A 71788-nucleotide genomic window follows, 5' to 3' on the forward strand; every position below is an offset into this window, starting at 1 on the left:
TGAGGAAACTGAGGCAACCAGGGTTAAATGACTTTCCCAGGATCGCATAGATAGTACATGTCTGAGGCCAGATTTAAAGTAAAGTCTTCCTGATGCCAAGCCTGGCACTATATCTATTGCACCATCTAGGATCCCACATGGAAATATTGGCAGCTCTTCAAATATCTGAAGGTCTTCCCCTAAGTCTTCTTTCCATTAGCCTAAATAGCATCAGTAGTTCCTTGTCCTCCTCATGACGTTTCTAAATTCCCTCAACTTCTTGGCTATTCTCTTTTTTATTTACAAAGGATAGAAGATAAAAAATATTTAAATTATGAACCTTGATCAAATTATTGATATTTAAAACATGTTCTGTAGTGTAAAATACTATTACAAATTAAAGACACCCAAAATGAAATGCCAGTTTTTGGTGATAGCAAATTAGCACTTAGCAAGTGCTTGGTACATAGTAGGTGCTTAACAAATGTTGATTGATTGGCAGGAATGGTTTCTAGACCAAAATGATGATTTATACTGACTCTGATTCTACTCGTCATTCTAGATTGGGCTGATCTTATACATTAAGGCCCAAGTTCCTAATGACAAAAGCAACCTAGTAATATGCAGAGCCTTTCAATGTTAGTACTTTTTATACAATAGATGCTTTGGTCTGTGATCTTCATTAGTTTGGATAACCTTTCCATCCTGGTCTTCTGGGATATATAGACAGTCCACCCAACGTGCTGATGACTTTCCTCTAGATTTCTTCATCTTTCATGGATATCAGGGAAGCACTCAGGCTGTTTATCAGTTACCTGTTTTTGTTTTTTTTTTTTTTTTTAATCCTTACCTTCCACTTCAGAATCAATACTATGTATTGGTTCCTTCCACTTCAGAATCAATACTATGTATTGGTTCCAAGGCAGAAGAATGAAAAAGGCCAGGCAATTGGAGTTAAGTGACTTGCCCAGGGTCATACAGCTGGGAAGTGTCTGAGGCCAGGTTGGAACCCAGAACCTCCTGTCTCTAGGCCTGTGTAACCGTCCTGTGTAACTGTCCTGCAGCTACAAGATATTCTTGTGTGGGTTGAACACCTGAAAGGGAAGCTGGGGACTGAGGGAATATGGGTAGAAGGATTAAAGATTAAGGTAGAGAGGACATAAAAGAAAGAAAAGAGACACAGAGACACAGGATTCTCCACCATCATATCCAGCCTGTCAAGTGCCCCTCTGATGGTGGGAGAAAGTCTGGAGCCAGACAGATAAACTGGATTTTATTGAGATTTCAGGGAATGGAGAATGTAGGATTGTTAATCAAACAGGTGTCATGGCAGAAATATTAGCATAATATTGGTAATCAACAACAAGATAAAAGAGACGGATCCCAAGACGATGGAGAAGCCAGTCCCCAGACCAGAAACTCATTTGAAAAACCTTCTTCCTTCAGCACACTGGCACCATCTCACACAAATGCTTTTGCCATTACAAAAACGCCATAGAAATTACATGTCGGCCTTCCAGACTGCAGATGTGGGGAGACGTTTGAATTCCACAAAATTTGAGCCCCCATTCAATTCAAGAATCCAGAAATCAATCATGTGAAATATTAGAATTATATCCCTAAGTCTGGTCCAGGAGCACTTTGCTCATTAGAGTCAGCTTTTGAATACATCTTTAATACTTTATTATTTGTTCATACCTGGAACCCTTCAGCCTGGCTCTCAATCCACTGAGTTACCCAGATGCCCCTGTACCCCTCACTCTTTTTTTTTTAAACCCTTAACTTCTGTGTATTGGCTCCTAGGTGGAAGAGTGGTAAGGGTGGGCCATGGGGGTCAAGTGACTTGCCCAGGGTCACCCAGCTGGGAAGTGCCTGAGGCCAGATTTGAACCCAGGACCTCCTGTCTCTAGGCCTGACTCTCAATCCACTGAGCTACCCAGCTGCCTCCCCCTCACTCTTGATACATAACCAGCCTCCCCCCACTCCACCTGTCTCCAGAAAACATTGCTTTGGTCACATCTTTTAGGTAGTTTCTTTCCTGAATATTTTTATGCATAATAACACAACAACCTCCTTGCCCTCATCATGTTTTTTCTGGCCTTCTTTAGTTGACCTTCAACTTTCATTCCTTGGCCATTATTCTCTGCTTCCCAGCTATATAGTTCCATCAGAAGAATAATGGCGTTTGTTTTTTTAATTTTTAAATTTTTAAAAAATTTAAAAAAATGTTTTAAATTAATTTTTGTTCCAGGGAGAACTTGGAGTCATCAAAAGCACTGGGCAGTTTTCCAAATGGCCCACACAACTTGTGCTATTTCCTCCTGGGTCCAATTCAAGATGAAATAAGAGATAATTTTATTCGCCAACCTCCTGATGCTGAGGCATAAATCAAGGAGAGGTATTTGCCACCTTCGCAGGAGATAGTGAGCATAGTCTAAGAACAAAAAGAATTCCATATACATGGCGAGGCCCTCTAAAGTTTTTAAATTATATAGTACTTTCTACTGATTGTACCAAATCCCAAACACACTGAAGAACCTTGTAAAGGAGAGCTGTAATCACTTTAAAGTCTTCCAAGTGTGGGGCAGCTGGGTAGCTCAGTGGATTGAGAGTCAGCCCTAGAGACGGGAGGTCCTGGGTTCAAATTCAACCTCAGACATTTCCTAGCTGTGTGACCCTGGGTGAGTCACTTGAACCCCATTGCCCACCCTTACCACTCTTCCACCTAAGAACCAAAACACAGAAGTTAAGGGTTAAAAAAAAAAAAAAAAAAAAGATAGTCTTCCAAGTGGACACAGAGAATACAGTTCAGAATGTGACGAGTCTTGGAGCTATTTCATCAGTACATTTATCTTGGGCAGATAATGTACAGGTACAATAAATGAGTTTCACAGTTGAATACACGATCAATTTGTTCCAGAGAAATTGTATGCAAGTTGATTTTTTTTGTAAGTTAATTTAAAAAAGGAATGAAAGGAATTTAGTTTTAAACTTATTCTCCTGTTCCATCACATTGTCTAATAAAATAAGGTTTCTTTTGTCACATGTAGAATTACCTCCTAAAGTCTTGATTTTTCCAAATTCACATTTTCATAGACTAGTTTTGCTTTCAAAACAAGGGACATGGGCATAGAGATCTGCTATTTTATTTTTATTTATTTATTTATTTTTAGATTTTAAACATTTATTAATAATCATTTTTAACATGGTTACATGATTCATGCTCCTACTTTCCCCTTCACCCCCCACACTCCCCCCCCGCCATGGCCGATGCACATTTCCACTGGTTTTAACATGTGTCATTGATCAATACCTATTTCCAAATTGTTAATAGTTGCATTGGAGTGGTAGTTTCGAGTCTACATCCCCAATCATGTCTGCCTCAACTCATGTGTTCAAGCTGTTGTTTTTCTTATATGTTTCTTCTCCTGCAGTCCTTCCTCTGAATGTGGGTAGCGTCTTTACCATAAATCCCTCAGAGCTGTCCTGGGTCATTGCATTGTTGCTGGTACAGAAGCCCATTACATTCTATTTTACCACAGTATATCAGTCTCTGTGTACAATGTTCTCCTGGCTCTGCTCCTTTCGCTCTGCATCAGTTCCTGGAGGTCTTTCCAGTTCACATGGAATTCCTCCAGTTTATTATTCCTTTTAGCACAATAGTATTCCATCACCAGCAGATACCACAGTTTGTTCAGCCATTCCCCAATTGAAGGACATCCCCTCCTTTTCCAGTTTGTTGCCACCACAAAAAGCGCAGCTATAAATATTTTCATACAAGTCTGTTTATCTATGATCTCTTTGGGGTACAAACCCAACAATGGTATGGCTGGATCAAAGGACAGTCTGCTATTTTATATTGAACTTGATATATGGTATCTTGCTATTTGTGAGAATTTAACAGAAATCTGTACCCCTCTTTCCTTTTTTAATTTTGAAATTGAAAATCCATTCCAGTCTCACCCCAGCCCTTTGATCAGATTAAGAACAAAGCCTAAGGCATACTCACTCTGGAAGGACAGGAGAAGCCTCATGGCTCCCTGATGTCATGGAAGATGGTTGCTTCTTGTGCTATGTGACTCCTGGTTTCCACATGACTATCCTCAGCCCTGGACTGAGTTTAAGTCTATCTAATCAGGGAGACCCAAAAAAGTGATGTCCCTGGAGGTGGGGGGGATGGAGTGAATAAATTATGGATAAAGAAAACTGAATGTTGAGGCAAGGTGAGCAGCAAGCTCAAATGAGCTAAGGAAGAAGGTGTACAACCAGACATGTAACTATGTGCCTTCTCTTTCTCCAATCCGCTTTTTACTACTTAATAAATGCTTATAAATTAATATACAATCTCTTTATATGTCATTCATCATTTATACATAAATATATTATATATTAATATACAGAATTTTAACCATAACACTGTTCTACAATTTATAAACCAAGGAACTGACCTGATATATACTATTTGCTTTATGGAACGCTATTCATACTCAGAGGAAGAACTGTGGGAGTAGAAACACAGAAGAAAAATAACTGCTTGAACACCTGGGTTGATGAGGACATGATTGGGGATGTAGGCTCTAAACGATCACCCCAGTGCAAATATCAAAAATATGGAAATAGATCTTGATTGATGATACATGTAAAACCCAGTGGAATTGCATGTGGGCTACAGGGAAGGTTGGGGGGGAAGGGAAAGAACATGAATCATATAACCATGGAAAAATATTCTAAAAAAGAAAAAAAAAAGAAACCACAAATGAAAAAAATAAACAAATAAATCTAAAAAAATTTAAAAAATAATATTTGCTTTATGGAATGTTCAGGCACCCTTAACCAAACCAAGAGTTTGGTAAATTTCCTCAATTTGAATGTTTAATATTATGTTTATTCCAGTAAATTTGCTTCTCCATTTCTTCAGTTACTACTCATGTTGTACCCTCAATTGTTCTACTACTACTCAATTATATTTTTATTAGTTATTATTTTATTAGTTTGGCACGAGTTGGTGACTCAGCCCAAGGGACAGATCAGAATCCAAGGTCAAGGCTTCCTCAGCTCTCAAATATCAGCTCTCCATCCCGGGTCTAGAGGGGCCTCTTCTAATGACCACAAGGGGGCGCCTTCCTAGCTCGCTTCTAAGGACTGCCTTGGGCTTCTTCCACTTCCTGGCTGTCAGGCTATCACCTTCATCAGGAACAACTCCAGAGTTTCTTCCTTACAATTTCTCCTGGGCTAAAAGCCCTGTCTAAACAGTGTCTACAACTTCTTCCGCCTCTCTCTACAACCTGTGCTGGGTGGATGCGCGACTGACCAATCAATGATGGTTCATGGAAAAATTGTTGTTACCCAGGAATAACATGGAAATGGGTTTTGAGGGATAATACACGTATCACCCAGTGGAATTGCTTGTCAACTCAAGGAAAGGGGAGGGAAGAGGGGAGGGAGACAAGAATCATGTAACCAGGGGGGGAAGAAAATAGAAAAATGGTTGTTACCAGCAGCCTCTCTTTTCCATTTTAGCCACCCCATAACTATCTGGAAACTATGAATAATAACACAGTGGAACTCTTTTCTATTTATTTTTATTGAATTTTTAAAAAAAATCTGTAATTTTCATATTTCCCCCAAATAAATCCTTACATGCCACTAAATCTATCAGTTTCTTTTCATAACAGCCTTTGGGAAGAAGTTTATTACCATGCAAATAGCTTCAAATTTATTTAGCTTGTTATTGGAACCCAGTTGTCATCTCAGGTGGCTCAGTGGGATTCCCTGGGCAGAGCCACATGAATGAGCAAACACTGAGCCGAGGGATGCAAGTCCACGACCCATCGATCTCTCTTTGCTCAGCTCTGTGTGCCAAAGCTGAAAATAGTCTGAGGTGAGCAGGGCTTTGTTCCAGAGCCCTGACCTGGTTGCGTGCCACCCTCGCTTCCCTCCTCCCTCTTCTCCCCTAGTGCCAAGCTATCCATCCTACCCTCCAGCCTTCACAGGATCACTGATTTACAGTCGGAACTACAATTAGTTCAGCCTAGATCTCTTGGCTTCCCATTCCTTTCATTACTGGTGTTCACTGGATTTAGCTTTCTCCGGATGATACTGTATCTCCTGGTACTCTCTCCAAGTCTATTCCTTTTCTCACCATCATCCTTGACACCAGGAGTGGGAGGAGTAATCGATAGATTTTTGGTACCCTCCATGGCACTTTCAGAACCTTCTTCTACCTCCATTACTCACTCCCTATTTCCTCTCAAGTTCAGTTTCTTTTGTTCTGATCCTTGTTGCTATCATCTAGAACCTCCAAGTCATTCTCCCTCAGCATTAGGTTCAGTAACTGGGTCATAGTCTTCTCCTTTGCTCTGGCCTCTGCCTCTTTTTAATGAATAAACATGAAAAAAAATTTAACTTTAGTTTCCTGTTTTAGAAAATGAGGGGGTTGTAAAAAATGATCTCTAAGGGGCAGCTGGGTAGCTCAGTGGATTGAGAGCCAGGCTTAGAGATGGGAGGTCCTGGGTTCAAATCTGGCCTCAGACACTTCCCAGCTGTGTGACCCTGGGCAAGTCACTTGACCCCCATTACCTACCCTTACCACTCTTCTGCCTTGGAGCCAGTATTGACTCCAAGATGGAAGGTAAGGGTTTAAAAAAAAAAAATCTGTAAGAGTCCTTAACAGCTTACATTATAATGGAGGAAACATGCATAGGGAAATGATGGCCAAGAAGAGGCACTTTTGTGTAGAAAGTATATAGACTAGGGGCAGCTAGGTGTCTCAGTGGATAGACTGCTGGACCTGGGTTCAAATCTAGCTTCAAACACTTTCTACCTGTGTGACCCTGGGCAAGTCACTTAGCTTCAATTGCCTATTCCTTGCCCAGAGTTGGTACGGGTTTTAGAAATAAAAAGAAGAAAGTATATAGACTCTAGACTCCCTCAATTACTATTATCATTATTAATTTTAATAACAAATTTCCACATAAGTTTTCTGAAGTTATATGATCCAGATTGTCCTCCTCTTTTTCCCCTCCCCACTCCTTGTGCTGGCAAGCAATTTAATCTGGGTTATACATATATGTATTATCAGGTGAAACATTTCCATATTATTTATTTTTGTAAGTAAATAATCTTATAAAATCAGAACCCCCAAATATATATTCAAATAAACAAGCAATAAATCATATATTTTCATCTGCATTCCTGTTTCAAAAGTTCCTTCTCTGGAGGAGGAGAGAATTCTTTTTCATAAATCCCTTAGAATTATCTTTAGACTTCCTCAATTATTATTTTTTTTTTATCCTGGGACTCCATTCTAGGAGCATAGGGCCACAACCAGTAGGCAATGGGTTGCTCAGGGTCACCCAGCTGGGAAGTGTCTGAGCCCAGATTTGAACCTAGGACCTTTCATCTCTAGGCCTGGCTCTCAATCCACTGAGCTAGCCCAGCTGCCCCTACTTTAGGTTGCAGTTTCTTTAGCAGATGTAGTTTTTACAGGGTGGGGTTGCTAGCCCCACGCCCAACTCTCCTCCTTTTTCATCCAGGCTAGGGACCGTCCTTAGCCCAGGAGTGGTAAGGGTGGGTGATAGGGGTCAAGTGACTTGCCCAAGGTCACACAGCTGGAAGTGTCTGAGGCCGGACTTGAACCTAGGACCTCCAGTCTCTAGACCTGGCTCTCAATCCACTGAGCCACCCAGCTGCCCCTCCTCAATTATGCATATACTTAAATAATATGCACATACTTAAACAATCCCTTTACTCAATTGAATTTGTCAGACTAGCATTTGTTCTCCACTTTCTTTCCTGACCTATATCCCAAACTCAAACTTATAGTGGCTTGACCCAATCAAATCATCCTTGAACTCCATGACTCAATCATTCATCCTGTAAGATTAAAATTAATATCCAATAACTCCAAATATTATATTTTATAAGATTTATTATAATCACTTGAAGTAGAGGAAATTAAAAAAAAAACCAAAAATAAAACTGAGTAAAGAGAAGTTTTTCCTGACCGTGGTAGTGGGAGAAGAGGTGGGATTCAGAAACGTTTATCTCTAAAATGTAGGGACTTAATGTGAGGATGAAAGTGGGATTCTGGGAAACAGAGTCTTAGGGTACAAAATTCTAATTACACAATCCCCCCTGTGATTCCAATGGAAAACGAACTTGTAGAAATCTCCCAAATTTACATGCCTAATTTCCCTATGGAATCAGAACACATAACCAACTTATATCTCTAACGACCTTTAACTAGAGGTACATATGGTATCACTCTTTCTAAAGGAAAATTATAATAAGTTGGGGATAAGAGGGAAATAAAAGAGAAAGAGAACAAAACCAGTGATTGTTAGGCACAATGACAAAAAACCAATTAGGGGGCAGTCCCCATTGGCATAAGAGTGTACGTGTGAAATAAATGTGTTCAATCCCCCCATAGTTCAATTTCACTACATCCCAAAGTTCATTCTGGATCTTTTGGTGCCATGTGAGGTTTCTGCAGGCATCTTCATGGCGCCTTCTCCAAACAGTTCACTCTCTTGATTTAGGGAGGTAGCAAGTTTCTTATCCTAAAATTACTCTCAAAAGAATTTAAACTTTGCATTATAGGATAATAATACAATCCTCAATGAGGGATTCAATGACTCAGGTCAACAGTACTCCCTACCCTAGTCAATAATAACAATAATAATAACAATTCCTATTTATTTAGTATTTTAAGGTTTGCAAAGTAGATATCATTATCTCATTTGTCCCTCATAACCCTGTGAGATAGGTGCTCTTATTATCTTTATTCAAATGATAAAACTGGGGCTTAGGACAGCTAAGAAATTTGCCTAGGGCAGTGATGGGCAACCTTTTGAGCTTGGTGTGTCAAAATTCGCCAAAAAACGGAGCATAACTTGGGTGGTGTGTCACTTTGAGAAAAAAACCATAATTTCGTGATATTTATAATTTAAATAACAAAAATGTATAATTGTAATATGTAACTATATTTAATAAACCAAAATAGATAAACTAATATAGGTAGAATTGTCATCTGTAGTGCACAGAGTGTCTACACTACACTACACTACAGCAAACATTTCATCCTTGGCATGCGGCCCGTACTTCTCTATATGTGGCTGCGTGTCATCGAAAATGGTCATGTGTGTCAATGCTGACATGTGTGTCATAGGTTTGCCATCACCACCTAGGGCCAAAGGGCTAGTAAGGACCCATGGCAGGATTCAGTCCCAAGTCTTTCTGATTCCAAAGTCCAGAGCTATATTCACTATGTACAACTGTCTCATTATCCACCTCTAAGAAATGTTATCATCAGTCATCTCACTGTGGTGTCCATGGCAAGCCCATTCCTTTCACAGAGACGTAGTCAAAGGCTTTAATTCTTTATAATTTGAATTAAAATAAAATGTGCTAATGATCTGGGATCATCCTGAAAGACTTATGAAGGGGATGCTCTCCACCTCCAGAGAAAGAATAATTGGAGTCATCTTTCACATCAGTGTATTTTTTGTTTTATTTTGGGCTTTTGGTTATGGTTGGGTTTGCTCTTACAACAAGACCAAAATGGAAGTGTGTTTTGTGTGACAATAAAAAAAAGAGGAAAAATAAAACATGCTGACCTCATGGAAAGAGTTTGAGATCTCATTGCAAATTCGGACTCTGCTGCTTATTTCTCTATTCATCTGGGCAGATCTCTTCTTCTCTAAGGGCACATTTCCTCATTTGTAACAAGAGTAGGTCAGAAGAGATGAATTCCTGAGGTTCCTCCTGGCTATAGATTTAATATCATTTAACCTCCTTAAGTTTACTATAATTCCTTGGTCTGTATTCTTCCCCCAGTTAAATATTGGCAGCCCCTGCATATCACACAGGGGTAAATAGCCCACCTCTTCTATTTTGGATATCTCCATAATTGAAAGGCAGATGGCCCAATGCAGTAGTCACTTTCTTCCCATAGGCCCCTAGGTGGTACACTGGATAGTGATGGACTTGAAGTAAAATCCTTGCCTTAGACACTTACTCTTTGTGTGCTCTTTTCTCACCTGCAAATTAAAATCGATCTCCGGTCTCTGGGCGTGTTCTCTGGCTGTTCCCCACGCCTTGAATGCTCTCCCTTTCTCATCTCTGCCTCCTGGCTTTCTTCAAGTTGCCACTAAAATCCTACCTTCTGCAAAAAGCCTTCCCCTATCTCCTTTAGTAGGAGCGGCTTCCCTCTATTGAGGAGCTGCAATTTTTCCTGCCTGTATCTTGATATCTTGTCTATTTATAGTTTTTGCATGTTATTTCCCCCATTAGCCTGAGAGTTCCTTGAGGGCAGGAACAGTCATTTGCCTTCCTCGGCTTAGCCCAGTGCCCGGCACATAGTTGGCACTTAAGTGCTTGTTGATTTAACCTGTCACAGCACCTGCCTTTTAAGTTGTTTTCAGGATCAAATGAGAAAACTCCTGTCAAGGGCTTTGCCCATTTTTGAAGTGGGATAGCTATTATTTCATGATGATTTCCTGACTATTTCTGCAGGGTTTTCCCCTCCCCTAAAGGAGTTCATAGCAGTGTGTGGTCCTCTCTGGGTAAGTTCCAGATACTTCCCCTTTCTGTTTTCCATTCTAGAAAACGAGGGGGTGACATCAGGTGACCTCTCAGGGTCCTTGCAGCTTGAACATTCACAGAATCTGGAATCAGGGGCTGACTTTTGGGGGCGGTTCCTTCCTGGTCTTTAAGAAGACACGAGTCCCCACTTAGGAAATGACTCCTTCGGAAATCTAGCTTTGTTAAAAGGTGAATGAAACAGGGGCAGCTGGGTAGCTCAGTGGATTGAAAGTCAGGCCTAGAGACAGGAGGTCCTGGGTTCAAATCTGGCCTCAGACACTTCCCAGCTGTGTGACCCTGGGCAAGTCACTTGACCCCCATTGCCTACCCTTACCACTCTTCCACCTATAAGTCAATACACAGAAATTAAGGGTTTAAAAAAAAATCTTTAAAAAAAAAAAAAAAGGTGAATGAAACAATCCCGATGGGAGACCCGTCCTCCCATCGCAGGTGACAAGCCCCCACCTGCCATTTCTTTCCCCAACTCTAGCACAGTCTGCCAAGCTTTTCCTCTTCTCACCAGCATCAACCCACGAGAGCGTCACTCGGCTTAAGGTCACTGAGCCTCCCCGTTCAGTCCCCGGCAAAGGAGGCAGAAACCATGCTGTTTCTGACTTTGGGGAAAAGAATGCTGAACAGCCCGGTCGGCTGGTCCTCACCAACCAACAGGAGCAGGAGCAGGAGCAGGGTGGGGCTGAGGAAGCCACGCCCTCCCGGAGGCGGGGCTACGGCGCTCTTCTAAACAGGTTACCGAACCGCGAGGTCCTGGAGGCTTTAGTTTAGGACGGCATAAGCAAAAATCCCCCGAGCTTGCTCAGCAGATCCGGAATGAGCCTTTATTAAAGTCAGCTTTCTCCCAGAGGGGTCATCTTCTTCGGATCCCCAGCATGTGACTGCAAGCCCGGACTGAACCTTCGCTCGTCTGCAGCCGGAAGGATTCTCGCTGGGGCTTCGGTACTCTGTAAGTTTGGAAGCATGTACTTCTCTTACAGGATACTGGACTGCATTCCTGCCCTCAGGTCCACCCGGCTTGGAAAGCGGGCCCCTTCATTCTGGGCAACCGGAACGCGAGGGGCAAAGTCTGGGATTTCACGATTTCCTCCTTTCGTGAGCCGATCTGGGGATTCCGGCACTCCGACCGCCCGTTCATTTCAGGATGAGCCTCCTCACGGGCTGCTTGTTCACTTCAGGATGAATGAATGATGCAATCCTTGGTGGGAGAACCATCAGCCCTCTATTGGATGTAAAATTCCTAGTTGGGTGCTAACCCTGGGATCATTTAATGCCTTGAGTCCTCCCCTTCCATTCTATTAGCGTTTTAAAAGTGGTTTTTCTATTTCTGTCCATTGCATCCACTGGTACAAAAATGCAACTGGTGCCTTGGACATTCATTCATTCATTCATTCAGTGTATAATTCTTTTTTTCCCCCTTTACTTGTTTACTTTTTTTTTTTTACTTTTTTACTTTTTTCTTTACTTGTTTACTTTACTTGTTTACTTTTTTCTTTACTTGTTTACTTTTTACTTTACTTGTTTACTTGTTTCTTGTTTACTTGTTTGCTTTACCTCTTTGCTTGTTTCTTCTTTTTTCTTTACTTTACTTACTTCTTTACTTTCCAGGGCAAGGGAGCTGGTCCATGAATACTTGTCTATTGATTAATGTTATGTGAGGATCAAAGGAGAAATGCGCTATAAATGTTGTGTATTTTATTACCATCTCTAGCTCACAGTACAGAGAAGGCTGGCTGTGCAGTCAGGAGGATCTGGGTTTAGGTTCTGCCTCTGACATAAACAAGGGATGATGAGACCAGGAATGAGTTGCTGAATCTCTCTAACAATACAGATTTTAGATATGGACCTAAAATAATAACAAAGAGTGTGGTCCAGCTCAATTCAAAGCCACAGGACAAAATGAGAGCCCGCAAAATACCAGGGACAGGGCTTTGTAGTCTGGAAAACTCTGGTTCAAATTCTTCCTCTCCTGGGCAGCTAGGTGGCTCAGTGGATAGAGATCTGGGCCTGGAGTTGGGAGTCAACCAGGTTCAAATGTGACCTCAGACACTTCCTAGCTGTATGACCGTGGGCAAGTCACTTAACTCCAATTGCCTAGTCCTTAGTGCTCTTCTGCCTTAGAACTGATACTTAGTATATATTCTAAGACAGAAGATAAAGGTTTAAAAAAGATCTTCCTCTAATACTAACTGTGTGATTGACCATATATTAGTCGCTTAGCCTTTTTAATACCAATTTTCTTATCAGCAGTGGTCCTTCTCAGCCATACATTTATACTCTTATCTGTGAACTAGGAAAACTGAAAAGGGTGTTTGTTGTAGGTTGAGTTTCATTAAAGCCTTGGGAGCTTCTGAAAAATTCTGGGCAATTAAGCTGGGTTTGAGTTCATAGAAAGTACTCTGGGGGTCAGCTGGGTGGCTCAGTGGATTGAGAGCCAGCCCCAAAGATAGGAGGTCCTGGGTTCAAATATGGCCTCAGACCCTTCCTAGCTGTGTGACCCTGGGCAAGTCACTTAACCCCCATTGCCTAGCCCTTACCACTCTTCTGCTTTAGAACCAATACAGAGTATTGATTCCAAGATGGAAGGTGAGGGTTTAAAAAAAAAAAAAAAGAAAAGTACTCTGGCTACTGTCACACTTGGGACATTGATATCCCCTTTCCTTATTATATTATTATATTCCCTCTCTTGGCAGCTTCAAGACTTCTAAAGCCCACAAAACACTGCACTTAAATACGATACTCGTTTTAGCTAGAAATCCACAGTGCTCAAGGAATAAAAAGACAGAAAAACAAAGTGGGCCCTGCCCTCAAGGAGTTTATATTCTCTTGCTCTCTGGTTAAGGACCTAGGGAGTCTTTTCAAGGGCTACACCTGTAATTCACGGGGTTTGACTCTTCAATCCAGACACATTCAAACATTATGATCCCCTCTACCTGGTATGAAAAATCCATTGTATATGTTTTTAAAATAAATTTCCAGGAGCAAAAAAACCCAACTCAAGAACCCAAGTTTTCTGTCCTTTCTATTACTGTACACTGACCTCTGGACTATTCCTGGAAAGCCCTGAGGCTGCTTTTTGAAACAACTATTAGATAATACAATTGGTCAATCAGTAAGCATTTATTAGACCCTATAGGAGCTCTACTGGCTTGGGGCAATCTTTCTCTCTCTCTTTCTCTCTCTCTCTCTCTCTCTCTCTCTCTCTCTCTCTTTTTCTCTCTCTCTCTCTCTCTCCCCCTCTCTTCCCCCCTTTAAACCCTTACCTGCTATTTAAGTATCAATTCTAAACAAAAAAGTAGCAAGGGATAGGCAATTAGGGTTAAGTGACTTGCCCAGGGTCACATAGCTAAGATGGGTCTGAGTCCAGATGTGAACTCTGGATCTCTTTTCTCTAGTCCTGGCTCTCTATCCACTACCTACAGGGCTACCCCACTGCCCCAGCATTCTCTTTTAAAGTCCATTCTTAAAGTAATTGCAGCATGGGGAGCCTTTTCCACTGAGACTTAATAGATAACTCCTACATTTTTGCAAATTATCTGCCTGACTTCACAGAAATGGATATCAGAGATGAGATCTAGAATTCAGCTCTTACCTACTGCAAGTCTAGTCCTTTTGCCATTAATGATCATAGCTAGCATTCACATGACATTTTAACTTCTGCCCACTGCTTTATAAATATTATCTCCATTTGATCCTATCAACAGCTTTGGGAGGTAGGTGCTGTTATTTGAGGCTTTTCAGACCCAGTGCCAAGCCAACTAGAAAGAAGTGCTTGATTGTGGGCACGGGGGTGGTCCCTTCTGGTACACCTTGTTCTTTTATGGGTGAATATTATTTATGGGACCTAACCTCCATCTCCTTCCACCTTGTCTTAGTAAAGATCAGCTAGTGAAGATAGAAGGCAGCATGGTGGAGTAGAACTAAGACCTGGCCTGGAACTTTGTGTCTGTGGTCAATAGACTGCTAACTTTAGAATCTAGAAAACCTGAATTTGAGCCTTGACAGGTACACACACCATTTGTGTGACCCTGGGCAAGTCACTTAATTTCTCCATGTTCCCAGGTAGAATGATGATGTAGGAGCACTGGGTTTGGAGGCAGAGATGCTGGGTTCAAATACTGATTGTCACCTGTGTGGCACTGAGCAGGTCACATCATTTCTATGGACCTCCATCTTCCCACCTACAAAATGGGAGAGTTGGAGCTGTTGACCTGTGGACCTGTGTTCCTGAACTATGGAGTGAGTTACCTGTCTGTATTGTGGTGGGAATTTCTATACCAGAAATTCCCAAAATTGATGAAATCACAGATTCTGACCAATTTCCACTCCCCACCCCCAACCAACCTATAGTAGCTACCTTACAGGTCTGTTACGGGACCAATTTGTAAACTTGGAATCCTTTTGTCAATGTTGGCTATTATTGTTAATTCTGGAAGATTCCATGCATATTGGTTTGGGTCCTTCGTCTCTACATTCACTTGTCAAATGATATTCCCTTTGAGCTCTAAATTCTGTGGTTTTCTTCTCTGATGCTTCATCTTGACTTAAAGATTACCTGAGGTTTTTCAAAAGTGTTGCCAGCATTGTACAACTGTGGGCAAGTTCTACCAAGTTGGTAGAAAGCATTGGACTAGCCTGGCTAAAGTTTAGAGGATTCCATCCCCTAAGGGTTGGCCCACAGTCTATGGCTATAACCACTCATGGGTCCTTCTACCAAGGTGTGGAGGGCTTGTTATCTATATATATCCTCTCCTCCATTATTTTTTTTTAACCCTTCCCTTCCATCTTAGAATCAATACTGTATATTAGTTCCAAGGCAGAAGAGTGGTAAGGGCTAGTTATGGGTTAAATGACTTGCTCAGCAAAATTGGAACACTAATGCATTGCTGGTGGAGTTGTGAACTGATCCAACCATTCTGGAGGGTAATTTGATTTGGAAAAATTTATTTCATTAATTAATTTAGAATATTTTCCCATGGTTTCATGATTCATGTTCTTTCCCTCCCCTCCTCCAACCCCCTCCCACAGCCAGTCCACAATTCCACTGGGTTTTACATGTGTCATTGATCCAGACCTATTTCTATATTATTAATATTTGCACTAGGGTGATTGCTTAGAGTCTGTGTCCACAATCATATCCCCATCGAACCATGTGATCAAGTAGTTGTTTTTCTTCTGTGTTTCTACCTGGAGGGCAATTTGGAACTATGGCAAAAGGGCTATAAAACAAGGCATACTTTTTGATTCAGTAATACCACTACTAGGTCTGTATCTCAAAGAGAGATTTAAAAAAAAATAGGAAAGGACCTATTTGTACAAAAATATATATTATATATTATATATATTATAGCTGCCTTTTTGTGGTGGCAAAGAATTGGAAACTGAGGGGATGTCCCTTGGTTGGGGAATGGCTAAACAAATTGTGGCATAGGATGTTGATAGAATACTATTGTGCTCTAAGGAATGGTGAGCAGGATGATTTCAGAAAGAATTGGAAAGACCTACATGAACTGAAACAGAGTGAAATAAGCAGAACCAGGAGAACATTATGCTTGTTGACTAATGGAGAAATAGAGAACGGGAGGTCATAAAGCAAAGTGCATCCATATATTTTTTATACCTTCCTTCTGTTATCATGGGCCCGCCCCCCCTTGACCCCACTTTCTTTGTCATCTCTTTGCAGATCGTCTTCTTGTTGAAGGAACTCAGGAGGTCTTTCATCGAGACCCTTAGAATTAGAATTCTGCTTCCCGTCTCTTTCCAAGAAGGAGCAACCAGTGGAGAGCTCGGCCTTTCGAATTCAGCACTGGAGACACGTGAGTCTCTTCTTGCTTTTCAGATATCTCCTATGTTTTAGCACTACATGCTGCAGAATCATGGCTAACTCTGCCAAGAAATATTTATGGCGTGGATGAAATGTTGAGCCAGGATGAAGGTGTAGATCAATGGTTCCCAAACTTTTTTGGCCTGCCGCCCCCTTTCCAGAAAAAATATTACTTAGTCCCCTGGAAATGAATTTTTTAAAAAAATTTAATAACAATTAATAGGAAAGATAAATGCACCTGTGGCCATCACCGCTCTCTTGGATCTCTGCAGCACCCACCAGGGGGCGGTGGCGCCCACTTTGGGAATCACTGGTGTAGATGCAAAGGTCTTGTCTTGCCCCTCACATTGGATCTTGTCTGTGTCTAAAGAAAAATCTGCTTTTCCTCGGTTAAGGATGCAGGGGTTAGGAGGTGCCTGGGGAGGCTATTATACAGGGACCCATCAGTGGGCTCTTTGACCCCTAGGAAGACAAACTAGGAGCTGCCCTAATATGGAAGCAATTTATTTTTGGAAGTTACTTGGGAATGGAGAAGTGTGCGTCTGCATGTCTTTTAGCTTGTGGCTATGGGACTGTGTCCTGTCTAAGTGAGGATCTGTCCACTCAGGGGCGGCTGGGTAGCTCAATGGATGGAGAGCCAGGTCTAGAGATGGGAGGTCCTAGGTTCAAATCCGGCCTCAGACACTTCCCAGCTGTGTGATCCTGGGCAAGTCACTTGACCCCCATTGTCTAGCCCTTACCAATCTTCTGCCTTGGAACCAATACACAGTATTGGATGGAAGATAAGGATGTTTAAAAAAAAAAGAGTCTTTTCCCCCATTTTTTCATTTTTTCAGCTCCTTTCTCTCCATTCAGCCCTCTCCCCAAGGCTTCCTTGTAGATGTCAGAGATCTAGAGTCCATTCATAAGCTCTTAGATCAAGCACCAGAAGGGGACCTCAGAGCCATCCAAACCAAATCCATTTTATATTTGGGGAAATTGAGTCCCAAGGATTTGAACCCAGGTCCTCTGACTACAAAGCCAGTGCTTTTTCTCCTGGAAAACATTGCTTCTCCTAACTGCACTTTCTCCCTTCCCCCACCTCCACCTGGATCTTATCCATTTCCCTGAGTCATCCCTTTCCCTGCACTATAGGGAACACATTTGTGCCCCAGGGGGAAAACACCCATAGTTTCCTGGGATTGCTCTTCCCAGGCTGGGAAACTGGGAGCAGCTGGGCATCTCAGGCATGGCAGGAATAGGGCTGGGAAGATTGGGGAGAAATGGGAAAGACCCTACAGGTTGGAGAATGGAATCCCAGACCTTTGTCACTAAGGCAAATCATCTAGCCGCCCCCTGCCTCAGTGTCCATCTTTGTAAAATGGATAGGAAATCTCTCTGCAACTTCTCTCCAGTATAAATGAAAAGGAATGTCAGTCTTAAACTCTGAGAGGGGGAGGGTTTCCACCCTGACAAAATCTGAGGCATTTTTATGGGTCCAGGATGACCGCTGACCTCTCCACGGTGTCAGGGAGTGCTGGCTATTTCTGGGTATCGGAGATCCCAATAAAGATAGAATAATGCAATGCCTTCATGGAGTGGTTCACACTTAACCCAGTGATTTTCAAATACGGATTATCCAATAGAATCTTTGCAACAAAGAAGTATGATTATTCCCATTTTATTTATAGGAAAGTCTCAGAAAAATTACAGGATTGTTCCATCATTTTCAGTTCTGATGTCTCCTCATGACCTGCTTTGGGACTTGTGTAAGAATTAAAATTAACATCCAATATTCTAAGTATTATATTTAATAAGATTTATCAATAATAACGAACATAAAAAGCTAGAGCAAAAAAGCCAGCTTTCCTAGCTGCGCACATGAGAAAAGAGAGCTAAAGGGAGGAGTTACAGAACTATATAAACAATTACGTGAAGACACCAACATGGGGGGGCGCAAGGAAAAGGATGCTGGGAGATGAAGTCCAAAGGTTCAAGAATTTCTAACTATACACTTGCTTTCTTTAAAAAAAAAAATCCTTATTTTTTGTCAGAATCAATATCATCTATAGGTTTTGAAGCAGAAGAGCAGTGAGGGCTAGGTAATGAGGGTTAAGTGACTTGCCCAGGGTCACACAGCTAAGAAGTGCCTATGGATAGATTTAAACCCAACCCCCTCCCCCATCTCTAGTTTTGGTTCTCAATCCACGGAGCCACCTAGCTGTGCCCCCTCTGGGGCTTTTTTGTCAAAAACACTGGAGTGGTTTGCTATTTCCTTTTCCAACTCATTTTCCAGATGAGGAAACGGAGGCAAACAGAGTTGAGTGACTTGCCCAGGGTCACTCAGCTAATAAGTGTCTTGAAGCCAGATTTGAATTCAGGAAGATGAGTCTTCTTGACTCCAGACCTGTCACTCTATCTACTGCGCCACCTAGTTGCCCCATTACAGGATGTACCCCAAATCATAGAACTGGTAGAAAATGGAGCTGAAACCAGTTCAGGATCAGTTTTGAATTCTATTTTAGTACCTTTTTTAAAACGCTTTTTCTGTTTTAATGCTTTCTGCATTGTTGTCATTGCCAGCGACAGTCCTCTTGAGACCCTCTCTTGTAGCAAAGGAATATAGTTAAGCAAAAAGCCAATGCAGAGGCAGCTGGGTAGCTCAGAGGATTGAGAGCCAGGCCTAGAGAAGGAAGGTCCTAGGTTCAAATCCGGCCTCAGACACTTCCCAGCTGTGTGACCCTGGGCAAGTCACTAGACCCCCATTGCCCACCCTTACCACTCTTCCACCTAGGAGCCAATACACAGAAGTTAAGAGGAAAGAAAGAAAGGAAATGAAGCCGTCCACCGACTCTTCGAAGATTCCTAGTGGGTTGGACACTCAGAAAGGGGAACCAAGGACTGAGTGAAAATGGGTTACGGGTTAAGGATTAATGGAAAGAGAACATAAGGGGAGAATAAAGACACGCAGACATAGAAAGTTTTGGCATAAGGTAGACAGACAGCGAGTAAGCTCTGATGGTTTAGAGCTTCATGGTTAGGAGCTCTGATGGTTAAGAACTCTCTTGCCAACTGATGTCTTGTCACTTTTATTGGGGTTACAACTGTATAGGGGGAAGGGGAGAGGCCAGTGGCCTGATACATTAATATTATGAGGTCATCATCATAAAATGCAAACTGCCAAAACCTGAAACAATAGGTAGAGCTCAGATCAGGATCCAGGGTGGATATGGCCTAAGGCATCTACTGATGTTTGATACCTATGTTAATTGATCATAGAAGGAAAAGTAAGGAGACTGAGATAACTGACTCTCTTCTGGGGTGTATTTGGCAAGGTTCACATTCAATTTGACTCAAGATTGCAGAGATCAATCATTAGCAGTATAAGAGTTAAGTTTTTGAATACTTCTTAAAATAATATCACAATTAATGTATACCTGGATTGCTACAGGAAAGAAGGAGGGAAGGAAGGAAGGAAGGAAGGAAGGAAGGAAGGAAGGAAGAAAGAAAGAAAGAAAGAAAGAAAGAAAGAAAGAAAGAAAGAAAGAAAGAGAAAGAAAGAAAGAGCGAGCCAATGCACCCATTGCTCCTGTCCACCAGTGGAGGCCCGTTATCTTACCGGCCCATCATCTCTCCGACCTCCCTCATCTTCCTCCTTCCTTCCACATCCTTGGCAGTGGCTCCGTGGTTTGTGGCTCTTGGTCATCCCCCCTGCAGGTCCCAGGCGGCTCTCCTCTATCGCGGTACATCTTGCTCTTAGGACGATGGCCAGCTGGGATCCAGGACCTAAACCTTGGCTGCAATCTCTCCTCCTTTAAGAAGGACTAGAGGGTGGAATTGTGCATCAGCTACAGGGAGGCGAGGGGGGTGGGGGGAGAGGGAAAGAACGTGAAAAACATAACGATGGGAAAACATTCAAAATAAAATAAAAATTAAAAAAATAAGATAAAAATAAGACAACATAAAAAAAAGGACTAGAGGGGGCGGATACCGCGGTACCCAGGGCCACGTTGGCGTCAGGTTCATGCTAAATAGTCACAAAAGCACAGCGACCTCCCCACAGTCCTTTTGCTCTGTCTGAAACTGGATTATATAGTAAGCAGTTTGCTGGCTTATCTCCACAAGAATAGGGTGACTTTTTAAATTGGATTTTTGATTTCTTTCATTGCTTATGCCTCATCAGGCCTTGTGTTTCCCAAGAAGCAGAATGTCATGACAACGTACAGAGTTGAAGATCTTATTAAAATCTTGGGCTACTTAAGCTGTCATGTTTTCCTTTTTTTTTTTTTTTTTTTAATTAAATTTTAGGAGGCAACTATGAGAGCCAAGCCTGGAGATGGGGAGTCCTGGGTTCAAGCTAAGACACGTCTTAGCTATGTGACCCTGGGCAAGTCACAACCCCCATTGCCTAACCCTTACTCCTCTTCTGCCTTGGATTCAATACGCAGTATTGATTCTAATATGGAAGGTAAGGGTTTAAAAAAGGAAGAAAGAAAAAAATTAAAATTTTTTTCAATGAATGAAAATAGATTTTTTCTTCTTCCTTTATTCCAATTTAAAAATTTTTTTTATCTTTTATTTTATTTTATTTTTTAACCCTTACCTTCTGTCTTGGAGTCAATACTACATATTTGTTCCAAGGCAGAAGAGTGGTCAGGGCTAGACAATGGGGGTCAAATGACTTACCCAGGGTCACACAGCTGGGAAGTGTCTGAGGCCAGATTTGAACCTAGGACCTCCTGTCTCTAGGGCTGGCTCTCAATCCACTGAGTCACCCAGCTTCCCCCCACTCCAATTTTTTTTAAGAAAAACAAACAAACAAACAAATTTCTGAGTTGGCCAGAACCGTAAAAATATATCTCTCTTTCTCCAATCTTGAGTTCAGTTCTTCCCTGGCAGGCTTTATCATTGTTCCTTTGGAAATGTGGATGGTTGTTATATAAATCAGAATTCTTAGAGCTTTCAATGCAGTTGATTTTAACAGTGTTGTTGTTATATGAATCATTCTTCTGGTTGTGGTCCCTTCACTCATCCTCAAATCACAGAAGTTTGACCAAGATCTTTTTTTTCCTTTAATTAATTAATTAATTAGATTAATTTAGAATATTTCCTCAAGGTTCCATAATTCATGTTCTTTCCCTCCCCCCCCCCCCCTTGGCCAGGGTCTTCTGAAACCCTTCCCTGCGTCATTTCTTATTGGCTCAGTCATCACTGATCCTTAGTTTCCAGTTCTGGTTGCTCTAAAGCAGGGGTTGGCAACCTTTTTGGCCATGAGAGCCACAAACGCCACATTTTTTAAAATGTAATTTCGTGAGAGATGTACAGTGCTCACAGTGCTGCTCCTGCAACAGCGCCTGAAAAAAAATTGACTTTATGGCTCCTGCAGAAAGAGCCATATCTGGCCCTCAAAAGAGCCAGATATGGCTCGAGAGCCATACGTTGCCGACACCTGGTCTAAAGAGTGCAGACTCTTCTTCAGACTTTCTCACTATGCAGCCCTATTTCGCTTGGGTCCTCTCGTATATCTTCTGTGGATACTCGCAGATCCGGGTTCCAGTCTTCCCTCCAACTGGCAGCTGAAGGATCTTAGCGAGCCACTTTCTTACCTTCATTTCTCTGGGTCTTAGTGAGGAAGCGGGACTGACATCAGCCTTGACCAGCGGTAAGACACAGGTGGTTTCTCTTGGCCTCTGCAGTCTTCGGGATGATGGCCTCGTGCGAAGGACAAAGGGCGATGGAGAGGTGCCACCAGACAGGAGCCATCGACCCCATGTGATGCAAGAACCATTCCAGAGGAATTCCTTGGAGAAAGGAGTCCGCCGTGGAGCAAGGGCCAGGGAGAGCGGATGGACAGAACGTGTGCTCTGCTGAGATCTGTGCAGGAGGAAGGGAACAAGGCGAAGGCTTGTGGCACGTAGCAGGGAACCTTGGAGTGTATTCATGAGAAGACTTAGAAGAGAGTCCCACAGGATAGGCGGGCAGGCGTGGGTGGAAATCTGCATTACTGGAGGGAATAGCCACAAAATAAGAAAAAGCACAAATATAGACTATAATATATACAACATATAAAATATAGAACAGAGATTATGTTAGATATATATAAATATAATATAAATAAAATATAGAAATTATATCGTTATATATATTATATATCTAAAATTTATATAACTACACATATGTTATCCTGAGTATTTTATATTCTTTATATTTATTTTTAAATAGAATTTCTCTATCTCTCTCTATGATGTGTGGTTGATAATATAAAGAAATGTTGATAATTTGTTTACTTACATTTATTTATATTTATATATATATATTTATATAAAATATTCAAAAAGGTTATATGACCAGAGGTGGTCACTGGATAGAATGCCAGCCCTGGAATTAGGGGGACCCGAGTTCAAATACATGTTCAGATGCTTACTAGCTGGGTGACCCTGGACAAGTCACTTAACCTCATTTGCCTCATTTCCTCATCTGTAAAATGAACCGGAGAAGGAAATGGCAAACCATTCCAAGATCTTTGCCAAGATATCCCCAAATGGGGTCACAAAGAATTAGACATGGCTGACCGACTAAACAACAACAATTTTAAATTGTCTATGGTTGTTTTAAATGGAATTCTCTTTCTATCTTTTCTTGCTGTGTTTTGGTTGGTCCTATATAGAAATGCTGATGATTTGTGTGGATTTATTTTATATCCTGAGTATTTTAAGTTGTTTTAAGTGGAATTTCTCTATCTGTTTGTTATCTCATTTGATCTTCACAGCAACTCTGGGATGTGGCTGCTGTTGTTATCCTCATTTTTACAGGGAAATGGGAGCGGTTTAATGATTTGCCCAGGGTCACTTCTCTAGCATGGAAAGCAGGATTTTGAACTTAGGTTTTCTTGACTTAGTCTGGTGCTCTGACCACTGTGAGACTAGTTCTCAGCATTAAGAAAGACTTTGTTGGGCAGCCCAGTGGCTTAGTGGATAGAGAGCCAGGCCTGAAGATAAGAGGACCTGGGTTCAAATCTGGCCTTTTGATACTTCCTTGCTGGGTGACTTTGGACAAATCACTTAACCCCCATTGCCTAGCCTTTACCACCCTTCTGCTTTGGAACCAATACATGGTATTAATCTAAGATGGAAGAGAAGGGTTTAAAAAAAACCAGACTAGTCTCAGACATTTAATAGCTGTGTGACTCTGGGCAAATCACTTAATTCCCATTGCCCAGCCTTTAACTACTCCTCTGCCTTGGAACCCATACACAGTATTCATTTAAGATGGAAAGGAAGCATTTAAAAAAAACCACAATTAATCTCAGACATTTCATAGCTGTAAAACCTTAGGCAAGTCACTTAACCCCAATATCCCAGCCCTTATTGCTCTTCTACCTTGGAGCTCACGCACAGTATTGATCTAAGATGGAAGAAAAGGATGAAAAAAACAACTAATGTGAGAGGTTTCATAGCTGTAAGACTGTGGGCAAGTCACTTAACTTCAATATCCCAGCCCTTACTGCTCTTCTGCCTTGGAACCCCTACACAGTATTGATTCCAAGAAAGGTGGGGAAGGATTAAAAAAAAAAAACCAACTAATTTCAGACATTTAATAGCTGCGTGACTCTGGGCAAATCACTTAATTCCCATTGCCCAGCCTTTAACCACTCTTCTGCCTTGGAACCCATACACAGTATTGATCTAAGATGGAAGAGAAGGATAAAAAAAAACAACTAATTTCAGATGTTTCATAGCTGTAAGACCTTGGGCAAGTCACTTAACCCCAACATCCCAGCCCTTACTGCTCTTCTGCCTTGGAACCCCTACACAGTATTGATTCTAAGAAAGGTGGGGAAGGATTAAAAAAAAAAAACCAACTAATTTCAGACATTTAATAGCTGCGTGACTCTGGGCAAATCACTTAATTCCCATTGCCCAGCCTTTAACCACTCTTCTGCCTTGGAACCCATACACAGTATTGATCTAAGATGGAAGAGAAGGATAAAAAAAAACAACTAATTTCAGATGTTTCATAGCTGTAAGACCTTGGGCAAGTCACTTAACCCATCGCAGCCCTTAATGCTCTTCTGCCTTGGAACCCCTAAACAGTATTGATTCTAAGAAAGGTGGGGAAGGATTAAAAAAAAAAAAGATTTTGTTGCAAGAACTTTTGAGTTTAAGAAAAGGTATTGTGAGAACAATTCTAGGCTCTCAGAATGACCGTTGCACGGTGAGGCACGGCTGCCCAAACATGACCTGAATACCCAGCGGCGGGGGACGGAGCCAGCAAGATTCCGTCACCTCTGACTTGGCAGTTGGCGGGCTGCTGGCTCCGATGGCTTCGGGGGTTCGGGGACCTGACGGACTTTTGGCACTCAGAGCTGCTTCCAGAGTCCAGGGCAGCCCAGTGGCAGAGATAAGATAAGGGCGTCCACAAGCCTGGGGTTGCCCCGGGGTTATCCTCCTCGGGTCCCCTGCTCTGCTCCCCTCTCTCTCCTTTTGGCCGAGGGTTTTCTTTCTGTTCTTTCTCTTACGCAAGTCCTGCTCAGGCCAGGATTTAGAACTGGACGCCTGGCTGCCCCTTAGCCCACAGCGTCCTCTCTACGTCCGTCCTGTGACACGCTAAGTCCGGGTGGCCCCTCGCTGAATTTTCAGGTCTTTCAGGATTTTCCACCTACACACAAAAATAAGCAGAAGCCAAAATCTAGAGCAAATAATGAACTTACTTTCCTGCCGTGCTTGGCACACACGGAGGGAGAGATGGGATCTCTGAACGGCAGCCTCCACCTATGCCTACCCGCAGGCACGGTAGGAAACAGGTGTGGACCGCAGGACCGGCTTCGCGTGTCGGGGCCTGAAGAGGCCGCGGGGCGCCAGCTCCAGGAGACGGCACCAAGCCGGTCACGAGGGCCCTCGATTTTACCGAAGCTCCGGGACCCCGGGGCAGCGAGAGCCCAGAGCAGCCTCTGCTCCAGAGTTCCTGGAAGTCTTTGGAAAATTCCATCCCTTCCGACTGTAGAGAAATGAGAGTGAGCACAAGACGCTCGAATGCCTGCTTGGCACAGAATCCTTTAAGAGCTTAAAAAAAAATTAAAAAAAAAAAAAAAAAAAGAACCTGGTCGCCATGGTGACCACATGTTAATTACAGGAGGAATCCATTTCAGAGCCGGTGTGGAGGAGCCTGTTTTTGGCGGCACTGAAAAGACTCATCAGGAATATTTGGTGGGCACCTCACTGCACCACCCCAGGGAAGGATGGAGTCAGGGTTTCCATGAAAATAAGAAGAAGAATAGCTAATATTTACATAGTATCTACTATGTGCCAGGCACGGTGCTAAGCACTTTGCAAATGGTATCTCATTTGATTCTCACAACTTTGGGAAGTAGGTGCTATAATTATTCCCATTTTACAGTTGAGGAAACGGAGGTAGACAGAAATTAAGTGGCTTGTCCAAGCTAGTTAGAGTTGGAGAATGGATTTGAACTCGGATCTTCCTGATTCCAGGCCCGCTGCCCTACCTGCTATACCATCTCCTTATATCTCTCTCTTTTTAAAAAAGGAAACTTTTGTATCTTCAATTGGCATGGGCAGCGTCACCCCGAAACTCAGGAAAAATGTAAGCAGAGATATTCCTTTGCTTCCTTCTGTCCTTGCGACTCCTAACCCAATAACATCGGATAACTTCTATAAGACCCTGAGATTATCATCATCCTTGGACCATCCTTTAGATTTGAGATGGACAGAGAGATGCACCTCCAGGCTTCACCTCGATACCATCGGGCTGTACCTCAGGCATCCATCTGTGCCCTAAACTATGAGGGTCTTCAGGCAGACCCCAGGCAGATGACCAAATCCCACCCCACCGAATGCCTGAGTGTTTGCTACTCTAGAATCACGTCCTCACCATGACACAATATCATGTCCCCACTGTTGTAAAAAGTATATAATCCCCAGAATGGATGGATTCTGGGAGCAGCCTTTTATCTTGCTGTTCCACTTCCCTGACCATTCTCAACATTACTTTCTAAATGAATAAATTTCTCTTTTTATTTTTAAGCTAAGTTTTAGAGTCTTGCTTCCTTGCAAAAGGTATTCTTCCCGAACCCCAGGGGTTTACCTCAAGTACCCCACAGCACAACAACTGGCTTCAGATACTTACTGGCTGGCTGACCCTGGACAAATTGCTTAACCCTGTTGGCCTCAATATCCTCATCTGTCAAATGAGATGGAGAGGAAATGGCAAATTACTCTAGTATCTTTGCTTCAGATTCTTTCTAGCTGTGTGATCCTGGGCAAGTCACTTAACCCTGGTTGCCTCAGTGTCTTCATCTGTCAAATGAACTGGAGAAGGAAATGACAAACTAGTATCTTTGCTTCAGACTCTTACTGGCTGTGTTGTTTTTGGTACAGAGGTGAACCCCCCAGGGTTTGGGAAGGGTACCTTTTACAAGAAAGCAAGACTCCAAAATTTAGCTTAAAAATAAAAAGAGAAATTTATTAATTTGGAATTAAAATGGAATTAATTTGGAGGATAGCAAGGTGGAACAGCAAGATGGGGGAGTTGTTCCTTGGGAGGACAGCATGGGTGGAAAGGCTATCCCCCAGGTGACATCAATTCTGGGGATTTTATACTTTTGACAACAGTGGAGACGTGAGGACATGATTCTAGAGTAGTAAACTCTCAGGCATTTGGTGGGGGGATTGACCATCTGACCGGGGTCTGCTTGAAGACCCTCATAGTTTAGGGGACAGATGGATGCCTGAGATACAGCCTGATGGTATTGAGATATAACCTGGAGGTGCATCTCTCTGTCCATCTCAAATCTAAAGGACAGTCCATGGATGATAATAATCTCAGGGTCTTAGAGAAGTTATCCGATGTTATTGGGTTAGGAGTCCCAAGGACAGAAGGGAGCAAAGGAATTTCCCTGCTTACAGTTTGCCTGGGTTTTGGGGGTACAATGCCCATGCCAGTATGACCTTGCATAAGTCACCTAATCCTGTTTGCCTCAGTTTTCTCATAAATGAGCAGGAGAAGGAAATGGTGAATTTTCTAGCATCTTTGCCAAGAAAACCCCAAATGGAAAATTTATATCCCTGAGTGCTTATGTCAATAAAATAGAGAAAAAGCAGATCAATGAATTGGCCATGCACCTAAAAAAACTAGAAATATAACAAATTAAAAATCTCCAATTAGAGACTAAATTGGAAATCCTAAAAATCAAAGGTGAAATGAATAAAATTGAAAGTAAAAGAACTATTGAACTAATAAAAATAAGACTAGGAGCTGATTCTATGGAAAAAACCCAACAATAACCAAATAAAATAGATAGAGCATTGGTTAATTTGATTTAAAAAAGATAGAAGAGAACGAAATTACAGTATCAAAAATGAAAAGGATGATTTCATCTTTTCAACTGGGTTTTCTGCAAGTTTTAGGCTTGCCCCTGCCCCTTGAGAAGGAAGCACACCTATTGTACTCTACTATAGACCTTGAAGTGTTTGGGGATTAGTAGACATAGTCAAATATTGAATACCTTTATTTGTTTTAGTAGTTTCTCCCATTGTATTAAAGTCTTCTCTCTGGAAGCCCAGCTCTTGGCTTGATCCTTTCCTTTTGTATTCATTATAACTGACCACTAGCTAATACCTCAGCTGTTGGCTACAACCTCTTTGCATCTTGCTTGCCGCACATCTAGGCATACTTGCTGTACCAAGTTCTCCAGAGGGTATAAAAGACCCCCAAGTTCTGTCACTCTTCAGAGAATCAGCTAGTGCAGTGCATTCTCCCAGATATATGATACCCAGAACCCTTTGGTGTGGATTTTGCGTGGTTTGTGGCTTGACTGTGATAGGGCTGATTACTGGCCCCATCTCTTTCCTGATTAAAGACTTGGTTTTTCTGGCTACTTTAGTAGTTCTGTGTTTTTCCATCTCCAATGAAGAGGAAATTAAAGCAATAATTAGGAGCTCTTTTGTCCAATTATATGACAATAAATCTGATAATCTAGGTGAAATGGATGACTATTTACCAAATTTTAAATTGCCTAGGTTAACAAAAGAGGAAATAGGGTACTTAAATAATCCCATTTCAGGAAAAGAAATTGAATAAGGCATCAATAACTCCCCAAGAGTTTCAGACACTTCCTCGCTGTGTGACCCTGGTTAACTCCCCATTCCTAGCCTTACTGCTCTTCTGCCTTAGAACCAATACACAGTATTGATTTTAAGAGGAAAGGGAAGGATTAAAAAACAAAACAAAACAAAACCTCCCCAAGAAGTAAACCCCAAATGGAGTCACAAAGAGTTGGACTGAATGAAAATGACTGAACACACACACATCTCCAATATCTTAGCACAGTAATTTGCACAATCAAATTGCCTTCCGTCTCTCATCCTTAGCTTACATTATTTATTATAATACTTGTTTTCTCTTGCAGACGGAGATTCTTTACAGGATGGTCTCCCACTCGGAGCTGAGGGAAATTTTTTGCTCTGCTGACGCAGTCTGCTTTGATGTCGATAGTACAGTCATCAGAGAAGAAGGAATTGATGAGCTGGCCAAGTTCTGTGGTGTTGGGGATGCTGTGTCAGAAATGTATGAATGATTAAACACTGGGCCCCTCTTTGGTTGGCCAAGAGCCAATGTGGACAAAGGCTAGAGTAGGCATCACTGCACGGCATTCAGTTCTGACTTTGCCAGCGATGTGCCCTTTGACCATGATTTAGTGACTTAACTGTTGTGGGGGACTTGAGGTGAACCCCCGGGGGTTCAGGAAGAGTACCTTTTGCAAGGAAGCAAGACTCCAAAACTTAGCTTAAAAATAAAAAGAGAAATTTATTCATTTAGAAAGTAATGTTGAGAATGGCCAGGAGGTGGAACAGCAAGATGAAAGGCTGCTCCCAGAATCCATCCATTCTGGGGATTATATACTTTTTACAACAGTGGGGACATGATGTTGTGTCATGGTGAGGAGGTGATTCTAGAGTAGCAAATACTCAGACATTCAGTGGGGTGGGGTTTGGTCATCTGCCTGGGGTCTGCCTGAAGACCCTCATAGTTTAGGGCATAGATGGATGCCTGAGGTACAGCCCGATGGTATCGAGGTGAAGCCTGGAGGTGCATCTCTCTGTCCATCTCAAATCTAAAGGATGGTCCAAGGATGATGATAATCTCAGGGTCTTATAGAAGTTATCCGATGTTATTGGGTTAGGAGTCCCAAGGACAGAAGGGAGCAAAGGAATTTCCCTGCTTACATTTTGCCTGAGTTTTGGGGGTACAATGCCTGTGCCATAACCTCTTCTTTTCTGATCCTTTTCCCAACTCTGAAATAAGACATTTTATTTTATTTATATATTTGTTTAGATAGATATCTACAAAAATCCCAGCAACTTCTGGGCACTTCTTTGATACGAGGGTCCCAGGTTTGGTTCTATTGTTGAATGGGCTAGAATCTGGTCTGCCCCACGGTGCTGTCCTGATTCAAGAAGTGATACGTATTTTTGTGAAGCTATTCCGCTAGATTGGGTAACCTGACTCACTCAGAGAGCCACCTTCCTTCCCAGGTTGCCGCAGCTTTCTCTAGGACCTCTAAAGGATCTGTAATTCTCAGCCTCCAAAATTATCCATTTTTGTGTCCCTGGGAACAAAGGTCATTCCAAATGCCCTGCAGCACTGTGGAGTTTCCAGGGAATGCCTCTCCATCATCCAGCATTCCTGTCCAGCTTTCTATAATACCCTGGATTGGACTACTGCCATTGTCAGGTCAGACACAGGGGAAAGCTTAGCAGATTGCTCTGTTTCTAGACCCTTCTCTGGCTCCCCCAAGAGAGAGGTAGCTGTTTAGGAACTGGGGATTTCTTAGGTCACTGGGCTGGGCATTCTGAGAGCCCAAGTCCACAAGTAAAAGCAGCTCGTGGTCATTTCTTTAACCACTGACCTTACGCGGCCTCATTTTGCTTGGACACTTGGTGTAGCTGGACAAGGGGGCTTGGTTTGCTCTCATTTGTTGGCTCTTCCTCTTAGGACCCGTAGAGCCATGGGCGGTGCGGTCACTTTTAAGGCGGCTTTAACAGAGCGGTTAGCCCTCATCCAGCCCTCCAGAGAACAGGTGCAGAAACTCATATCAGAGCATCCTCCACACCTCACGCCGGGGATAAGGTAAGGCGATGTCTCAGCATAGTGCTTTGTGAATGTCCTACGGTACATTCTTTCATCACGTAGCCCATTCAGTAAGGCATTCATTCTCTAGACCTGTGTTGGTGAACCTATGGGACACGTGCCGGAGGGGGCTGCGCCTCTCCCCCTTTCTACCATGCCTGAGGACATTTCTTACATAACCCTCCCCTCTGCCCGGTGGCCCAATGGGAGCACTTCCTCCCTTCCCTGTCTGGTTGAGGCTCATATGTGGCATGAGGGTTGCCATTTCGGCATTCAATCTCTAAAAGGTTCGCCATCACTGCTCTAGTCACTTAGAAGGGAGCCATGCTGAAAGGGTCCAATTTGGATTCGGAGGACCTGAATTCAAAGTATGGCTTTGCCACGTGACCTCAGTCAAGTCATTCACTTTTGTTGGTCTTCATTTCCTTTTCTATAAAATGGGAGCTTTAGATTCAGAAAGTCCCTTCTAGCTCTAAACCAACGGTCCTATGATGATGCTGATAATTGATACCCTTCACTTGACACTTCTTACAAACACTGTCTCATACTGAGGCAACAAGGTCAGCATTGGGGTTAGTAACAAGATGACTTGAGTTCAAATCCAGCCTCAGACACTTAGTAGCTTTATAACCCTGGGCAAGTCACCTACCCTCTGTTTGCCTTAGTTTCCTCAACTGTAAAAGGGGGATAATAATAGCTCCTACTTCCTAGGGTTGTTGTGCAGATCAAATGGGATAATATTTGCAAAGTGGTTTAGTTCCTGGCACATAGTAAGTGCCATATAAATGTTAGCTCTTTGGAGGAGAAGGAATATTGTCATTTAACCTCTCCTCTGTGTGAGCCTCATGTCACTAGCTGGGTTGTATGCTCCTTGAAGGCAGGAATGGTGTTTTCTGTTTCTATGTCTGTGGGTAGTTGCATGTGAGATTAAATATTCTTGTGTTGTATAGAGACCTTGAGGAAGGAACCAACGAGTGTAAAAAAACAAAACAAAAAACAATGAGTTTGTGAAAAAAACAAAATAAAATGTGAGATTATAAAAAGAAGACAAAAATAATGAGACTGTTAAAAAAACAAAAAACAATGAGTTTGTAAAAAACAAAACAAAAAAGTGAGATTGTAAAAAAACAAACCAAGCCAAACCCAATGAGATTATAGCTTATCCTTGTCTGTGCCACTCATAAAATACTTCACTAAAATGGATAGGACAGGACTGGACCCTTGGCTTCATTGGCATAGAGAACTTCCAGGGGAGGGCACTCCCTCCACCAATGCAGAGTTCTCTGAATGGTTCAGTGACTTACTCAGGGTCCCCTCCTAGAGGCAGAGTTTGATCCTGGGACTTCTTAGCTTAAGGGTAAACTCTTCATCCACTGCATCAAATAACCTCTCTATTAAAATGCCCATTGCTGTCAATAATGCTAAAATAATAATAAATATTTTCTAGGGTGAGGAGAAGGGGAAGGGGCAGTATTGGAAACCCTTCTGCTCCCCAGAACAAAAGTGGAAGGAACCCACTTGAGGCAGTGCCACGGACTACCCTGGAGAGTGAGGGATTAGATTTTGCCAATGAATGTCATAATATAGGTTTTTAAAAAAAAATTATAAAGACATTTTATTTTACCAATTACATGTCATAACACAATATAGTTTTGTTGAAAATAATTTTTAAATGTATTCCTCTGATTAAAATAATAGATAATAGAATCATAGGACATAGAAGGGATTTGAAGGGACCTTTGAGGTTATCTCATCCAACTCCTCTTATTTTACAAATGGGACAGCTACACGTTGGATAAGAGAGAGAGTCACACAGATAATAAGTGATCAACGCAGCATTCAAACTCAGGTCCTGGGTCCTCCATCTCTGATACTCTTTTTTTTGGGTGTGCATTTGTGATTTCCTTGCTCTTGGGAATTCTTATGATAATAATAATGATAATAATCTCTTTCTCTGCTGATGCAGATTTGAACCTGCTCTGCAGTTTGAAAGACTCCTCTGGGATCCCACGGCCTTAGTTTTTTTTGTTTTTTTGCTTTTTAAAACCCTCTCCTTCCGTCTTGGAGTCATTACTGTGTATTGGCTCCAAGGCAGAAGAGTGGTAAGGGTAGGCAATAGGGGGTCAAGTGACTTGCCTAGGGTCACACAGCTGGGAAGTGTCTGAGGCCAGATTTGAACCCAGGACCTCCCGTCTCTAGGCCTGGCTCTCCATCCACTGAGCTACCCAGCTGCCCCCACGGCCTTAGGTTTTTACTTTGTACCAAATATTATCAGTGGTAATGGCATGCCCATGAGTGACCAGTGGCTATGGCTAGCCTTTTTTATTGATAAACTGGGCAGCTAGGTGGCGCCGTGGAGAAAGCACACAGGCTTGAAGGCAGCAAGACGAGTTCTAATACAGCCTCAGACACTTACTAGCTGTAAGTGACCTGGGCAAGTCATTTCCCCTTGTTTGCCTCAGTTTCCTCATCTGTAAAATGAACTGGAGAAGTAAATAGCAAACTACTCCAATATCTTTGTCAAGAAAACTCTAAATGGATTACAAGGGTCAGAACTGACCCGACACAAATGCAAAAGTGACTGAATAACAAAAATAAAATTTCACCATTGATCTCATAAATAGTCATTTTTAAAAAACCACTTATGTTCTTGTAGTTAATAATTGCTCTGACCATATTAGGAGAGTCATGAACCTAAGCAACGGTCTTAAAATAAAATATGAATGTGTTTCTGGGGCCCTTCTTCCATGGGCTTTCTTCTCTTTCCTCTCTGCGCTGACTTACTTTCTGTTACCCTCAGGGAGCTGGTGAGTTGCTTACAGCAGCGAAACGTTCAGGTCTTCCTAATATCTGGTGGATTTAGGAGCATCGTAGAACATGTTGCTTCAAAGCTCAATATTCCAGCCACCAATGTCTTTGCCAATAGACTCAAGTTCTATTTCAATGGTAAGTGTTCGCTCGTGAGACTATTTTTTTTCTTATCGATTTCAGTTTCACTGCTAGAGACTGTTTGGGTAGAGGATCCCTGGGGATGAGCCCAAGCTGTGAAAATGGTTTAAGAAATAGGAGAAATAGGAGCAGCTAGGAGGCTCAGTGAATAGAGAGCCAGGCCTGGAAACATGAAGTCCTGGGGTCAAATATCACCTCCGACACTTCCTACCTGTGTGACCCTGGGCAAGTCACTTAACCCCAATTGCCTGGTCCTTTCTGATTTTCTGTCTTGGAACTGATACTTAGTATTGATTCTAAGACAGAAGGTAAAGGTTTAAGAAAGAAAGAAAGAAAGAAACAAGAGAAATTAAATGTGGCAATATCTATTTCTCTATAGTTTTGAGGTCTTCCCTTTTTCAAAACCCAAATGTACTGAGGTCATCCTATCTCTGTCACTCATAGTCTGTGTCACCATGTCACAAACTTGTTCAGTTTCATTTTTCTCTTCTCTAAAATAAAGGGGCTGGACAAGAGGCCTTCAGTCCCCAGGTCTATGATCCTATGACCTCATGTGTGTTGGTTCCATTAATATTTCATAAATATTTTGTTTTCCTTTCTTGCCTTCTCTCTCTCTCTCTCTCTCTCTCTCTCTCTCTCTCTCTCTCCCTCTCTTTCTCTCTCTCTCTCTCTCTCTCTCTCTCTCTCTCTCTCTCTCTCTCTCTCTCTCTCCTCTTTCTCTTTCTTCCTTCCATCTTAGAATTGGTTCCAAGGCAAAAGAGTGGTAAGGGCTAAGCAATTGGGGTTAAAAGTAGGAAGTGTCTGAGGTCAGATTCGAACCCAGGGCCTGGTTCTCTATCTAATGAACCACCTAGCTGCCCCCTAAAATACTTTGAATTTTTTAATATATGCTCATTTCCAAGGGATCCCTCAAACTTATTTTGGTTCCAGTTAGGTCAAGGGTTCTTAACCTAGGGTCTATCACCTTTTTAAAAAGTATGTTTTGAGGGCAGCTGGGTAGCTCAGTGGATGGAGAGTCAGGCCTAGAGACAGGAGGTCCTAGGTTCAAACCCGGCCTCAGACACTTCCCAGCTGTGTGACCCTGGGCAAGTCACTTGACCCCCATTGCCTACCCTTACCAATCTTCCACCTATAAGTCAATATACAGAAGTTAAGGGTTTAAAATTAAAAAAAAAAAGTATGTTTTGAGAACTGTTTCAATATAATTGGTTTTCTTTTTAGTGCTAAATGTTTTATTTTATGCATTTAAAACTTTCTTCTGAGAAAGGCTCTATAGCAGTGATGGGCAAACTATTCCCAGCGGGCCAAATCCAGGCCATAGTTTGCCCAACCCTGCCTTAAGCAATAGCCTAATCACTACACCCCCACATCCAGATGCTGTGATTAGGGAATTGCTTAAGGCAGGGATGGGAAAACTACAGCCTGGATCTGGCCCATGGGGAATAGTTTGCCCATACTGCTCTATAGCCATGTTGGTGAACCTATGGCACATGTGCCGGAGGGGGCTGCTCCCCTCCCCCTCTCACATGTGCCTGACGATATTTCTCCCATCACTTGCCCCTCTGCCCAGCAGCCCAATGGGACTTCCTCCCTCTCTTGCCTGGGATAAGGTGGAGGGGCTCACATGCAGCATGAGGGTTCAGTTTGGGCACTCAGTCTCTAAGAGGTTCACCATCACTGTTCTTTAGGATTCACCAGACACTGCCAAAGAGGTCCAGGACAGGAAAAAAAAAAGATTAAGAACCCCTGCTACAATCCATGGCACAACTATAGTCTACCCATTGCATGACTTCAAGAAATCCATATTTGGAGGATCTTAGGCTGATAACTCTCTTCTCATTAACCTCCTTCATTCCAGCTTTAGTCTTAGCACCCTGCTGGATGAGACTGTTTACTCTCGAAAGTCTCAAAACAAAATTAGTTGGGCAGGAAGGAGGGAGAGAATTTTAGAACTCAAAACTTTAAAAAATGTTATAAATAAATTAACAATTTAAAAAATGTTCTATTATGTTGAGGAAAAAAGGTTCTAATTGAATTAAATAAGACTAATATAACTATGGAGAAGGCACCAGGTGGTTTCCAGGTGGTACATATTCCAGCTTTAGTTGTTCTTGCCAATCATTTACTAAATTATTGAGGGGTTGCTATCTGCACCTGTGAAGAGAGCACCTAATCCAGTGAAACCATAAATCTTTGGGGGGTACTGAAGGACATACGTGTGTATATGTGTGTATGTGTATGGTGTATTTTTTTTTTTTGAAGTAGGGTTCCAGACCTATGATCCCATTTCTGTGCAAGTGATATTCTCTCCCCTAGAATAATTAAGACTTGATAGTCTTAAGAGTTTTCTGGGGGCACTGAGAAGTTATGATTGGCTCAGGGCCATACAGCCAAAGGCAAGACTTGTCATAAGTCTGATTATGACAGACTTGAACTTGGGTTTTCTCTCCTCCCGCTTCATTTATTTATTTATTTATTTAAAGTTTTTTTTTTCCCCCTCATGGTTCCATGATTCATATTCTTTCCCTCCCCTTTTTCCTCCCCACCTCCCAGAGCCACGCAATTCTACTGGGTTATACATGTATTATCACTCAATACCTACTTCCATATTATTCATTTTTGTAATAATCTTTTAAAAACATAACCTCTAGGTTCAAATCTGGCCTCAGACACTTCCCAGCTGTGTGACCCTGGGCAAGTCACTTGACCCCCATTGCCTACCCTTACCAATCTTCCACAGAAGTTAAGGGTTTAAAATTAAAAAAAAATAGATCTTAAAAAAAAAAAAACCATAACCCCAAATCCTATACCCATATAAACAAGTGATAAATCATATTTTTTTCTTCTACATTTCTGCTCCTACAGTTCTTTCTCTTGATGTGGATAGCATTCCTTCTCATAAGTCCCTCGGGATTGTCCTGTATCAATTGTGTTGCTATTAGTAGCAAAGTTGATTACATTTGATCATCCCACAATGTATCAGTCTCTGTGTACAATGTTCTCCTGGTTCTGCTCATTTTGCTCTGCATCAGTTCATGGAGGTCTTTCCAGTTCATATAGAAATCCTCCAGTTCATCATTCCTTACAGCACAATAGTATTCCATCGCCTTCATATACCACAATTTGTTCAGTCTTTCCCCAGTCGAGGGATACCCCTTGTTTTCCAAATTTTTGCCACCACAAAGAGTGTGGCTATGAATATTTTTGTACAAACATTTTTCATTATTATCTCTTTGGGTCACAAACCCAGTAGTCAACCTAGGTCTTAACTCCAAGGCCATCCCAATATTTATGATGCCATTTAATCTGTCTGGATGTGTGTGTAACTGCCTTCTTTGTATTTTGTCCACTCACGTGTCATCCAGGACTTTTTGGATAGTGGGCTAAACAGAAGTAAAATTTAATAGACAGTGATAGGATGTCACATTTCCAAAAAGACTGGGAATCACTACAATTGGCAAGATTGGATAGCCAGCCTTTGGTGAGAACCTTTGTAATCTCCCACCACCAGCTCCCCTTTGATTACCTGGGAAGTCCAGGAAGGGCCAAATACTCTTGCTCCAAAAGCATCCTTTCCTTCTCTGTTGACTCATCAATCAATCAACCAACAAGTATTTATTAAACACTAACTATTTGCTAGGCACCATGTTAGGTAGAGGGGGAACAAATACAAAAATGGGNCTCTCTCTCTCTCTCTCTCTCTCTCTCTCTCTCTCCTCTTTCTCTTTCTTCCTTCCATCTTAGAATTGGTTCCAAGGCAAAAGAGTGGTAAGGGCTAAGCAATTGGGGTTAAAAGTAGGAAGTGTCTGAGGTCAGATTCGAACCCAGGGCCTGGTTCTCTATCTAATGAACCACCTAGCTGCCCCCTAAAATACTTTGAATTTTTTAATATATGCTCATTTCCAAGGGATCCCTCAAACTTATTTTGGTTCCAGTTAGGTCAAGGGTTCTTAACCTAGGGTCTATCACCTTTTTAAAAAGTATGTTTTGAGGGCAGCTGGGTAGCTCAGTGGATGGAGAGTCAGGCCTAGAGACAGGAGGTCCTAGGTTCAAACCCGGCCTCAGACACTTCCCAGCTGTGTGACCCTGGGCAAGTCACTTGACCCCCATTGCCTACCCTTACCAATCTTCCACCTATAAGTCAATATACAGAAGTTAAGGGTTTAAAATTAAAAAAAAAAAGTATGTTTTGAGAACTGTTTCAATATAATTGGTTTTCTTTTTAGTGCTAAATGTTTTATTTTATGCATTTAAAACTTTCTTCTGAGAAAGGCTCTATAGCAGTGATGGGCAAACTATTCCCAGCGGGCCAAATCCAGGCCATAGTTTGCCCAACCCTGCCTTAAGCAATAGCCTAATCACTACACCCCCACATCCAGATGCTGTGATTAGGGAATTGCTTAAGGCAGGGATGGGAAAACTACAGCCTGGATCTGGCCCATGGGGAATAGTTTGCCCATACTGCTCTATAGCCATGTTGGTGAACCTATGGCACATGTGCCGGAGGGGGCTGCTCCCCTCCCCCTCTCACATGTGCCTGACGATATTTCTCCCATCACTTGCCCCTCTGCCCAGCAGCCCAATGGGACTTCCTCCCTCTCTTGCCTGGGATAAGGTGGAGGGGCTCACATGCAGCATGAGGGTTCAGTTTGGGCACTCAGTCTCTAAGAGGTTCACCATCACTGTTCTTTAGGATTCACCAGACACTGCCAAAGAGGTCCAGGACAGGAAAAAAAAAAGATTAAGAACCCCTGCTACAATCCATGGCACAACTATAGTCTACCCATTGCATGACTTCAAGAAATCCATATTTGGAGGATCTTAGGCTGATAACTCTCTTCTCATTAACCTCCTTCATTCCAGCTTTAGTCTTAGCACCCTGCTGGATGAGACTGTTTACTCTCGAAAGTCTCAAAACAAAATTAGTTGGGCAGGAAGGAGGGAGAGAATTTTAGAACTCAAAACTTTAAAAAATGTTATAAATAAATTAACAATTTAAAAAATGTTCTATTATGTTGAGGAAAAAAGGTTCTAATTGAATTAAATAAGACTAATATAACTATGGAGAAGGCACCAGGTGGTTTCCAGGTGGTACATATTCCAGCTTTAGTTGTTCTTGCCAATCATTTACTAAATTATTGAGGGGTTGCTATCTGCACCTGTGAAGAGAGCACCTAATCCAGTGAAACCATAAATCTTTGGGGGGTACTGAAGGACATACGTGTGTATATGTGTGTATGTGTATGGTGTATTTTTTTTTTTTGAAGTAGGGTTCCAGACCTATGATCCCATTTCTGTGCAAGTGATATTCTCTCCCCTAGAATAATTAAGACTTGATAGTCTTAAGAGTTTTCTGGGGGCACTGAGAAGTTATGATTGGCTCAGGGCCATACAGCCAAAGGCAAGACTTGTCATAAGTCTGATTATGACAGACTTGAACTTGGGTTTTCTCTCCTCCCGCTTCATTTATTTATTTATTTATTTAAAGTTTTTTTTTTCCCCCTCATGGTTCCATGATTCATATTCTTTCCCTCCCCTTTTTCCTCCCCACCTCCCAGAGCCACGCAATTCTACTGGGTTATACATGTATTATCACTCAATACCTACTTCCATATTATTCATTTTTGTAATAATCTTTTAAAAACATAACCTCTAGGTTCAAATCTGGCCTCAGACACTTCCCAGCTGTGTGACCCTGGGCAAGTCACTTGACCCCCATTGCCTACCCTTACCAATCTTCCACAGAAGTTAAGGGTTTAAAATTAAAAAAAAATAGATCTTAAAAAAAAAAAAACCATAACCCCAAATCCTATACCCATATAAACAAGTGATAAATCATATTTTTTTCTTCTACATTTCTGCTCCTACAGTTCTTTCTCTTGATGTGGATAGCATTCCTTCTCATAAGTCCCTCGGGATTGTCCTGTATCAATTGTGTTGCTATTAGTAGCAAAGTTGATTACATTTGATCATCCCACAATGTATCAGTCTCTGTGTACAATGTTCTCCTGGTTCTGCTCATTTTGCTCTGCATCAGTTCATGGAGGTCTTTCCAGTTCATATAGAAATCCTCCAGTTCATCATTCCTTACAGCACAATAGTATTCCATCGCCTTCATATACCACAATTTGTTCAGTCTTTCCCCAGTCGAGGGATACCCCTTGTTTTCCAAATTTTTGCCACCACAAAGAGTGTGGCTATGAATATTTTTGTACAAACATTTTTCATTATTATCTCTTTGGGTCACAAACCCAGTAGTCAACCTAGGTCTTAACTCCAAGGCCATCCCAATATTTATGATGCCATTTAATCTGTCTGGATGTGTGTGTAACTGCCTTCTTTGTATTTTGTCCACTCACGTGTCATCCAGGACTTTTTGGATAGTGGGCTAAACAGAAGTAAAATTTAATAGACAGTGATAGGATGTCACATTTCCAAAAAGACTGGGAATCACTACAATTGGCAAGATTGGATAGCCAGCCTTTGGTGAGAACCTTTGTAATCTCCCACCACCAGCTCCCCTTTGATTACCTGGGAAGTCCAGGAAGGGCCAAATACTCTTGCTCCAAAAGCATCCTTTCCTTCTCTGTTGACTCATCAATCAATCAACCAACAAGTATTTATTAAACACTAACTATTTGCTAGGCACCATGTTAGGTAGAGGGGGAACAAATACAAAAATGGGACAATTTCTATTCTAACAGGGAAGATGAGCATAGGTAAACAGAGACAAAAGAAATGCCAAAACAGAAGATATATATAGGCAGAAAGTGCTAGAATCTGGGGAGCTCTTGTGTAGAAGGTTGATCTGAATTTTGATAGACACTAGATTCTCTGAGCTGGTGGCAAGGAGGGCAGACATCTTAAGGCACAGGGTCTTTGGAGAGAACAGCAAGAAAGCCCATTTGGCTGATTTGTGGTAGAATGTACGCTGGGAAATAATGTTTAATGAGCCTGATAAGGCAAGTTGTGAAGGGCCTTAAATACTACACAGAAGCGTTTGTATTTGAACCTAGAGATACCAAGGAATTGTCAAATGTTTATTTTTATTCCACCTCATTAGAAAGCCCAGCCTCCTGATATATTCCTTAATATGGAATGAATGATCATTGAACCCTGCCTTCACTGTTTTCTTTACTTTATTTTGTGTTTAAAGGTGAATATGCTGGTTTTGATGAGAGCCAACCAACCGCTGAATCTGGTGGGAAAGGGAAGGTGATTGGGCTCCTTAAAGAACAGTTTCATTTTAAGAAAATAGTCATGATTGGAGATGGAGCTACAGACATGGAAGCTTGTCCTCCTGCTGTAAGTTTTGAGGGTATTAGTCCCCTGTCTATTAAGCAAACAATCATAGTACCAAAAGTATCTTCTCTCTATGTCTACTGTCAGAAGAGTATGCGTTCTGGAGTCAGAAGACCTGAGTTTAAGTTCTGTCTCTGTCCCTTACAACCTGTGTGGTGTTGGGGAGGTCACCTTACTAATCTTTGAGTGTCTGTTTCCTCAGCTGGAAAATAAATGGGGTTGACCAAATGACTTCTAAGGCTTCAAATATTTTAAATTAAAAGGTGACTCAGTGAATAGAGTGTCAGACCCAGAGAGACCACAGGGAGGTCCTGGGTTCAAATCTGGTCTCAGATACTTCCTATCTATGTGACCTTGGCAAGACAATTAAACTCCATTGCCTAGCCCTTACCACTCTTCTTTCCTGGAGCCAATACTTAGTATAGATTGTTTTTTAAATTAGATTGACCTGTACTTTGTCAATTTTATTCATTTTTTCAAAGTACCAACTTCTAGTCTTATTTATTAATTCAATAGTTATTTTCTTTCAATTTTATGGATTTCTCCTTTGATTTTTATAATCTCTAATTTAGTTTTTAAGTGGGGATTTTTAATTTGTTCCCTTTCTAGTTTTTTGATTTGCATGCCCACTTCATTGATCTTTTCCCTTTCTAGTTTGTTAATATCTGCACTCAAGGATATAAATTTCCCCCTGAGTACTGCTTTAGCTGCATCCCACAGATTTTGGTAGGATATCTCATCATTGTCATTCTCTTCAATGAAATTATTGTTTCTATGATTTGTTCTTTAACTAACTAATTTTGGAGCTTAGTATAGATTAGCGGTTCCCAAACTTTTTTGGCCTACTGCCCCCTTTCCAGAAAAAATATTATTTAGCGCCCCCTGTCACATACTATCACCGCTCCCTTACAGTTATTCACCACTCCCAAATGCACCTGTGGCCATCACTGCACCTGTGGATCACTGCAGCACCCACCAGGGGGTGGTGGTGCCCACTTTGGGAATCATTGGTATAGATTCTAAGATAAGAAGAGTTTAAAAATATATTAATTAATTAAATTAAAAGCCACTGCTAACTCTAAATCCATGATCCAAATGTTTATTCCTGATTACAATGGATAGTATTAGTCCTGATTGCCTGATCAAGAAGGGAAAGGAGGAACATTTTAATTGTGATAGTCCAGTCTGGCCTGAGTTCTGCCACCTTTTAACAAGGTTTTTATTTGCACTATAATCATTGTGCAGATTGTTCTACAATCTCTGCTTCTCTTACTCGAAAGACAATTAATTGAGAATATCATCAATTAGTGGAAATTTTCTGAATGAAGTCAATCCATTGACCATAACTGGAGCTTGCCGAACTCCTGAGAAGTGGGGTGCTTGCTGCCAACAGGATCTCCTCCTCCAATGCCTCCAGGTCTCACCAATCTCACTCTTTATTTGCATTTCTAATTGTCCATTCAGTATTATTTAACACTTGGCTCTCTCCAGTCTTGGCAATATGTCAAAGATTTGGGATTTTAATAGAGTGGGGATTTCTTCCACTAGCTGGTTTATTCCTCAATGGATAATTAGTGGGAAATTCTCATAGTCAGAGAATTTAAGTAATCTACCCATAGTCACCCTGTTCTTGAACCTAGGTCTTCCTATTACATTACATTATTCCACCCTGGCTTCACTGTTTCCTTTGCTTTGGTCCTACCTTTCTCTGTTAGATCCTAAGCTCCTTGAGGGCAGAGCCTAGCATAATATTTACTCAATGGATTGATTAGTATGGGAATTCAAGGTTAGTATGAGAGTTTGAATTCTGCTGAATTGGTTCTATGCTCTTACTGGGGGGAACCTACATTAAAATGGAAGCTTGACCTTGTGGGGTTTTGTTTTGGCTATTGTTTTAAAACTCATACCTTCTGTTTTAGTAACACTTCTAAGACAGAAGAGTAGTAAGGGCTAGACAATTGGGGTTAAATGACTTGTCCAGGGCCACACATTTAGGAAATGTTTGAAGTCAAATTTTCTTTACCTTTTTTTTTTACTTTTCTAGCAATTAGTACAGTACCAGGCACATAGTTGGAGCCTAATAAATGTGTGTTGACCTGGGGCAAGTGGATAGTTCTCTCCATCTCCAAACTGATGATTCATACTTTCAAGCTCAACCCCTGTGGCCATATAACTTTCTTTTGATTCCTTTTTCTTCTCTTTTAGGATATTTTCATTGGCTTTGGAGGAAATGTGATTAGGCAACAAGTGAAAGACAATGCCAAGTGGTACATCACTGACTTTGAGGAGCTTCTTCGAGAACTGAAAAAGTGATGTCCAATTTGAAATATATGAAAAAAATATATGCATATATATTTTATTAGCATTTCCAGATTAATTAAAAAGAATACTTATACAGGTTTCAATTGTTTGCTTATTTACTCATTTTATTTTTTTTATTTCTTTATTTTTTATATGTTCGAATCTGATGTTGGTCCCCTGTCTTTTAAGATTCCTACAGAATGGGTCCTTTTGATTTCACAGTTCACAGTTTAAGGCCAGTTAAAAGCATTTCCCTCTTGCTTGACTTTTGAGTAAAACACTAAACCAGTGGGGTGGAAGTCCTTTCTCCCCCATAGGAATTCGGCCTATGCGGAATGGTACAAAGGTCTCATTTACAGAACACTGGAACACCAAACATAATTATTGGTGTTCCAAAGCCAAGTTGTTTGTCCCTAAAGATCAAATGAAGAAAAAAATGAATCAAAATAAATATTAGTAACCAACATGAGGATCACCAGGTTTTTCTTTCCTTACTAAAGGCAGAACTAATTTTCAACAAGGCCTACACAAATAGAAAGAAAACCTGAAAAGTTAGGACATTCATTTTAATTTTGCACAGAGCTTAGCAAGAGACACTTTCAAATGTGACTTGGAAATAGTAAATCTTTCTACCCCTTCCTTGTTTTTAAAATTAAGTGGGGAAAAGGACGTTGCTGTAGCAGAAGTACATGGGGACACGAAGAAAGATTTCCAAGTGGGAACTTCTTTGAAAAACTTATAATTTAGCCAAATGACAAGATGAATTAGAGTTTCTGGAGCCCTTTAAGAGGCATGTGAAGCAAGATTGGCAACTCTTACATCAGGCCACAAATAGCTAAGCAGTTGTTCCCTCCTAGTGAATACTTATTGGCAGCCGTCCCTGAACCTGTTTTGTGTGGCCTCCATTTTTAGGAGTGTCATGCACAGGACTGAGGCAGACGTGTTAAAACTTCTAAATTAAGTTATACTTTTTTTATTTCAATAAAATTTTCTTAAATTTAAATTTTCTTAAAATTTAAAATTTCCTTTAAAAGTTTCTAACATTTTAATTAAAAAAAATTCTTCTTAACTGGCAGGACAAAGGTGATCCATCCGAGAGTGAAAGATTATTAAAATGCTTAGAAGAGATCTCATACTCCTTTATGCTCCACGAGGAGCCAGCTTGCCCAGATTGGCCCTCCATAGCTTAGTGATTTGAATAGCAAGTACGAGGAGGAAAGGCAGAATTTGGTCCAGAACTGTCTAATCAGATGGGAAATGCCCCTTTGTCCCCAATAAAACAATTGTCCCTCTGCCAGGAAGGATTCCCAGTGCTTAAGGAGCTATGGGAAAAACCTAACTAACCCTCATCCGCACAATGTTTCCTTTGTGTGTGCTGAAGGGAGTGAGTTTAAAATTAAGCAAGAGGCGGGTGATGGTGGCATCCCGAGTGCCCTCTCCATCCTACACTCAGTGGAAACTAATCTGGGGAGCCACTACCGGAGCAGCGATGGGCATGGCTTTGTTGGGATTGTATTCTGATGATAATACAAAATTTTCAGTGGAACTTGTAAGTCATCTTTCCTTTCCTTTTTCCTTCATCTGGGTAGGATTTCTTCTATTCTAAATAGAAAGAAAAACAAGAAGGGAATAATTTGGGTTGTGAGCAAGCTAGAAATTTCTAATCTTTTATGTGAAAATGCTAGAAGAATAGCTTTTTATTGCTTTTAAAAGAAAAGGGAAACTTTGTGGCCTTTATTCAACTCCTTTTCAGTCTCAAGTCTATTTTTTCTTCTGTATCTGAGGTTATTTTCTTTGAAAAGAAAGGAAAGGGGCAGCTAGATGGACTAGGGCAGGGGTCGGCAACCTTTTTGGCCGTGAGAGCCATAAATGCCACATTTTTTAAAATGTAATTTCGTGAGAGCCGTGCAGTACTCACAGTGCCGCTCCTGTAACAGCGCCTGAAAAAAATTGGACTTTATGGCTCCTACAGAAAGAGCCACATCTGGCCCTCAAAAGAGCCAGATATGGCTCGAGAGCCAGACGTTGCCGACCCCTGGACTAGGGGATAGATCTCCAGGTCTGGAGAAGAGAGGTCCTGGTTTCAAATTTGACTATGTGAACCTGGGCAAGTCACTTAATTCCTATTTCCTAATCTTTACCACTCTTCTGTCTTGGAACCAATACTTAGTATTGATCCTAAGATGTTTAAGAAATGTTTATATAAAAAAAAGCACAACATTGAGGCTAAGCTTAGTTCGTATTTACTAAAGAAACACAAATGTTCATCAGTGCTCTAGGTAAAAACTAGATTAACTGGTGTGTGTAATTTTAAATTGATCTGTACTGTTCTTAAGAATTTTCTGGTGTTAAAATGTGACCAAGATCCACAATGATTAATTTAGCTGAAGGCAATAATCAAGTTTTGACCCATCCATGTCCTCTCTCTCTTGCAAAATCCAAGGGAAGGGCTCTAGCGTGTTGGAACTTTTCTCTGGAAAATTCCCATTCTTCTTCCCCAGACACTTCTTCGGAGGGAAGCCAGTGTCATTGCTCAAGAAAGGCTGATGGATTTGGAGCTGAGGACCTGGGCTCATATACTATCTCTCCTTAATGACTCGCTATGTGATCTGGTGTAATTAGCTGGCACATAGCAGGTGCCAAATAAATGCTTGTTGACTTGTTAGACCTGCCTTTCCTCCTCTGAAAAATGAGATGACTTCTGAACTCCCTTCCTGCTTTACAACCCTCCATCACCAATTCTCGTCTGACCTGTGTGATGTTGGGAAAGTCTCTTTGTCTCTCTGGGTCTCAATGTTCTCATCTGTATGATGAATTGGAACTGATGACCTATAAAGCCCCTTCCAGCTGCAAATCTATGATTCTACTCAGTTCTGATATCCTGGGGCAGACACCCCCTCCAGGATCTTATTTCTTGTTCTCGACTGCTTCAGCTATATACAGCTCTTTTTGGGTGAAAAGCTATCTTTTGTTGCCTAGTTCTGAATTCCTGGGGAGTGACTAACCTGGAGAATCCCTTTACATCCATACTGCACTGGGCAGGTTAGGTATCATTTGGGGATTCTTGCATCTGTAAGTAGGAGTTTGAACTAGATGACTCCTTGAGGTAGAACAAATCATTGAGGATTTAAGGAGAGAAGATTAGGAGGTATTATTTGTTGTGGTTGGGTGGTCTTAGTTGTGTCTGACTCTTAGTGACTTCATTTGGGATTTTCTTGGTACGGATCCAGAAGTGGTTTGCCATTTCCTTCTGTGGCTCATTTTACATATGAGGAAATTGAGGCAAACAGGGTGAAGTGACTCACCCAGGGTCACACGGCTAGTAAAGTGTCTGAGGCTGGATTTGAACTCATGAAGATGAATCTTTCTGACTCCAAGCCTGACACTAGCTGCCCAGTTGTTGTTTATTTATTCATTCATTAAAAAAAAAAACAAACCCTTTGTTTCTTTCTTAGAATCAATAAATGTATCAGTTCCAAGGCAGAAGAATGTCAAGGTACAAGAATAAGCAACTGGGGTTAAATGACTTGCTCAGGAACACAGAGCTAGGAAGTGTCTGAGGTCAGAATAACTCCTAACTTCAAAGCCCAGTCTCTATCTAATGAACCTCCTTGCTTTCCCCCAAGTATTATTTATGTCAACATTTATGAACCCCATTTTCCAGAAGAAATGGAGACTGTTAGGAAACTGGAGGGCACTTAGAGACAACAAAGGGGATTGTGAACATTGTTGAGTCTAAGTCATTTGAGGATTGCTTAAAGAATTGGGGATGGTTAGTTTGTCAACAAGATAAATAACTTTGTGAGGAAAGGATGGCTATCTTTTAAGTATTTGAAGGGTTGTTTTGTGAAAAAGAGATTAGTTGGTTCAATTTTGAATTAGAGGGGCAACTAGGTGGATAGAGTGCTGGACCTGGAGTCAGGAAAAAAACCCAAGTTCAAATCCTGCCTTAGTCACTTATTTTTTTTTTTTATTTATTTATTTTTTAAATTTTAAACCCTTAACTTCTGTGTATTGACTTATAGGTGGAAGAGTGGTAAGGGTAGGCAATGGGGGTCAAGTGACTTGCCCAGGGTCCCACAGCTGGAAAGTGTCTGAGGCCGGACTTGAACCCAGGACCTCCTGTCTCTAGGCCTGGCTCTCAATCCACTGAGCTACCCAGCTGCCCCCCCTTAGTCACTTATTAGCTGTGTGACCCATGGCAAATCTTTTCACCTTTTCCTGCCTCATCTGTAAAATAGAGATAATATGATCACTAAACTCCAAGGGTTGCTGTGAGAATAAATGGAATCTTATTTTAATAATAATAATTATTTGTATTATTTAATAAAAATTTAAATATTTAAATTATAATATATTTCTATAGAACAGCCATTATAATATACATAAAATTAATATATTTGATATAATAATAAACAATAAGTTGTTTAACAATAAATGGATTATTTGTTAAGCCCTCTGGAAATGTTAAAGTACTACGTAAATATTTTTTATGATTATGATTATGATCTAGGAGTAATGGGTATAAAGGAAAATTTCTTAGCATTTAGGACTGTCCCCAAATGGAATAGAGGTTGCATGACTACTTGCCAACTGTTATAATCGGAATTCTGTTTCGAGTGTGTCTTGGACTCATTGGTCACTGGGGTCTTTTCCAGCTCTGAAATTCAATGATTCTGCTTTGAAAAGTTAAGGCTTGCCAAATGAACTCTGACAGAGGTGGGGACCATGACAAGTCTTCTGCCTCCCAGTTTGGGGTGCTTTTAATGGGCTTTTGGGTTTGGCCAAATGCCAAGTCCTAATCTTGATTAAATAAGGCCTTGTTACTTAATTATAAATCAACGTATGAAAAAATTGGCTAAGAGTAGCTCTGTATGAAATGTAAAATTCATGAAATCACCAGATATCAGTTGTGACGTCCATAAGGCTCCATTGATGAATAAGTACCCAGAGCCTCTAAAGGCATCCTAATGCAGGGTTTAGGCAAACAAGTATTTGGCAGTGCAGAATTTACTCATTTTTCTTTCTTACTATGGACATTAGCCAACATTATATACATGCAAAGAGGAGAGCCTGAATATATAAATATGGATTCTTCATTTACATACTTTTCACAAAGATTGAGTGAGTTGGTGTTCTTGAACCAATGGACCATAGCTTGCAGGGCCTTCTGAGCTCAGGGGCTCATTTTCCAATGTGGTCTTATTTTAACATTAGAAAAATTTGTATTAAAATTTTTTTTTATATTTATTTTATTCCAATAACAAATTTACACATAAGTTTTCCAAAGTTATATGGTCCATGTTGTCTCCCTCCCTTATTTCCTCCCCCTCCTGGAGTTGATCATTTTAACATTTAAAAAGAATATACAGTCCATTGAGGTTTTATTGGCAAGATCCTGAAATGGTCTGCCATTTCCTTCTTTAGTTGATTAAGGCAAATAGAGTTAAGTGACTCTCATAGGATCACACAGCTAGTAAAGTGTCTGAGACTGGATTTGAACTTGTCTTCCTGACTCCAAGCCCCGTGCTCTATCCACTGAGCCATCTAGCTGCCTCTAAATGAGATACCTTATGTTAATTTATAAGAGGTATTCTTAACCTTGGGTTTTTGGACCCCGCTGATTTCAGAAGGTCTATGAACTTGGATGGGGGAAAAATATGAATTTAATTTTAATTAATCAAGGTTTAAAAACTGTCGCTGGGGTTACAGGGAACAGAGAACTCAAGAAATCAAAATGGAAAGAAAACTTGAAAGTCATTTGCCAGTTGAGGAAGCTCAGGATAATGAAAACCATGCTTAGAGGAATTTTTACAAGTTCTACAAAACAAGGCAGCTACTTGGCTCAGTGGATAGAGAACCAGATCTAGAGATGGGAGGTGCTGGGTTCAAATGTGATTTCAGATACTTCCTAGTTGTATGACCCTGGGCAAGTCACTTAACCTCAATTACCTAAACCTTACTGTTGTGCCTTGGTACCGATATTTAGTATTAATTCTAAGACAGCAGGGAAGGGTTGTTTTTTGTTGTTTTTTTTTTAAGGCCCTGCACAGTAAATTTGACTTGACTTGCCAACTTTGAAATTATGCAGTTCAGAGATATAAAGGGAACAAATAATAATAGTTGCCATGACTGAAAAGGTGTGATACACACTTTGTACCTGGTGGAATGAAAAGCCTTACACAACATAATATCAGAACCTAGAAATAAGCTCTGCTGCTCAAATTAAATCACCCACTCCTATGCTTCCTATGTGAGAATTGACCTAAAAAAGAACAAGTAACTGTCACTGCAAATAAAGAGTGGGAGAAAAAGCTTAATTAAAACCCAGAAAATAACATCATTATTCATTCTTTTTTCCCCCTTGCTAAAGAAGTTTGAATTTAAAAGTAAAGAAACTGAATCTTATTAACTATGGTTATTAATAAACACTATTCTGAGAAATAAGCAGAATTAGAATAAACTAAAGACTGCTTTTCTGTTTACTTTGAAAAAAGGATTTGATGTCTAATTATTACCCATATTCTCAAAATGGAAGAATATAAAAAAATCTCAGCAGAAATGTACTCTTAGGGATCATGCTTTATGTTTTTTTCAAGTGCAGTTATGGTATTTCTTTAAAGCTATTTAAGAAAGTCAAAAAGGAGTCAAAAAAATAGAAACCAACGCCAATTCAATTTAAATAGTGCCCTTTGCAGATTAGGTTCTAAATAGTAGAGACCATGAAATTTGCAGTGTTTTATATATTGTTAATCTGGGCATTATGGGTGTTCAGCAGATGGTAATTGATGAAGACAATGATGAAATTAACAAACTCAAATTAATAGAAATTAAGGGACTCAACAGGGTCAGTTCTTTTTGAATAAAAGATCCTGTTTATGCCACACTTAACAAACTATATAGTGCTCAATAATTTGTTGAATTACTTAGATTTTAATCTGACTCTGAATTAAGATGATGGCATGGAAAGTCATAGAAGCAAGTCACAGAGACTAGCTCTCCTACATATAATTTTATAATTATAAAATAATAATAATAGCTAACATTTATATAATGTTTATTTTATAAACAGGCACTGTGCTAAAAACCTTAGAATTATTATCTCATTTGATCCTCACAACAACCCTGAGAGGTAGATGTTGTTATGATCCCCATTTTACAGATGAAGAAACTGAGTTCAACAGAGGTTGAGTGACCTTCCCAGGGTCATATAGCTAGTTGACCTTGGATTTTTACTTAGGTCTTCTGGACTCCAGGTCCAGTGTTTAGTGAACTGTCACCTAAAGTGCTAGCCTGAGTAATAATACAAAATTCAAAGAGAAACACCAGAATATCCAGGTCAGGGCTGCACTAAAAGACAGCTAACAAGTTCCAGAAGAGGAACATTGCCAGGAAGTCTAACACAAGCTCAGTTGAACAGTCTGGAAGCCTGAAGTAGTGCCATGATTGAAGACAGAGGAGATAGAGGTTGGGAAGGATAAGTCCAGACAAGGGAGCCAATGCCTAAGCCCAGACCAGACTCCCATGGAGCTCTGACCAGGGGCACAGAAATCTGTAAGCATTTTGAATAAACATAATTGGGGGTATGGAGTGTAAAAGCAAGTGGCCAGGACCTTAACAAATCATCCAAGCTATGGGAAGAGGCAAAACCTGGCTCTGTCACAAAAATCTAAATCAGGAATTGATATAGAAAATATGAGTAAACAGAAGAAGACACTGAATACTACCAAGAAATATTATGGGTCAAGAGGTGCCCAAAAGGTAAATATAATACCCATTATATATGTTATATATAATATTCATATATATTATGACATAAGAAGTCATGCAAAACATGTTTCCGCATTACCCATATTCTGAGACCCCCCCCAAGAAAAATAAAGTGAAAAAAATATGCTCCAATCTGCACTCAGAATTCATCAGTTCTCTTTTTGAAGGTGGATAATATTTTTCTTCCTGAGTCCTTTGAAATTGTGGTAGATTATTATATTGAATCAGAGTGGCTAAGCCTTTCACAGTTGACTGTCATTACAATATTGCTGTTACTGTGTACAATGTTCTCTTATTTCTGCAATAAGTGACTTCCATAAAATATACAAAGAACAAATACTTTGAATTTCACAGAAATTGCAAAAGTAAAAAAAGCAAAGAAAGATGTCCATCATTTTCACTATTATTTGAAATAGTAGAATAGCCAATAGTAGCAATAGCTAAGTAGTACTCAAGGCTCTGTCTTAGGGTAAAGATTTTCCTTTCTTGTAGTTAACACTTGGCTAAAAAAACAAACAAACAACAAACACAAATTTATGTTGAGACTTTACACTAAGAGTACATAGTAGTACCTGCTATTCTCAGGAAAAGATAGCTAAGAATTTTAGGCCACAGCTGAGCAATATTCTGCAGAGACACAATGCCTAGAGGAGTCATGGCATCTACACACCAAGAGAGGAATGTCTCCTTCCAGATTATCAAGGAGCATGCTTTTTCTAGAAGATTCTATGGACAGTACATCCAGCAAAGAGATCTGAGAGACCATAAGACCAGTGAGGAGTGGGCTAATCCAGTGGGGTTCAGGAGTAATCACATTTGGGAGCTCCACAGGTTTCCTCCATCAGTGCTCCCCCAAAAGTGTTGTCTAGGCGTTTCAATCCTTCCCATCGATGCTCTGTGTATCTGTGTAGTTTCTGGCCCAGTTACTTTATTGCTATTTTTCTTATTATGCCATATCATTAAATGCCTTTGCTTTGAAAAAGACAAATGAAATGGTAGGTATTGCAATAAGACCAGAAAAACAAATTAGAAGGGAATAAGCATGAACAATAGAGAAATAAAATGAATGCTTTTTGCATAAATTTTGAGATTCAACTAAAATTAATTGAGATAATAATTTTAGCAAAGTGACAAGATATAAAATAAAATCACACAAACATCCACTTTTTTGCATATTAACAACAAAATCCAAAAAGAAAAGATGGGAAGAGAAATCCAACCCTAAAACTACAAGGTGTACTCAGGAGTCTACCTACCAGGGTAAAAGTATTATTTAACTATAACCTCGAAATATTCTTTATAGAAATATAGACCTAAGGGGGCAGCTGGGTAGTTCAGTGGATTGAGAGCCAGGCTTAGAGATGGGAGGTCCTGGGTTCAGATCTTACCTCAGACACTTCCTAGTTATGTGACCCTGGGCAAGTCACTTGACCCCCCATTGTCTAGCCTTACCACTCTTCTGCCTTGGAGCCAATACATAGTATTGACTCCAAGATGGAAAGTAAGGGTTTAAAAAATATATAGAGGGAGCTAAATAATTGGAGGGGTAGCGATTACTCATGGTTGGGACATATAGATATAATAAAATAATAATTCCTAAATTGATTTACTTATTCATAAATAATTAACTTACTTATTCTGTATAGCTAGAATAAAATAACATAATTCATCTGAAGGAAAAAAAAATCAAGAATTTCAAGGGGAATAATGAAAACGATTGGAAGAGAGCTTAGCAGTACCAGACTAGTAATCATCAAAACTATTTGGTGCTGGTTAAGAAACTGGAAAGTTGAGGAGAGCTAGGTGGCTCTGTGGATTGAGAGCCAGGCCTAAAGACAGGAGGTCCTGGGTTCAAATTTGACCTCAGATGCTTCCTAGTTCTGTGACCTTAGGCAAGTCACTGAACCCCCATTGCTTAGCCCTTATGTCTCTTTTGCCTTGGAACCAATTCACAGTATTAATTCTAAGATGGAAAGTAAGGATTTAAAAAAAAGGGGAAAAGTTAATCACTGGGATAGATTAGGAACAAAAAATCTAGAGGCAAATGAACATAGTAGCATAGTGTTTGATGAAGACCCAAAACCTAACTCATAGAGTAAAGATTAAATCTGCTGGGCAAACTACAAAGTGTTTTGGCAGAAATTAAGTTTAGACTAGTATCTCAGTTCCCAATACATCCATGATGGATATATAAAAAGTTACAGGAAAGTTGAGAAACAGGAAACACTTTTCACACCTATTTAATAGTTAAAATTAAGGTGGATACGAGGCAGAGTTCTGAGTAGAATCAATTTTTCAGTAAAGTGAAAATTTGCCAATAAATATGATCTCAGCTTCCTCAGCAAAGCTAAGACCCCAGATAAGGAGAAGAGTTTTCTAATTGTTTTGGGCACTGCAGAACAAAGAACAGAACTTTAGAGGTGAGAAACAAATTATGATTGGTTTAAAAATCTCATATCATGAATGATGAAGTCAATATGATTGGTTACAGAGCTGAGGTGAGGAGGACAATATGATTGGTTGGAAACTGGGAATCTGGGGCTAGCAACAATCTCTTCTTTCCTCCTGTGACCTATCATATTGACTTCTAATTGGTAGTGATTTAGAACATTTCTTTCATATAACTATAGATAGCTTTGATTACTTTATACCAGTGATTCCCAAAGTGGGCGTTACCACCCCCTGGTGGGTGCTGCAGCGATCCAGGAGGGCAGTGATGGCCACAGGCGCATTTATCTTTCCTATTAATTGCTATTAAAATTTTAAAAAGTTAATTTCCAGGGGGCTAAGTAATATTTTTTTCTGGAAAGGGGGCAGTAGGCCAAAATAGTTTGGGAACCACTGCTTTATATGAAAACTACCTCTTCGTATTATTTGACTATTTGACATTTGGGAAATAATTTGTTATTCTTATAAATTTGACTCAGTTCTCTATGTTTGAGAAATGAGTCCCTTATCAAAGAAACTTGCTATAAATTATTTTTCAGTTATGATTACTGTTATTTTTTCCATCCTATTTCCCCTCATTTATCCTCCTCTCTTCTTTCCCCTTGTCCATCCTCAAAAGCATTTTATTCCTGATTACTGCCTCTCCCAATCTACTCTTTCTTTTATCAGTCCCCCACCCCTTCTCTTATCTCCTTCTCCTGTTTTCCTGTGGAGAGGAGCTCTGGAATTTGGCTATAATATTCCTGCAAGTTTTCATTTTGAAATCTCTTTCAGGAGGTGATTGGTAGATTCTTTCAATTTCTATTTTACCTTTTGATTCTAGAATATCAGGGCAGCTTTCATTGATCACTTTTTTTAACCCTTACCTTCCATCTTAGAATCAATGCTATGTATTGGTTCTAAGACAGATGAATGGAAAAGGCTAGGCAATGAGGGTTAAATGACTTGCCCAGGGTCACACAGCTGGGAAGTGTCTAAGGCCGAACTTGAACCTAGGGTCTCCAGTCTGTAGGCCTGGTTCTCAATCCTCTGAGCCACCCAGCTTTGATCTTTGATCATCTCTTGAAATATGGTGTAGGTTCTTTTTCTGATCATGACTTTCAGATAGTCTGATAATTCTCCAATTCTACCTCTCTCAGGAAATCCAATAAATTTTTCTCCTGAATCCATTTTCCAGGTCAGTTATTTTTCCTATAAGATTTGACATTTTCTTTTATTTTTTTTTAACCCTGAAAGGGTGGCCATGGTCTGGTGTGCTGCACTCCTCACACTGGGACTGCAATGCAGATCTGGGACCTGGATTCAGGTATGGGTGTTAACTTGGAAATAACACAGAACTACAAAAATAGTCAGATAAACCTAGTCTTTAATCAGGAATAGGGATAGGTTAAATATTTGGCTGCCACACAGAACCCGCATCCTGGGGACTCTGGGAATCATATCCCTGGGAGAAGGCACCCCACTAAATGCCAGCTCTAATGCCAACTCTGCCCTGGGAGAAAACACCATGCTAAGTGCCAACTCCCAGAGAAAAGGAACCTGGGGGTCCCTGTATACCTTCTGGGGAATTAGGTATGGCAAAGGGCTACTAAGAGTTCTGTAGCCAGCCCCAGGGGTATCCACCAGTGGTCAGCTGTAACAAATCAAAGGCAAGGGTCAAACCAAGAACTAGGCTTCCTGAGAGAACTTTAACATAATAAGAGAAGCCTCTAAAACAAATAAAAGGTACTCAACATTGGGACTAGGTCCACAAAACCCACCCACACTAAGGTCCCCAAACAGTTTTAGGTCTTTAGTTCAAACCAAAACAAGTGTGCCTAGCACTGGGGTTTCTCAAAGGGCCGGGGTAAACTGAGGCATCCACATTTCATGTCGACAGGGCAATACAACATAAGTGCCAGCAAAAGGATCCCTGAAATCTCCTTTTGACTTGCTGTCTGGCTCTCTTACTGTTTGTGGGCTGAGAGCTCTGGAAGCTGCTGCTGCTAATTCAATTGCCCCCAAGTCCTGCTAATGGCTCATGCAGGGCCAAGAGTCTCCCTGCTGGCTTACTGAGGCATGGGTTGTTGCTGTTTTGCAGAAGGCCTGGTCAGTACTGGACTGTGCTACACTTTTAGCCTGGAGGGACAGACCTTTCTTGACAACCTTCTAAGTTCTCTTGGATAGGAAAGTTGTTTCACCTTGTTGTTTTGTGGGTTTTCCACTACAGAACAGTTTTTTGTTTTTTAAATTCTCACCTTTTGACTGAGAATTGAAACTAGGGGCAGCTAGGTAGTTCGGTGAATAGAGAATTGTCAGAGATGGGAGGTTCTGGGTTCAAATGTGACCTCAGAACCTTCCTAGCTGTGTGACCTTGAGTAGGTCACTCAATCTCAATTGTTTAGTCCTTATTGTTGTTCTGCCTTGGGACTGATACTTAGTATTGACTCTTTTTTCCTCCCTTCTTAATAACCCTTACCTTCTCTCTAAGAATCAATATGAAGTATTTTTTCCAGGCAAAAGAGTAGTAAGGGCTGGGCAGTTTGGGAGAGTTTAGGTGAATTCCTGCCTTTTTTCTGCCATCTTGAGTCCTCAAAAGAATTGGAGAGAAATTGGATAGTTTTGATTACATACAATTGAAAAGCTTTTGCACAGCTTAAAACAATGAAGCTAAAATTAGAAGGGAATTGGTGGGAAAAAAATCTTTCTGGCAAGTTTGAGATAGAAATATGACAAAAAATCAGAGGAATTGATTCTATTTTCCAACAGATAAGTGATCAAAAGAGAGAAAAGAGGAAGTTCTCAGAAAGAAAGTTGTCAACAAGTTCTAAGTTCTAATAAGAGAAACACAAAGTAAAATAAATCTAAGGTTCTACTTCACATCCATCAGATTGTCAAAAGATAACAAAAAGGGAAAAAACTGATTGATGGTGGGACTGCGGGAAGATAGGCACAGTAATGGCTATTGTTGGAAGGGCAAATTGGTCAAATGGTCTGAAAAGCAGTTTGGAACCACACTCTAAAAGGTTACTAAACTCTCTATATCCTTTGTCCTACCAATGGAAGAACTAGGCTTATACCTCAGAAAGCTGAAAACTAGAGGGATGAGATCTCTATATACAAAAATATTTATGGTTGGCATTTTTTGTGGTAGCCAAATACAAGAAACTAAGGGAGAGTCTACCAACTGGGGAATGGCTGGATGAATTATAGTATACAAATGGAATGGAATGTTATTGGAGTGTAAGAAATGACAAAAAAGGGACGATTCAGAGGAGCATATTGAATACGGTGACTGCAACATTGCAAAGATAAGCAGCTTTGAAAGGCTTAAGAACTCTGATCAATGTGAGGACGTGTCAAAGTAATGATGGAACATTCTGCTTCTCACTTCATGACAGGGAGCTGCTGAACAAGACAAGTATTTTTCCAGATATGGTCAATGTTGGATCTGTTTTGTTTGATGATGCTAATGTGTAACAAAAGCAGATTGTTTTATTTGGGGTCGTGGGGAGGGAGAAGGAGATAGGGTAGTCATAAGAATGTGAAAAAGAAAGAAAAGAATGCCAATGAAGTATTTTTTAAAAATGCACCTACGAGATTAGGAGGTTCAGAGGCCACATAGGCAAGTGAGACAGTTTTGGAACTAATGCTGTATTAAGTACATTAAAAAAAATTTTTTTTTCATCTTTACCTTCCATCTTAGAGTCAATACCATGTATTGGTTCCAAGGCAGAAGAGCGGAAAGGGGGGGCAGCTGGGTAGCTCAGTAGATTGAGAGCCAGGCCTAGAGATGGGAGGTCCTAGGTTCAAATCTGGCCTCATACACTTCCCAGCTGTGTGACCCTGGGCAAGTCACTTGACCCCCATCGCCTAGCCCTTACCACTCTTCTGCCTTGGAACCAATACATAGTATTGATTCCAAGATGGAAGATAAGGGTTTTTTAAAAAAAAGAGAGCAGTAAGGTCTGGGAAATGGGGTTAAGTGACTTGTCCAGGGTCACACAGCTAGAAATTGTCTGAGGCCACACTTGAACCCAGGACCTCCCCTCACTAGGCCTGGCTTTCAGCCCAATAAGCCACTTAGCTGTCTCTGATATATTCTTTAAAACAACAGAAACAGGCTGTGTGAGATAAAATTTGCAGTGATATATACATACATACATGCATACATACATACATACATATGTAATCTTTTTTTCTCTTTTTCTTTTCACATGGAAATGTTCATGTTTGTCAAATACAGAAGAACAAAAAAACCAGATTTCATTCAGGAATAAGACTAGTGTTTACAGAACAGAAACAATAGAAAATGCTACCATCATCCTCTTAGTTTGAGAAGTTGCATATCTAGTGCCATTGAAACCCATCCAGGAGACTTTGGGAAGGCATGGACCCAGCGCTTTTATTCCACAGTGCTGGGGACGCTGGAAAAGCAGGCTCATTTGTTGGTGAGGAGTGTCATTTGCCTCGACACAAACACACAAAAGGGATGCAAGAATAACAGCAGCAACATGTGAAAATTAAAAGGATTTTATTGACTTGATATGCTTTTTGCAGAAAAGCATTGACATGTACAAGTTCGACACCAGGGAAGAGATTTGTATACGCTGTGTTTCACACAGTATTTTTTAAACTTTGGGTCAGACAAAATGTTCGTTTCGATGGGACTTCCACATTATTACAGACACGAATAAAATTGGTACACTACATTCAGAAATGAAATCGGACAGAACCGGACAGAGTACGCTGCTGTATGCCAATCTTTACTCACATCTCAACATGCACCATCTTCACACGGCCTCAGAAGTATCTGCTGTATGTTTATTAAAATATTGGCTCAGAAAATGCATCTGAGCTCACACATGATTGCTTATAAAATAAAACCTCTTTTCTTAGTGCTATGCGTTTCATTATAGAAAAATATTTTTTAAAAAAAATCAGTGCTCTTTAAGTTGTTTATTTCAAAACTAGAGATCATGCAGTCCAAAGTACAGGTTCGATGCAGTGATTCTTTTTTCCCATATAGACATTGTTGTGACACTTCATCAAAACAGAATTCTTGCTCGGGTGCACATATGGTATCAGCCGCTATCGGGCCGGCTGTGTCACAATCTCCTAGGATTCACAACTGATTACAGAGGAGACTAGATCAGGACATTTTCAGGTGCTGGGTACACACGTTCATGGTTTGTTCCTCGTTCAATAATCAGAAAAACTGCTGGAGTAACCATACTAGAATTAGGAGGGAATGACCAGAGTCCAGAGCTCTTCCTGAGACAGGAAGGAAATTCATTGGAACCTTGTCACTCTTCCCTAGATTTGCTTATCCTAAATAAATATTAACAAATCGGATTCATGATTGGATTCCTGTCAGGAGGTGATTCAAATTGGAGTCTGTTTCCTCTTTTCCCCGCCGGGCTTGGGTAAGGTATATCAGATCAAAACAGTGATATTTCACTAAAGACCACTGAGCACTGTTAGAAGGAGCCGATTTTCTTTTCTTTTTTGTAATTAACTTTGATATGAACATTTAGAGTCTAAAGAAAAGAGGTCTCTCTAATAAGCTACATACAGCAGTTTTATATAGTTAGTCAAGGGTTCTTTCTCACCATGATATACAATGTATACCATAAAATTAATTGAAGACAAATACTTGTCACTTAAATCTAGGTAGGCACATAACAATCAAGTCCAACTTTACTTGAGGGGTGAAATCTTCAGGGGTATCATGATTCTTGACTCCATTTCCTGAATGAGGGGCACTGAAAAGAGGGCAGAGAGGCAGGTTAAGGTGGTTTGTACGGAACTTAGTGTGCCCGTTCTTCCCCGTCATGCACTTTCTCAACTACACGATGACATAGTTTTAGGCCCAAACGGAATCTGTAAATAAATGAACAATAATGTCCACAATGCTCTACGTGGAATCATGAGCAGATCCGGGAAGACCCAAGGTACAATCTGGCCTCACACTTCCTAGCTGCTTGACCTGGCAAGTCACTTCGTTTCTGCCTGTCTCCATTTTCTTACCATTTGTAAAATGGGTTTAATAAGAGAACCTACCTCCGAGGGTTGTTGTGAGGATCCAATGAGATAACAGGACAAGAGCTTTGCAAACATTTGAGCTCCATATAAATGCTAGCTATTATTCCTATTACACTGTCTTGAAACAGGAAGGAATGACTGCATGTGATGATGAGGTTGAGAGAAGGAATCACTTGTCCAAGCTCATACAGGCAGGAAGTGGGAGAGGTGGGTGCGCTGCCCGGTCTAATTGACTAATGATGCATTTGAGATTGTTCATAAAAACGTGTCATGGGGCAGCAAAGTGGCACCGTAGAGAGAGAACCAGGCCTGAAGTGGGAGGTCCTGGGTTCAAATCTGCCCTTAGACACTTCCTGGCTGTGTGACCCTGGGCAAGTCACTTAACCCCCATTGCCCACCCTTACCGCTCTTCTGCCTTAGAGCTGTTACTAAAATGGAAGGTACGGGTTTAAAAAAAAAAAAAGAATAACAAAGCAGAACGTGGTTGAGGCTCCACATTCATGACCAGGCAATAATAACCATCACAGTGAGGTGGTGATGGGAGAGTCAGGGATATCTTTGTTCTCAAACTCTTCTTCAAACTAAGGTGACATTGTAAAAGGACAAAGCAATCCCCCAGGGATATTTGCCTGTTAAATTTGTATGGTGTGTGTGCACGACAGAAACATTAACAAATCTGAGCCTGTCCACGTAGGGATTTTCATAATTACCAAAATACGCTTCTGGGTTCTAACTGGTAAAGACAGGAAGGAAAAAAAGGCAAATGTATCTATTTATGAAGCAATGTATTTGGCATTTACTAAAAATACTCAATGATGGACCCATTTGCTCTTCTCCTCCTAGGAATAGAAGATGTCCAGAATGGTTTTCTCTCTATTTTTTTAGTGGTAAAAAAACTTAATATGCAAGTTCTGGATTGTCAAGATGGTATGACTTCTATGATGTGATAATTATTCATAATAATGATTATCCAAGATCTTATCCACTTGTATTACATTTATTTAAGGTGTTTTCTCTGAAAAATAAGTGAATTGTTTTAGTGGAGGAAAAACCTAATTCAGTTAATTTTCAAAAGATGTTTTTCAATTGGCAAGGCAATGAGACACGTTCTAAAGAGCTGATATCTAACACAGACAAATGACTAACAGGTAACAGGAAATGCTTTAATCTTACACCTTTTTAGGGAAAGCTTCCGAAGATAAGAAATGGACACACCTCTGCCTGCTGGTTGTAAAACTCTCTGGGTCAATTCAAATTTTTGAATGTCTTTGAACCAATGCCGCCACCACGAGAGGCCCAGGCCAACCCTGAGAGCCGCGTGGGAAGCTCTTACCTGTATAATATACCAATTCTTCCCAGCCGTGTTTATGCCATGCTGCATTCCGGGTGTCTTCCCTGGACTGCAGATCTTTGTAAGCTTGAAAACAAACACAGAAGCCAGCTTTAAAGCCACAGAAATGCCTGCCCTTCGTCGCCACGTGCTTTGGTTTTTATTTCAGCTTGGTGAAGTGATGGAAGAGGGAGAGACGAGGAATTCCGTTTAGGTAGAGGCCCCTGAAGGGAGAGTCTGAGCCATTTGTCCCAATTCTCACTTACCCATCAGATATCCATTGCCTTATGGTATATGACAATGGGCCAGTGGGGCTTACTGTAAGGCATGGTGGGAAATACGAGGTCTTCTGCCATGGAACCAATACATAATATCAATTCTAAGATAGAAGGTAGGGATTTAAAAAAAAAAGAAAAGCTTCATGTGCAGGATGATTCTATTTGGAATATAACTACAAATTTTTTGGGAGATCGTTTTCAGAGATATGAACTATAATTATTTATAATGACAGCCACAAGATAATATGGTAAAATAGAACTGTTGATTCTATTAGAAACTAAACAATTGTTTCGAAGATGATAATGCCTTATTCTCTCAAGGGAAAGATAAGATGATCTGAATGCCGACATTACTTCTTCCATATTTGAGGCTGAGCTCCTCGCGGGCAGAGCCTTTCTCTGGAACCACAGTACTGAGCCCAGTGCCTGGCACACAGTAAACACTTAATGCATGTTTGCTGAATTGACTTAAAAGGAAATCTAAAAAGCAGCAATGAATAAGGTAAAGTAAGAGAACACAGATATAAACAATGCCATCCAGAAAACAGGAATGGATCATTATAAATTTCAGGCCAAAATGGGAAATGCCAATCTATAGCTTTATTTGCACAATCAAACTGTGACTAATCCTAAACCAGCCTTCCTGGCTTCTAGACCTCTGGAATAGCTCTGAGCCCCCAGCTCTTCTCTCTTTCACTCCAAAGAGCGTTGGAAGAGTGTTGAATAAGTTCTTCAGGAACCAGCAAGAATGACTATCCCGGCTCCATCATTAATTGGTTTTGGGACCTTCCCCTTGTGGTTCTAAGGCCTCAGTCTCTTCATCTATAAAAAGGAGGTTGAACTGGATTGTCTCTAAAGTCCCTTCCAATTCTAACCAACTATGGATCTATTAAAGGTCTCAAGATCCCATCAGACACACTGGGATTGTCTGATTTTCCAAGTGGGAAGAAAGAAATGCTCTAATTATCTGGAGGTGTCTATAAGGGCCAGCTCTTTCTGGAAAAACCAAGATAAGTAGAAGAGATAGAGAAGAAAGGCAGAAAATAGAAAGAAATGGGAGGAGAGAAGCTGTGGTTAGAGGTGGCCAGAATCCTAAAAAGTGGTTACTGGAGGCACTGAGTAAGCAGCCACTAAGAGCAAGAAAAGAAGAAAGTTAGGCTAGGAGAGGGTCTAGGAAGGAAGACCCCTTAGTCCTTTGGGGCTCAGTAGCCCTTAGAAAGCACAGGCTCAGGGGACATCTACTTGGGACAGAGGAGATGAGGAAAGGCTGGATCCATCTAGAATGATGAGGTCCTCAAGGGCCTTATTCCTGGCCACACTGTTTGTTGAGCTACCCTACATTGTCCAAGAGATGAAGCAAACCACAGTGCCCAGTCCAGTGGTGACAGAGAAGGCTGATTCTAATCTTCACCTAATCCATCAACCAATTAACCAGCATTTATTAGGTGCCTACTATGCACCAGGCACTCTGCTAAGCCCTGAGGATTCAGAGAAAGGCAAAAATACAATGTGTGCCCTCAAGGAGCTCCCAGGCTGAGGATCTGCACCCAAAAGGTTGGTGGTTGGGCAAATGCTTTGTTCTGGAATTCTCTGCAGATAGTGGATCATCCAGGGATGAATCAGGGTGTAGGATGCCATCCCTTGACTCAGAGCTGCCAGTGTTTGACAGGAGATTTGTGTCATCCAATGCAGTGGGCTGAACAGCCTGTCATCCTCCAAGGGAAGCTGAGATAATGGACAAGGCTGCAGCGAAGCAGGTGTAAAAGAGCAAATCAAGACAGAGCAGAGTAGTGGTGTGTTTTCTGGGGAGAATTCCCAAGGGGGCACCCTCTCCCCTGAACAATTTGATCATGTTTCTGAAACCAACTCACTTTGGCAATGCTCATTAACTCGATAACCAAAGGATGGCAGAACCCGGCCTAGAACCCACTAGAGGGAGGCCTGCGGTATGTTGGGGAGACTTCCATGAAGGAACTAAAGGGTGGGGTTGGGGAGGACAGGGACAGGGGTACAAGAGTCTGTGAGATGGGGGCAGCTGGGTGGCTCTGTGGATGGAGAGCCAGGCCTAGAAAAGCAAGGTCCTGGGTTCCAGTCTGGCCTCAAATACTTCCAGTCACTTGACCCTACTGTCCAGGCCTTCCTGCTCTTTCGCCTCGGGAGCCCATGCTCAGGATGGATTCTGAGACAGAAGGGGATGAGAAGGTGCAGGTCAGCTGTAACCCCCGGGCGAGTCACAGTCAACACATCCTGGAGCGTTTCTGTGTGGCTGATGGGTTCTGGGAGGGAGACGGAGCTTCAGGCCTCCTGGTTTAAGCCGAATCTGTTGGGAGCTCCCTCTTTGGGCTTCCGGGGTGTCACTCAGGGACTCACCTGCTGCCCAAGAGGACACACTTTTGGGGAACGACGAGGCTATTTGCTTGCTTAACAACCTGGTTCCTCTGAGGAAGGTTAGCATTGGGATGTGTCTCAGCATAGTCCCTCTCACTGACACAATCATGGAGAATATGAAATGACATTCCAGAAGAGATTTCATGAGAAAATGATCCATTCTGAAGGCCTTTCAAGAGACTTTCAGGTACTAGAACATTAATGATGCACTCCTGAAAGCTGAGAGTACCATTAAAGTCGAACACTAGAGGCGGAGAGGTGGCTCTGTGGATGGAAAGCCAGGCCTACAGGCGGGAGTTTAAATCAGGCCTCAGGCACTTCCTGTCTGTGTGACCCTGGGCCAGTCACTTAGTCCTAACCACTCTCCTGCCTTAGAAACGATACTTGGTATAGATTCTAAGGCAGAAGGTCAGGGTTTAAAAAGAGTGAAACAATAAGGAAAAGTTAAGAGAAAAATGTGATCTGTCCCATCAGCAGAAGTGGCATCTGATAACGAAGGGTCAGTCGTGTTCCAAATGGCCTGGACGAATCCTTGCCAGGGTGACGGGTGCCCCTTCTCATGCCCAAAGAACAACCTTGGCGGGAGAGAGATGAGGGAGAAATCCCAGCTGTTGTGTGGAAGTTCCCTGAGGGCAGCCGTGGGGATGTCTTGGGTTCGAGGCCATGCGAGCCTCTGATCTGTAATTAACTTTGCAGAAAACTAGTTTTTCCTATTTGGCTGTCTGAGTGGCTGCACATCTGAACAGATGCCACTCAGCCTTTATGAGAAGGGGGAAAAGGAGGAAAATGAAAGCAGAGACTTAAGGACTTTTTTTCAAGATTAAAAAAAAAATCATTTCTTTTTAGGGGCAGCTGAGAGGCTCAGTGAATAGAATGCCAGGCCTAGAGTTCAAATCTGGCCTCAGACACTTCCTAACTGGGTGACCCTGGGCCAGTCACTTCACTCCTGCTGCCGAGCCCTCCCCACTGTTCTGCCTTGAAACTGACACTTAGTATCAATTCTAAGACAGAAGGAAAGAGTTTTTAAAAAAATCATTAATTTTATTCTGAACTCAACAAACAATGCTATCTTTAAGTATGAAAACTTATTTAAGGGGGTAGTGAGGTGGCTCAGTGGCCTGCGGGCCAGGCCTAGAGATGGGAAGCCTGGAGTTCAAATTGGCCCTTAGACACTTCCTAGCTGTGTGACCCTGAGCAAGTCCTTTAACCCTCACTGCCCAGCCCTTGCTGCTCTTCTGCCTTGGAACTGATACTTTTATTGATTCTAAGACAGAAGGTAAAGGCTTAAAAAAACTGTTAAAACTATGCTTTGTCTACTCTGTTAATAAAGCAAGGAGCTATAAAGTACATTTTTAAACATTCCAAATGCAAAGGACTAATTTTCAACTGTCTGGAAAACCCAGTTATCTAGAACAACACTCCGGAGGGTTTGGGGCAACAAGGTACACATCAATTATTTCACTAACCAACACCTTTTAACCTCTTGGTTGCCTGGAAAGCCCAGGAACGGGATATTTTATTTTATTTATTTATTTTTTAAAGTATTTTATTTTCTCAATCATATATAATAGCAATTAATAACAGACATTTCCCCAAATGATAAGATTTCCTTCCTTCCCTTCCCTCCTCAGAATGAGATATTTTAAATAGCTTAATTTTGTCATTTAGTGGACCCAGACTTGCTTCTGTTTCACATCTACCTGGCCAAATGGACCCTTACCAGCACCATCCTTCCTTAAATCTGTCTCCATTTCTTCTGATTTTCATTCTTTGCCCACTCGGCTGCTTCCTCTATCTCTCTTCCCTTACAGTCTTCCCTGCTCTTCTCAGGTTCTTTGGTTGCCAGTCAATCCTGGTGCTCGCTTAACTGGTGGGGCTTCTGCCCAGTGACCCAAATGGTCCTTTGCGATTAATTGTGCATCACTGGGTCTCCCTGACTCCCATCTGTCACAAGCAGGTTGGCTGTAGGAGAAGGGCCGGCCGAGGCTTCCCTTTATTGCATCCCCCACATCCCATCACGCTCATATGGGAATGTGCCCTCACCATACAGCCCGCTGAATCAAGGTCTTCTAAGAGAAGAAGAAGAAGATTCTTACCCCAAAGATGATGGACCATATACAACTGCCCAATCTGAGAGAAAAACCCTCCAACCGCTTCCTCATTGTCCTGCCTAAAACGAATTGCACGAGCCCTAGAAGAGAAAAGAATTTTCATTCACCAGACTGCTTCAGTGAAAAAGGAGGAGAAGACTAAACTTTCTCCAATCATATTCAAAGCAGAGCTAATCTCTGCAAAGCCCCATGTGTTGACAAATATTAAAAGGTTGGGAAAATGTTCAGATTTATCTTCTCTAGCCTGCAAGGGATCCCTTTCCTAGGCACTGTGGCCTCCTGAACAGCACTGCCATCCCTACTGCTATCACCTGCGTCGGCAGGAGAATTGAGTCTAAGAACTTTCTGATGAGCCTTTGCAATCTAACACTTACTTCCAAGTAATATTAGACACGGCACTTTTACCTGTCAAGGTATATAACTGCTCTCTTATGGCACGGGCTTTGAGTTCCTAAAAAAAGAGAATGCTCTTAACATTCGTGCCTCTCTCTTTCTCCCAATCGGTTTTTTTAGAAGAGAATTACTACTCTCAATTTTAGAATTTGTGATTAGTTTTCTGTTCATTAAAAGTGGTCATTCTGATTGGCAAATTAATGAAATTAAAGAAATTATTTCAACGTGCAGGATGCATTCTAGCTTTCATTTTCAGTGATAAACATTCATTCCTATTTAGTTTTGAATTTTTAAAATTCGTTTAAGGTAAATAAGGAAAACTTACACTTGGCCGGGCCTGACAAAATTCTGAAGGACATAGTGAAGGAGTCACCACTTGTCAAGAGACAAATCAAAGGCTGAACTAGCTTTTAAAGTTCACTTCCCTTTGGAAAGAAGACTTATTGATAAGATAATGGAGTTAGAGAAAAAAAACCATGTCTGTATAGATATACATATCTATATCTAGCAGGTTTCTAGATGAACAGTCTTAGATTAGCAGTATATAAAATCCACTTAGCAACTGAATCTGTTCTATGATTGACTCAACAAGCATATTTATTAGCAAAACTTGATATTGGCATGTAACATTAGCATATGAAATACAGCTAGCTAGCTTTTATATATGTACTTTCCCATTCAGCAAATCAAATGTTCTGACTTGCTCTTATCTTTGGTGGCCCAGTTTTATTTTATTTCTAAATTTAACTTTTTAAATTTTTTTCAATTTAGAAACAATTTTGGACAACTTTTGTCTGACATTTTGTGATTCAGATCCCACCCCTCCTTCCTAAGGCAGTAAATAGCCTGATACAGGTTATGCCAGCAGTGGCCCAATTTAAACGAGTCACTAGAAACCAACGTGGTGGAGTTGACAAAAGATTAAGGAAGCTGAATTGTAGTTATGGTTCCCAGCAGAGGCTGTAGGACAGTAAGTCAACACGATATTGGCAGCCAAGCTTACAGAAATAGCATTTCCAAATTAAAAAAATAAAATAAAATAAACAACTGTTTTTATAATAGGCAGACATTCAAATGTATGCACTCATAATCCTTAGGCCAAAGTAAGTGGAATTAAAGAACTAAACTGATGTTTACTTCCAAAAGACAGCTAATAAGGAATAATCTCAAGTTGAATTAGCAACTACATTTTGATGGCTCCTGAAAACTATTTTGGGCAAAAGGCCTTTGTTACTATTATACCAACCTAATTGGACAAAAGAGCTTTGAAATAGACACTTCTCCACCCATTTTCTACCCTAAGAATTCTTTACATCCTAAGGATCCCCAAAACAACTGGACTGGAAAGTATCAGAAATTTGACTGTAGAACCACATGCCTAGCAGAAGTGAGAAGTGATTGGTTGGGTCCCCTTTTCCAGATGAGAACAAGATTCCATTTGAACCAGATGAAAGAAAAGTTAATCTTTCTGAAAGATCCTCCGGGATGGAAATTCCATAAGCTTTCTTCAAGGTGGCAATAGTATTTAACCATCCTATTGCTGAAGTTCTCCCTTATTTCTAAACCTAGATCTCTCATGGCAATTTAAAAATAATTTCCTCTGTCTCTGCCTTAGCCTCGAAAATTAGTAGTCGGTTCTTCTTATAAAGTTGACTTCATGTTAAAAAAAAAATCCAAGACATGAAGATCCAACATGGGAAGCAGATACAATTGAAGATGAACATTTGCATTTTTTAAAAAGTTTCACTCTAAACATGCTTTAAATGGCTAGTGCTATGTATATACTTATGTCCTTTTTTGCCAATCACTTTGCTATAGAGAAGAGCAAGAAGCTCCTCCTTTTTGAAGATTAGATGGAAATGGAGATGCCAATTATCTATAAAGTCCCAATGAAGGTAATGGGAAAACAGGATTTGACTCACCAGTTTTTTTTCCTACCAGCATATTTAATGATACAAAGGAAATAACCCATTGTAGAGCCAAAAAGCCATTCTTTCCTCTACCTACATTCAATTCCCTGCATCTTTTCTCAAGTCTTGCGTTTCTATCTCTTCATTCACTTTCGTTGCTCATTTTTCGTATTTACTCAGTCCTCCAGATCCCTCTTCAAATGTCTACACCAACTCTGATCCTCACACTCTACAATAAAAAGAATCCGTACCAACTTTTGCATGTCATATTTCCATTATCAGCTTATGACATTGTCATAGACATTTAGTTCATGTTCCACTCTGATGCTATGGTCTTTTACACTCCCACTTATGCCTAACCAGTCATTTCCCATCTTGAATCTATCGAAATTAATTTTGTTTAATCCTTAAATATTGTACCTTATATTTGCCTTGTAGGGAACTTCATCTTGTTTTTGGTAGATAATTTTGATCAGCAAAACTTTGAATTATATTCTTGCCTGCTGAGGTATAACACCACCTAACTTGGTAAAGAAATTGGTTCTTTGCTACTCAATCTAAAAAGACAAACAAGGGGAGTAGCCACATAAGTGAGAAAATATATTTGTGAGTAAAAGCAATATTGTAGGAAAGATGAGGCCTGTGAAAATGCAAACAGAATTCCTAAACTCATGTCCAACCCTGACGCCAAAGATCCCAAGCTTTGATACAGAGAGAAGAATGGCCCAACGCAATCCATTAGTAAGATTTAGAAACTCACCATGCTGCAATAAACTTACCAATAGTTGCCCCATTCAATCATTGTTCCTGGCTGAAAGAAAACATTTTGGTTTTGGAATACTAGTTCTTTGACCAGGGAAGCATTTCAATAAAAAATACAGAGTGAGGCCAACTAGCTCATAGCTTACTTTAAAAAAAGACAAACTTGATTTCTAAAACGATGATCTATTTTATTCATATTTCCCCTACTAAGAATGGTTGTCTGTGGCTTAAATCAAAGTGATGATGTATGGACTTTGGTAGATTTACGGATACTTGCTTTATAAGTAGGTATCCATTCTTGGATTCACATACACATGCTATGAATCTGTCCCACTTATATTTTCAGCCTCTTCATTTACACAAGATTATTATAGATTTGAAAAGAGATTCAATTATTTTTTTTCATATTTGGGAAAAAAGGTCTAGAGGTGTACTCCAGTTTTCTAATAAGAAGAAGATCCAGTTGATACAGCCACAAACAGTAGGAATCCATATTATTTGCGGTTGAGTTTTCTTTGGACTTTAGGGCAACATCTGGGAAAATACTTCCCAATCTGAGGGTATTTTGCATATGTATACTGAGGGTCCTATAAATTGGTCATCTGGTATTTATTAGCTCCCTTAATCCCACTGTAATAAATGCTATAAAGAATGATTTCAAATAAGTTCTGTAGTTTTAGGCCTTTCCTCTTGAATAGTTCAGAAATGCCATTAGGAGATATGCCAAAGAATGGACATTAAAGATTTCACAAAATACGAACAGTAAAAGGGGGACACATGAAGAAGGGACAGAGGAAAACCAAAGAAAGGAGAAGTCTAGGAAGGAGTGGTGGAAAGGAAGAGGGAACAAGGTAAGGCCAGTTTGGATGCCCAAATGCTTCAAAGCCAGGCTACCCCTCCTCCCTAGCCCTACCCCACTCCCCTTCATGTCCCATCAGAAGACCTTGCCATAGTTCCTAAACAGAAGCGAGTAGACGAATGCAATTCACTTTTGTACTTACTCTAAGTTGGTAAGACCTGAGTTCATATATATTAGGCCCTGGTCTGGGGACGGGTTCATTCCAGAAACTGAACTCCAAGAGCAGCTGGTTCTTTCGAGAAAGTAGCATGTTGCCTCTTTCCTTGCGGAAGGCCACAAATTCCTTTGAAAGAAAAGTGTCATGAGATAGTTGGATGACGTGGACCTGTAAATTCCCACAAACAACATGAACTCTGCAGTCCATCAGGCTACACTCACTAGTTCGATTTTTCCCAATAAGTCTCCCCTATATCTCGGGGACAATCAACTTCTCAACTTGGAGGTGTCACAAAGGGTGTTGAATCCACGGTTCGTCATGCTAATGATGTTTGCATTAAGGCAGCAGTTCTCAAACTTTTTGGTCCCAGAACCCCTTTACACTCTTAAAAATTATTGAGGTCAGGGAGCTAGGTAGCTCTGTGGATAGAGCTCCAGGCCTGGAGATGGGAGGTTCTGGGTTCAAATGTGACCTCAGATTCTGCCTCATTGTGTGACTCTGGGCAAGTCACTTAACCCCAATTGCTTAGTCTTTGCCACCTTCTACCCTGGTACTAATACTTAGTATTGATTCTTTTTTTAAACCCTTACCTTCTGTTTTAGAATCAATACTGTGTATTGGTTCTAAAGCAGAAGAGCGGTAAGGGTGAGGCAATGGGGGTTAAGTGACTTGCCCAGGGTCACACAGCTAGGAAGCGTCTAAGGCCAGATTTGCACCAAGGACCTTCCATCTCTGGGCCTGGCTCTTAACCCACTGAGCCACCCAGCTGCCCCCCTTAGTAATAATTCTAAGACAGAAGGTAAGTATTTTAAAAAAATTATTGAGGTCTACACAGCTTGTTTACATATTTGATATTTATTGATTTTCACCACATTAGAAATTAAAATGTCAGTATTATTATGAAAGGTTTTGACCCTGCAGACCCTCTGGAAGGATCCTGGGGAATCTTGAAGGACCCTTGGCCCAGACCCATGCCATCAGAGTCTTATTCTAGCAGCCTGAATGCACACTGAGGAGTAAGGGGAAGCTAGCCCAGGATTAAAAAGATGCCATCAACAAGTCACAAAGTAGCTGTTTTGCTTGTTGGTATCCAAAGCAGACATACTTATTATGAAGATTTAAAATGAAACCTCTCATTTCTAAGCGGTGATTTACTCTTGCCATAAGAACTGTTATTTTAATGTTGATACAGAAACTATTAAAAAAAATCCCTACAAACCAAAGTGTACAAACAACACCATTTTTTAGCAGAAAAACATAAATTACTAAAGACATTTAATCTAGACTAAGAGGTGCTCTTTGAAATTAGAGTTAGTAAATACTTAAAAAAAACCATACCTTATTTTCTCTGAGCTTATTCATGACCTCATTGAGGGCTGGATAGCCTCCCTCATACCTCCAGAGGTGGACTGAAATATATTTTTAAAAATATGCACATTTAGAGGTTTGTGATAATAGCTCAAGTTGGTTTTAAAATATTAGACACACAAAAGGTTGATGGTACAAAATTGTAAATGTACACAAAAGTGGGTCTAGGCATGCAACTTATCAAAATAAATGGAAACATTTAAAGGCAATAAAAAATTGTTTCAAACTGGAAGAAACAATATAGTTCCTTTAACCATGAGTTTGAACAATGATTTTAGGAAATGTTTAATGCACACAAAGATTCCATCTGAAAATTACTTGTGAATTACAATAAATGTTTTTTATAATGCAGCTAGTTTTTAACTTTCATTTATTCATTTTGGTTCTTTTCTTTCTTTACATTTTTTTCAATTACATGTAGAAATCACTGTTTTCTGACGTTTTATAATTCAGATTCTTTCCTTCTCTCTCCCCCCAGCGCAGGTGGTAAATAGTCTGGTGTAGGTTATACCAGTGCTTTCATGCAATACATATTTCCATATTGCTCATGCCATGATGGAAGACACATATCACACATACAATAAAAAGCTCATGAAGGAAATAGAGTGGAAGAAGATGTGCTTTCATCTGCACTCAGACTCCACAGTTCATTGCTAATGGTTTAAGAGACAAGGTCCATCCTAGCACTGAGTCTAGGATCTAAGAGTTATTCTTAAGATTCCTTACCAGCCTGATCTTGCTCCCCGTACCACGTATTCCATGTCCCCACCAAGGTACAAGGGTAGTGCTTTTCTTCATGAATCTTTGGCAGCACCTCTTGACTTAAAAATAAGAAATATTAATCCCATGTGTTCAATTGGCCTTGTCAATCGACCAGTAAAATTTTACTGGGAACTTAACAATGTCTGCCCAACA

General features: G+C 40.8%; 3 protein-coding genes across 3 annotated transcripts in view; 1 reads left to right on the forward strand and 2 right to left on the reverse strand.

The window, feature by feature from the left end:
- Nucleotides 1–16279: 16279 nt before the first annotated feature.
- PSPH (phosphoserine phosphatase) lies at nt 16280–43167 on the forward strand. Its single transcript, XM_044673035.1, has 6 exons — nt 16280–16391; nt 28803–28960; nt 30389–30523; nt 33324–33469; nt 40629–40777; nt 42980–43167. Exons 2-6 carry the CDS (start codon nt 28821–28823, stop codon nt 43085–43087), a joined length of 678 nt encoding a protein of 225 aa, XP_044528970.1. The 5' UTR covers nt 16280–16391; nt 28803–28820; the 3' UTR covers nt 43088–43167.
- On the reverse strand, nt 21759–25679 carry LOC123244519. Its single transcript, XM_044673034.1, has 2 exons — nt 25089–25679; nt 21759–22382 (listed from the first exon to the last, which is right to left on the reverse strand). Exons 1-2 carry the CDS (start codon nt 25364–25366, stop codon nt 22025–22027), a joined length of 636 nt encoding a protein of 211 aa, XP_044528969.1. The 5' UTR covers nt 25367–25679; the 3' UTR covers nt 21759–22024.
- A 14622-nt stretch (nt 43168–57789) lies between the features above and the next one.
- NIPSNAP2 (nipsnap homolog 2) overlaps nt 57790–71788 on the reverse strand; it is a 22650-nt gene continuing 8651 nt past the window's right edge. Inside the window, exons 4-10 of the mRNA XM_044673036.1 lie at nt 71600–71694; nt 70844–70914; nt 69491–69631; nt 68507–68538; nt 65410–65504; nt 60651–60734; nt 57790–59037 (exon numbers count right to left, since the gene is read on the reverse strand). Of these exons, the coding sequence (XP_044528971.1) occupies nt 58973–59037; nt 60651–60734; nt 65410–65504; nt 68507–68538; nt 69491–69631; nt 70844–70914; nt 71600–71694 (583 nt within the window). The 3' untranslated portion in view covers nt 57790–58972. The remainder of the gene's footprint in view (nt 59038–60650; nt 60735–65409; nt 65505–68506; nt 68539–69490; nt 69632–70843; nt 70915–71599; nt 71695–71788) is intronic.

The sequence above is a fragment of the Gracilinanus agilis genome, chromosome 4, assembly GCF_016433145.1.
Source record: "Gracilinanus agilis isolate LMUSP501 chromosome 4, AgileGrace, whole genome shotgun sequence".
Taxonomy (NCBI): Eukaryota; Metazoa; Chordata; class Mammalia; order Didelphimorphia; family Didelphidae; genus Gracilinanus; species Gracilinanus agilis.

What these genes read in the sequence shown, in the direction of transcription:
- PSPH (XM_044673035.1), top strand. Translation starts at nt 28,821, where the DNA reads ATGGTCTCCCACTCGGAGCTGAGGGAAATTTTTTGCTCTGCTGACGCA. An exon ending in ACTCAAGTTCTATTTCAATG is followed by an intron (nt 33,470 to 40,628) that starts GTAAGTGTTCGC and finishes TTGTGTTTAAAG; the next exon opens with GTGAATATGCTGGTTTTGAT. An exon ending in TGGAAGCTTGTCCTCCTGCT is followed by an intron (nt 40,778 to 42,979) that starts GTAAGTTTTGAG and finishes CTTCTCTTTTAG; the next exon opens with GATATTTTCATTGGCTTTGG.
- LOC123244519 (XM_044673034.1), bottom strand. Translation starts at nt 25,366, where the DNA reads ATGGAATTTTCCAAAGACTTCCAGGAACTCTGGAGCAGAGGCTGCTCT. An exon ending in GTGCCAAGCACGGCAGGAAA is followed by an intron (nt 22,383 to 25,088) that starts GTAAGTTCATTA and finishes TATTCCCTCCAG; the next exon opens with TAATGCAGATTTCCACCCAC.